Source organism: Capsicum annuum, chromosome 5, assembly GCF_002878395.1.
Source record: "Capsicum annuum cultivar UCD-10X-F1 chromosome 5, UCD10Xv1.1, whole genome shotgun sequence".
In the NCBI taxonomy this organism is placed as follows: Eukaryota; Viridiplantae; Streptophyta; class Magnoliopsida; order Solanales; family Solanaceae; genus Capsicum; species Capsicum annuum.
Window position 1 is genome coordinate 24,431,201 of NC_061115.1, and position 72,089 is coordinate 24,503,289.

The 72,089-nt window shown below is 34.7% G+C and overlaps 1 long non-coding RNA gene across 4 annotated transcripts; it reads right to left on the reverse strand.

The window, feature by feature from the left end:
• Positions 1–19,413: 19,413 nt before the first annotated feature.
• LOC107870456 lies at positions 19,414–37,324 on the reverse strand. Of its 4 annotated transcripts, XR_007055469.1 has the most exons (3): positions 35,027–37,320; positions 20,691–20,774; positions 19,414–19,477 (listed from the first exon to the last, which is right to left on the reverse strand). It is a non-coding gene; the product is annotated as an uncharacterized LOC107870456 (long non-coding RNA). The 4 variants fall into 4 exon arrangements; XR_007055471.1 differs by lacking the exons at positions 19,414–19,477; positions 20,691–20,774 and adding an exon at positions 27,811–28,084 and having other exon boundaries at positions 35,027–37,324; XR_007055468.1 differs by lacking the exons at positions 19,414–19,477; positions 20,691–20,774 and adding an exon at positions 27,811–28,088 and having other exon boundaries at positions 35,027–37,324.
• Between the last annotated feature and the right edge of the window lie 34,765 nt (positions 37,325–72,089).

The following is a 72,089-nucleotide window of genomic DNA, read 5'->3' on the forward strand; positions in this document are numbered from 1 at the left end:
CAAGAGAATAAACATAAACACATTAATCATTTAGGCTTATTCGCCGTCACGACTGTGATAGCTTATCACAATTGTCATCAACCTTAGACAGAACCTTCAAAAATTTATCAACTTTTGACGACATTCCTGATAAGCCGTCATAATTATGATAGCCTATCACGAATATCGTCATCTCTAAATAGAATCCAATTCATTCTTAGCAGCCTTTGACGAAATTCCTGATAAGCCGTCACAATTGTGATAGCTTCTCATGAATGTCGCCAGCTTTTATCAGACCCTACTTTTGATTTTAACTCAATTTTTGGTCCCTATTATTTCTCAAAATTCACTTGAATTCCAATTTGTGAGCTGAATTTTAAACCTTGGGCCTGCACAGCAAACCCTAGGTGCGATTTTTAGCTCCTTTCCAAGTTGAACTTGGTTCAAGCCTCTTGGGGACTTGGGTTGACATCCTTCTATAACTTACCACAAGAATATAAAAGTTAAATTTAGAGCATACCTGATGGGAGCCCTCATCGAGATTACACGCACAAGAGGAAGTAGGAAGAAATTCTTGATTTTGAATTGTAAACCCACACACAAGGGAGCTTATTTTTCTTGACTAACTTAGGGAAATTATTTGGAATGAGTAAGTAAATAAACTAAGTAAAGAAAGAGATAAACTAAAGAAGGAAAGAAAACAACTTAGGCGGGAATATGAGAAGGTCGACTGTGGGCCGGGTCGAATCTCCTGAACTGGGCCCAAAATGGTTTAGCAATGCTTTCAAAGTCTTCTTGACGACATCTTATGACGGCTTATCACAAGTGTGATATCTTATCACTGATGTCATCAGCCTTAACAGAAACTGCCTCAAGTTTGGCCTATCTGACGACATTTTTGATAGATTATCACAGTTGTAATGGCTTATCAGAGATGTCGGCGTTACCTTTTAGCAGACCTCCTCATTTTTTAACCTTCTCTATACTAAATCCTAATTATAAAAGTAAAAACACTTGGTTAAGCATAAAAAATTTTGGTTTGCCTCCCAATAGCGCCTGATTTACTATCGCGGCACGACTTGGTCATCTTGACTACTCAGACTTCGCCAAGACAACCTGTTGATACCCCTTTACCATCATCATAGAAGACGTCAACGATTGAGAAAACACTCATGTCTTTTTGCTGAATCATGGATGAGTGTATTTTGAAGCGTGCTTCTTTGTCATTCAATCTGAACTTTAACTCGTTCAACTCCATGTCTACTAGCACTCTCCTAATTGTAAGTAATGGTCTACCCAAGATGATGGGCACTTTAAAATCCACTTCGTAATCTAGGACCACAAAATCAGCAAGCAGAATGAAATCAGCTACCTTTACCAACACATCATGCAGTATGCCCACAGGCCGCTTCACAGATCTATCTGTCATTACCAACCGCATATTTGTTGGGGTAGGATCCCCAAACCTAATTTCTTGTACACAGCCAGTGGCATTAGATTTATACTGGCTCCCAGATCACATAGTGCTTTTGTGAACTTCAGGGAACCAATAGTACACGGGATGGTAAACGCTTCTGGATCTGCCTTTTTCTGCACTAAAGACGCTGTAGAGATAGCGCCACAATGGAGAAGATTATCCTCCTGCTCATGGATAACCTTTCATTTATTTTTTACAAGATCTTTCATGAACTTCGTGTATCCTGGCATTTGCTCAAGTGCCTCAACCAATGGCATATTGATTGTCAATTGCCAAGAATCTGTTGAATTTTGCATCATCAACCTTTTTCTTCAATCATTGAGGAAAGGGAGATGGTGTCCTTGGGATAGTTTTCAACACCACTTCCTCTACCTTCTCTTTTTCTTTCTTCGAAGCATCAACAGAACTATTCAGCTTCTCAGACTCCACTGGATTGTTTTCTTTGATTTATCAACAACTACCTCACCATCTACAAATTTTCCCACTGAAGGTCCAAGTAACATCTTACCACTCCTAGTGGTAATCGCCATACATGAGCCATCATTCCGCGGATTCTAAATTATATCACTAGGTAAAGTACCACTTTTTCTCTGGTTCAGGGTTGCGGAAAGTTGGCTCATCTGCTGCTCCAACTGCTTGATAAAAGTGGAGTGTGAACTAACCAACTGACTCAGGGTAGAGAATTCACTCTTTAAAGTGGTTACCCCTAAGTTGGTAGCCTCAACTCCCTTCAATAATTTTTCCATCATGTCCTCCATGGACATCTTGCCAGAGCTAGTTGGTGTAACATCCTAACTTCCAGGAGGAATATATAAACCACTCCTATCATTATTGCTTCTCTAGTGTCCTTGCTCTCTAGCTTTATAATCAGGCTTGTCATAAAAGTTCCGACCTTGATTCCCTTGGCTATTGCCTAGAAAACCCCCTGATTACTCACATAGTTTGCCTCCTCATCTGCATTAGTAGCAACAGTGCCCTGACATTCCATAGCCTTAAAATTTTTAGTCTTGCCTGACAGTAAATGCTTTGTCAGCAAGTCCATCTGTGTCTTTAAGTGGGCCATATCTTGGTCTCGCTCCTCATCTCTTCTGCGCTGCTCCACAGTGATACCAATAGAAATAGTCGGGCTAGCTACCACAGAATCCCTAGTATGCCAAGCCCAACTCTGTTTGGTCATCCTATTTTGCCTATCTAAAGCATCTTGAAAAGAAAGGTCAACGAACGAACCACCTGCAGCATTATCTACAATTGGCTTTGTCACAGAGTTAAAAGCTCTGTAAAAAGTCTCCATCAAGTGTAAGTCCATCATGTTATGGTTCGGACATTGTGCCACCTTCTTCTTAAATCTCTCCCAGGTTTCATGCAATGCTTCAGTCGGGAGCAGCCTGAAGTTATAGATTTCGTCCCTCAACTGTACCCTCCTGGAGGGTGGAAAGAACCATTCTAAGAATGCTTCTTTTAACTCCCTCCAGTGGGTGATGGAATCAGGCGTAAGCTCATTTAACCCCATTGTTACCTCCCCAGACAGAGGCAATGGAAATAATCTCAACCGGATCGCATTCTGGCTCACTCCTGGATTATCAAAGGATTTGCAAATGGTGATAAATTTCACCAAGTGCATGTTCGGATCATCACTAGGCAGGCCTCCAAACAACCCCTTCAGATTTAGAAGTTGAATCATGGTACTTGTTATACTGAATTTTGCACCATGTGCCAACGGTGGAGGAATGATAGCACTCGTTGCACCTTCTCCGTCCATTCCTTTATCATCGTCATCAACCTCGTATTGGACAGGCTGTTGACCATACCTTCCTCTAACTAGACGGTTTTTATTGAAATTTTGTTGCACTGGTGCAGCAAGTTGCTCAGCTAGCCTTGGGTTTTAAGGATTCAGCAATTCCTCATCACCCAATTCTTAACCAGGGTTCGAATGACGTACTTGTTGACCCTGGTTCTGTACGTTCACCTAAGCCCTGGCCAAGGCTTCTAGTCTATCAGCCTCTTATTGTTCTGCCATTCTCCCGATCATCTGCGGTTCTGGATTAATTGGTAATAACGGTTCTCCAGAACTTCTTGTTTTTGGCATAAACAACAAGGATCCTGCCATTAAAAAAACAACAAATAAACATAAATCTAGAAAACTTAACAAACAGTCAATTAGCACACACAAACTTTTAGTTTACAACCGTATTCCTTGGCAACGGAGCCATTTTTGATAACGCTCAAATTACACTCTTGAATGGGTGTAAGCGATCGTTGTCAATATAAAACCCAACTAGGTTTGGGTCGAAACCCATAGCGAATATGGTGTGAACTCAAGTCGTTTGCAATTTAATTCACTGATAATGTTTCCTGAAATGGGGTTTTAAGTTTCACAAATAATTGTTTGAAACTTTAATTTTGATGTTTGTAACCAAGAGTTTATGAAATAACCAGAATTATGTTCACTATGGCTTACAGTACATAATAGATGCTAAAGGTGACTCAAGATTCTCACGGTGGTTAGGATAAAAAGCTATCTTTATCGATGATATGCTCAAATGTCTCTCGACCTATTTAAGCGTCTAATTTCCTAATCCTCTCAGACTTAGGGAATTTCTGTTCACTGCCCAGATTTTACCTCAGGTTAACCAACCTTATTACAGAGCTGATTATTAAATGAAGTATTTTTTAGTCCCTGTTGATAACTCACTTCCTACTATATTTGATTTCTTTCTCAAGCAAATCAGAGCAGGTGTGTCTACTGTTTGCAACGAACTTACGTTAATTGAAACTTTAGAATTATCAAGAGATTCTAACACCTATTGAATCTTGAGTATTTAGCACCTCATCATGACTTAACCCTAGATCTCATAATTCAGGTTAATGGAGTTTAACCACTCATGATGTAATGAACGAAACACATAGTTGATTTCATAATTGAGAATATTAACTTATAGAGATGAATAATAATCAGTGAATCGTAGATTAGATCACAAAGAAAAATCCCCAAAATAGTTGTGTTGTTCTAGTCCAAAACGATAGAGAGAAAAATATCAAAAATAATTCTCCAAAACTCAAAGTATCGAACTCTTTTCAGAATGATGATCATAATAGAAACCCTAAAACAAAGCTTTAAATAGTTTACCCTAAATAAGAAAACAAAATAAAAGTTGTAGCCTTTTCTCGGAATAGACGACGACATCCGTGATAGCTTATCAGGAGTCTGATGACTTATCATGGATGTCGTCATCTCCTCTGCACTTTTGGCTTCTGCTGTCTAAGGCTGACGATGACGATAACGCCTTATTACCATCCTGATGGCTTATCACAAAATATCCTTACAAAAATGTCTTCAACTCCCATTCTCTGGTTAAGGCTGACGATGGCCTTGATAGCTTATCACCAGGCTGATGACTTAAAATCAATGTCGTCAACCACAGTTGTCCTTTATTTTGCTTCACATTTAAGCCTTTTTGCTTCCATTCTTTTTTGGTTCTCCTACATCTCAAAATTTACTGCAAAAATCAAAGTAAACTAATCAAAAACTACTAAATTTGCTCAAGACCTTGCAATTATTTAGAGTTAAAAGTCTCAAATGTGTTAGCATAGGCTCATACATCAAACAACTCGACCCAACTCGGCGAAACCCGAGTTTAAGTTTTCCTCTTTCCGTGTCAATCCCAATTTTTATCCTTTGTTTATATTTGTTGAGCTTTCTGAGTTCTGGAAGAATCCGAAATTGATGACGTGTCTATAAAAATGGTTATATTCATCTTAAAATTTCAATTTTGCACCATGCAGGTACATATGTGGATATTTTTTATTGGATTAAGGAGAAGTTTGAATTTTTGGGATCTTGATATTAATTCAAAATTCAAAATCTCCATCGAAGATTCCCAAATTGCTCCCGATTTCTCTTTTTCCCACATTGATTGAGCTAAAAAATTCATCCCCATTTTGTTTTCCTAAAAATAGCTCATTTTAGGAGCAAAAATGGGAGTCTGGAGGTTGACAAATTATCAAGCAAAAAGTATCATTTTCTAGTTATTGTGTGTGCATTGATAACTTCGAGTGATGATTTTTGGACTTGAGCATAGGAATCATAACTGATTGTTTTTTTAAAATTTGGTTTTAGAGGGAGTTTGCTCTATTGATTGATAGAATTAGCTACTTGTGCTATTTATTTTACTTATGTTCGAAAACTGAAGAGTGGCTAGTTCAATTAGTTTGTGGCAACTAGATTTGCAGGGTATTGAATTTATTAGAAAATGTATTTAGGTTATGTGATAAGTTATACTGCTGGAAGTTGTTATTGCATGTTTGTTAGTTTGTTTGATATTGTCTTCATCAAGCATCTTTGGTTTGTGAATAGAAACGTATCTGAGACTAATATCTTCACTACAACGCCATCAATGTAGTTTAAGCATTAATAACAGGACATCAGGCAACGGTATTAAACGATTACCTGTAGTCTATGATTTACCTTTCATTTGGCCTTATCGCGTTAAATTCATTTACCTTGTCAAAGTGTAGCTTGAATTCCTACTTTTATGGGCAGATATCAGGGTTGTACATAAACATTCTGTTTCATTTGAATTGATCTCATTTTTTAGGTTTGGACAATTTTTACCAGTAGATGTAAGAGATTTATTTTCTACCCCAATTTTTTGCGCTCAATGTCAATAATGTTTGTTTGTTTGGCTGAATTCAAATTTTGCAACTTTTCGTCTAAGTTGCCCACATAATTCAAGTTGTCGCATTTCGTTAACCAGAACATAAGATTTTGTCTAAAATTTATACTTTTCTGCCTTTCAACATTCTTGTTATATTCTTGGATGTGAGTCTCAATTATGGTGCCCCTTGTTACTGTAATGAGTTCTTTTTTAAAAAAGCATGCATTAACTTCCTTTATTTCTTCTTTCGCTTGTGAATCTGTTTTGGGATCCGAACAGACTCCTTCCCTCCTTGCATTTCATAGTGTGCCAATGATGGCCCATCTGGTCTAGCCGATCATTCTTGGATAAAAAGGTTGTTACTGTGATAGATGAAGAAGAACGGGTTAAAATCCGAGGATGAAGATGTTAAGAGACTCAACAAGTCTCTATTCATATTTATGTATTTTTATATGTTTATTTATTCGTTTATTTATTTATTTGGGGGCCTCAAAGCCAAAGTTGTAAATTAATACAGGTGAAGTCGTCTATGGGCCAAAAGGTCTGAAAGAATAGTGTAGGCCAGGTTGTGGGCCAAAAGCTTGACATTTAGATTAGGACAGGTGCAGGTAGGCCAAAATCTCAATTAGATTAGGACAGAGATAATAGATTTGGGCTTACAAGCCTAAGTCTTCTATTTTTCCCTTTCCCTTTTTACGTGCTTATTTGCTATCTTATTTGCTTAGACTTAGCTAAAATCCCTACTAAGTCATCAAAATTTATATAAGTTTTTTCTAAAACCACTTTTTTTGTTTTAAAACCAATCTTCTTTTTTCAAAGATAGTTTTCAAATAGTCCGGAGAACCGTAAATTAGCGGATATTTTAGGTGCCTTGAAAACCTTTCTAAAATGTTAATAAGAACCGCTTACCTAGAATTTCTAAATTAAATAATTTTTCTGTTTGAATCATTTAAAGGTTTTCTTAATTTTTTCAAATAAATTAAGTGGCAACTCTAAAAGTCAAAAATTTCGCAAAACAATTTCTATGCTTTAAATCAAATCTCTAATCGGAACAATAATCAAAATCTAGTATGAAACACTAACCGGAAAAAAGACAACCCTATATTTTAGCACAAAGAAAACAAACAAAAAACACATTTTCTTTAGATAATAACTTATATGATCGAAGAAAATTCAATCCAAAATTAAATATTCACTCAAAGCTTCAAATTTTCTCTAATTTGGAGCAGAGAATAACTCAAAAATTCCACCCTTCTTCATCACTAAACGCTTACGCAAAAGCTTTTAGGGGTGAAACTGAGTGATTTTTGATATAGGATAAATACAAATGAGGATCAGATATTATTAATCCATGTGGACATACACATGGGCCATTATTCCACTGTGTACGCGCGTGTTTTACACGATTGTGGTCTTTGAACCACTAGGGGGTACTCAATGTATTGAAATAACATGTTCCGAGAGGGGGGAGTTAAGATAACCAATAGTTTAGGTGTTCACTAAATAAACCCTTACAAGTTCAGGGGGATTTTTAAAACTTCTCTCTATTTTTTATTGGATTAATTGATCTGTTTGTCTTGTCTTTATTGTTTATCATGCCTCGACTATATTCACTTGATTTTTAGAGATTGTAAATTTGTACAAAGATGGCGCAGAAGCAAAGGATTCTCGTTTTGACCTAAAGTAGTGCAATAACAATAGTTTAAATCATATTTTTAGAATTGATTTATGTATGGTCGTAAATATTTTACAAAAGAAAAACATGACCCATGATTCATTCAAGACAAAAGGATACATTGGAGTTGATTGATGGAAAAAACTATATGGATTAAAATAGTTATAGAATCGAATCAAGTGGCAGATGCATTAGCTAAATAGACCATATTGTAATATTATATAGAATCATCTCTTCTCCAAACAATTTACCTAATAATGCTATATATCTTATACTCTAGGTTTATAAAAATGGTTGTTTTTCAACACCTTATTCATAGGAAAGATATGAATTTTCCTTGTAAAAAATCTCTCTTTCTTTTCATTTCCCAAAGGGAGATCCCACCGAAAAACCTAGCCAGCCATCAATACATTCTTAACTTTAACCCTACCAAAAATGGCAAGTATGATGTCACGACCTGAACTAGGACCTGGCCGTGATGGAAACCCAAATCTACCAAGACATGAGATGACCCCTTAGTCTTACATCATAAGCATAGTAATATAAAGAAGTTGCGGAAGTCAACCCATAAAAATGAAAGAGTTTGATAAATAATTAATTGAAGTTTGAAAACCAAATCCAAATCCAGAAAACAATAACCCAAATAAAGTAGTGTCCTTGTCTTTAAAACAAAATTCAAAACAACAACTCATACCGTCTACGAAGCCTCTATCTTTAAGAATAGATCTTAAGTGAGGACATGACTTTGACTATATCATAAAACCAAGAAATACTATATAGAAACATATGTGAAAAGTATGAATGGAGGGCTCACCACTTCAACCGTTGTCCAATAGGAATACCGAACTAACTAACATTGCATAGGATCACAAGAAAAGTCCTCGAAACCTACATCATGAAATGATGCAGCATCCGAGAACAGTCAGTACAGTGAGTATTGGCATGCAACCCAAGAAAAGGAATAAAATATATACATTTACCAAAAAAACAGTCATAAATCACATGCACAACAAATATGATGTAATAGGATGTCGAGATAGGGAAAGGTATATGAAACAAGATTGTTCGAAAACTTAATCCTGAAATGTGTAGCTCGTATCGGAATAAAGGCAACCACGGGATATATGGGTTCGGCTACCCCTTTTGGAAATTCTTTTTTATGACTTCCACTTATTGATCCCGACCCAGAAAAGTGACCGACCAGGGCAGGGCACTATTGATAAGGGCCCCAATCCATGTTAGCCCATGAACCGTGGAAATTGACTAAAGACACTAAGGCGATAGCCTACCAAAATATACTATGTAAAACAAAAACAGTAGTCATAGACCCCCAACATCGGCAAATGTGGTTTACTGTGTTGGTCCCCCCTCCCCCCTCCCCGGACTACACCTTCTCGACGAGCTACACAATTTTCTTTAAGCCCAATTAAAATATTTCCCACATACAATTGACCATGGAGTCCATTATTAGGGATTACTAACTTGGTATTGTCAAAGCAATAGACTTGCAAACCATTCCAATTATGCTAAACCATATCCATTTAACCAATTAACTCCAATCTCCTTTTAAAATCTAAATCCATAGTCCCTAAGGGTGTTCCAAAAACATCTTTACATTTTACCATTTAATACAATGCAATATTTCAAAATATAAAGTAAAATTATATAGAATCCTTGTTAAAAGCCAAAATTACAATGTGGGTTGATGTTCATGTCATTGTCATGCCTAAATCCATAAATGCTACAAAAACCATATTGCCAAATTCCACCATCGCTATTGGACACAAATTCAGATTGCAATTCCCCATCCAAACCATGAATAAATCATTTAAAACAAGGAAAAAACAATACAAGTGTTTAACAACCAAAAACCCTCCACCCTAAGTTTAATAAAACATTCATGAACACTTAAATATCAAGTAAACTGATGCAAGAATAGAATAATTAAAACAGAGATTGTCCAACATGCCTTTTTAATGGAAGAAATTTGAGAAGAACTTGAATTTGAAGCCTTGGAAGCTTGAATTTTGGGAAAGAATTCTTATTTGATGTTCTTGAAAGTTTGGGAGAAAAAAGTGTATTTGGGTTATGGGATAGGGGAAAACACATTAGTATTAGTTATAGAATGATTTAAGACGTAAATGACTAGTTTGACCTTGAAAAACTGAAGAGAAACATGAGATTTAGAGTCTCTGGGAACATGGGAGTGACACGCCCTTAACTCGGAGCATACAAGTCATGTCACTCTCTTATTAAGGAGCACACAAGGCATGTCACGCCCTTATCGTGGACCTTCACTGGTTCACTCGCGAAAATGCTCATAATTTTTTCCTCGGGTATCGGATTAAGGCTAAATTAGATGCATTCGAAAGAGGAATCAATTATATTTCATTTGGAGAGTCTTGAGCTCCAAAATTCCATATATTTCAAAAGTTACACACTTTCAAAGTTGACTCTTGTAGGATCGAATACCAAAATTCAGTCGATAATAAAAGTTCTCAACTTTGTTCTAAGTGTTTCCTATAAACATAATTCACCTCTAAAGCACTTTACACACTAGTTAAATGATAATGACGCTTATATTTTCATAGAAACCATTGAGTTCGAATTTATACACATAGGAATGATGATTTGAATTTTAGCTCAAAAATATGGGGTGTTACATTATCTCTCCCTTGGAATAATTCATCCTCGAATGATAGGTAAAAACTTATTAAGCTTTAGAAGTATGGAATAAAGGATGTAACTTCACATTAGGAATTCTACCTCAACAAAACATACATAGGAATCAAAAGAAAAGAGCTTCATGGCATCACCAAGTAAATCGTGTAAGCACGAATCACGAGATAATGAGAGTCGATATAGAATGATCTTGGGCATGAGTTCTATGAAAGATGATCATAAGAATGTAAGGCATGAATTTTTTCACAAATCCTTGGCCTGATTAAGATTGATACAAGACATGAAATAAGAGTTTCCCAGGACAGGAGAATAGAAGCGCTCTCTACTTTAAATGATACGTCTAATAGCCCCTTAAATTTAGCGACACTTCTCAACCATGTTTACAGCTACTAATTCCACACTTCACCATTTCAATCTTATAATTCCCATGCGAAACACATAACTACAAGAGCTTGAGTCTAACTGCATACTTATTCCATGTTAAATCCTAATCTGGAGTGAAAAGATGCTAGCTTAAATTATGGACCCTATACTCTACACCCCTCCAGGAACAATACTCAATCTTAGCACTATAATCAAACAACATCATGTCTTATTCAAGGAGTACTAGCCATAAAACACAATGGTTTGTGTATCTATCAATCACAACATTCAGGACAATCTTTACTACACCCACTTTATGGATTTCCTCATCAAAAACCAACTACATTATCACTTTTACAAAGATTTTCACCACTTATCCCCTTCTTAACTATTTCACATAATAAAAGTTCATCCAACTCCTCGTTCTTTATTTATAACCTTAGATCAAGTTGTCACACCATAACTTTCACAATAAAAAACATCTCTCTTATCTAAAACACTGCTATGGTTCCAGAACCACAACCATCCTAACATAAGGAGGGTAATTGAGGGACTAGAGTACAAGCATCATGAATGGAAGTGACACTATTCAATTATAACTTATATTGGTCACACAACTCAAAGTGGAGCCTAAGATGTAAGATACGACCCAACATACACAAAGGGCGTCGTATGACAAACACCGAGATCAAAAATAGATAGACAAAGCATGGACCTAGGTGGCACAGAAAAGTCAGACCATAGGCATAAGCACAAGTTGAATACATGAGATATTGATAGAAGGTCCCCCTTAGCTCAAAGGTCACTGTCCTAAAATTGTGGACATATCCTCACATTAAATCTATAAGCACAAATCTCTGCACAATGGAGGTATCACTATGAAGATGAACGCAAAACTCTCCCCGGACAACTTTAACATAAAAACACAATTCTTTCTAAGACATCCCCTTTAGGGATATTAATCTTAACTTTTGCTAGCTTCTATAGCCATCAACCTATAATTTAAACTCTTATGGGCACACACAACTACATTCTGTAACACCTAACCATCTATTCTCCACTCATTAGTTTACTAACATTAAACCTCACATTGCATAACCTCACAATTTAATGAAATCTTTAAAACTATACCAAAGGCTCACATCATCTATCTATATTTCCCTTAATTTATCTCTAAAGAACACCATATAACAACTCTCTAGGCTTCTCCATACTAAGAAATTCAAGAAAATGAACTAGATACACATGAAACTTACAACTCAAGACCGAGTACACCTTATTCTTATAACTTAAGGCTCTTATCCATCTAATGATTTACCCATAATTTTCTACTTCTACACAAGACCTCATGCATATATCAAAATTTCCCACTGTAATATTTTATAGGTTATCAACTGTAATGACCCGAGACTACCCCTAGTCGTTATACGGTGCTTACGGTCCCAAGGGACGGACTACAAGCTAACCCAATAGCTGATACTTGTTGTGAGCACTAAATAATATAATCATGAATGCAAAAGAATAACTTAAATGCCATGAGGTTTTAATAATGAAATGACTACTAAATTATGAATCTGGCATAATACTAAATCTGAATAATCTGAATAGCTAACAGTAGTGTCTAAAAAGCCTGTAAACTGAATACTGTGAGTTGATGGGACAGGCCCCAACTAACTCTACTAACTACTGAGATAAAGACATGAAGTAATATAATCTGTCCTCGAATAATGAGGACTCACCACTGCTACTGTACTGCTGACAATCTGAGGGACTAAGTGTGATTTGGGAACTGAGCGCCAGCACCTATGATATGATACATCATAGCGCAGAAGAAAGGTATACGATCAGTACTTTGAATGTACTGGTATGCTAAATGAGGTATACTGGTATGCATGGTTTCATGAACAGAACTAATAATCAACTAAATATGCATGTAAAGCATGGAGTCTGTAGATACTAAAAATGAATGAAAATCTGTAAATACTGAGGATGCATGACCAAGCATGTAACATGAACTGAGTAAAATCTATAAACTGAAATACTGAACTAACTGAAATCAATATGCTTTGGTCAAACAACACTAAGACTGTATAACTGAACTGAGATTGTAACTGAGACTATATCTGAGACTGTGGGAGGTATCTCTAACCGATATTCTCCAATTTGAGCTAATTGGGGTCCAACCTATAACCCCAGTTCGAAGGGTCTTAATACCATGCCACGAGTACTAACAATGGATGTGTGGATCCACTAAACTAATATAATGTCCAAAGGACTAAGGGTGTCAAGCCTGAACTAACGAGTGACCCCTGCGAGATAGTCAAGCCTAATCTGATGGGTGACTACTCATATCCTACGTCGGCTACGTAGTTCTAGAGCATAGAGACTTCTACTAACGACTCTGCCTATCTGACAGGAAGTTGTCATCCCTACACTCGTTCGGTGCTAAATCCTACTCACAACTGAAAGACACTGAGATACTAAATTATTCTGAGTTTAATGACTGATATCTGACTATTCTGATAATGCTCATAATATAATCTGAAGACTATTCTGTAATATACTAACACTAAAATAAATAAACAGCTATGATTTTCAGGTATTCAATACCCCCAGGACTCAAAACAACAATACTGAAAAGACACTAAAGCTTGAAGACCAAAAAATGAAGGCTCTTATTAAATAAATCACTCTTGTAGGCATTTTATCAAACACTTGTAGTTCATGGTTTTAAACAATCACAGGAATGTCATGAAATTTGTAGGAATAGCATGTATTCCTCATAATAGCATTAAATCATGGTTTAATTCAATAAATAATAATATTAAAACATGGAAGATTGAATAATAACAATAATTTCATGGTAACATGGTATAAAATCAATAGTGCATGGAGATTCATGGATGAAATCATAATTTAAAACATACTAACTTTAAAAAAATAATGGTTTTGTAATTAAAACGGATACTTAGACTCCATGGATTAAAGAAATTCATGGATGAACATTTAACATACTTGGGATGATGAATTTGGAAGGATTGATGGAGAGTTCTTGAGGTTTGACTTTGATTCTTGAAGATTAAGGTTTTGCTGCTTGAGAGAATGTTCTTGATTTTGGGGAAAAATTGATTAGAATAATGCCTAATAGGGACTTAATTTCGTGTTTGTAGCTGACTGGAAAAAGGGAAAAGTACTTAAAAGCCCTTGGAATTAAAACTCGGAACTGACTAAAAATTCTAATTTTTTGGGGTGTCGCGTCGTCACTGGAATCGGACAACTGTGGCGCGACGTGAGGAAATCGCGATCCTTCAATAATTGGGACCTAGAAGTTCACCACGACGTGGTGGTATCTTGCTTCGATACTGGAAATGGACAAATGTCAAGTTGACCTATAGCGCAACGCACTAGGATCGCGGACCCTCACTGGAATTTGCCAAATGGGAGATTGGCCCGCTCCGCGACGCGCTAAAGGTTAAAATGACGGTGTTTAACGACTGAAACTTAAAATTGTCATTTCTTACCCGATTGTCGAATTTGAACAAATGAGACATGGAACACTGGGTGTACCGAGGCTAAATCTGAAGGTAACTCAAGCTCGTAAGCTACCTTTTCGAAATGACTAAGAATTCTGAAGGAACCGACATATCGGGGACTGAGTTTCCCTTTCTTGCTGAATCTCCTCACTCTCTTCATAGGAGAGATTTTCAAGTACACCAAATCACCGACCTCAAACTCGAGATTCTTTCTGTCGGCTCTAGACATCCCTAAGCCTTTCTCTGATCAACTGAACCTTCTCTACGGCATTAAACACCAAGTCAGGCCCAACTACTGCAGCCTCACCTACTTCAAACCAACCAATTGGAAATCTACATCTCCTACCATAGAGCCTCAAATGGAGCCATACGGATACTGGAATGATAGTTGTTATTGTATGCGAATTAAATCAAAGGCAAGTGGTCATCCCAACTACCTTTAAAATCAATTGTGCATGCTCTCAACACATCTTCTAGAGTCTGAATGGTCTTTTCTGTTTGACCGTTTATCTGAGGGTGGAAGGTTGTACTGAGGAGGACTTGGGTACCAAGACCCTTTTGGAATGCTTTCCAGAAATGAGAGGTAAACTGGGTACCTCTATTTGAGATGATAGATAAGGGAACACCTTGAAACCTAACCAACTCTCTGAGATAGAGTTTGGCATAGCCCTCCGCTAAATAAGAGGTATAGACTGGCAAGAAATGAGCTGATTTGGTCATCCTGTCTACGATAACCCAAATACAGTCATACTGACGATGGGTACGAGGCAAACCTGTCACAAAATTCATCTTCACTTCCTCCCATTTCCACATGGTAATGTTGAACTCCTGGACCCACTAGGCTTCTGATGCTCAACCTTAACTTGCTGACATGTAGAGCACTTAGCAACAAACTCTGCAATATATCTCTTCATCTCACTCCACCAATAGCTCTCCCGTAAATCGCGATATATCTTAGTGGCCCCTGGATGAATAAAGTAACGTGCACCATACACTTCTGCAAGAATTCATTTCCTTAAATCATCTACACCAAGCACACACAATCTACCCTGACAGTGCAACACACGTCTCCCCTTCGGAGAAGACCTCCACTTTCTAATCTCTGACTGATTCTTTCAACTTAACTAGACTGGGATCCCTATCGAATCCCTATCCTACTTTTCCTTCACCTCGAAAACTAGAGATGACTCTGAGCTACTCTGCACCCATACACTACCTTCTGCTGAATCAACTAAGCAGACACCTAGTTGGGCAAGTTGATGAATTTACTGGGATCCCTATCGAATCCCTATCCTACTTTTCCTTCACCTCGAAAACTAGAGATGACTCTGAGCTACTCTGCACCCATACACTACCTTCTGCTGAATCAACTAAGCAGACACCTAGTTGGGCAAGCTGATGAATTTCTTGAGCTAACTTCTTCTTACCATCCTCAACATGAGCTACACTACCCATAGACATTCTACTAAGAGCATCAGCTACTACATTGACCTTGCCCAGATGATACAAAACACTCATGTCATAATCCTTCAATAACTCTAACCACCTGCTTTTGTGATCTGTGAACACATCTACATGAACCCCATACAAGTAATGCCTCCAAATCTTTAAGGCGAATACTACCACTGTTAGCTCAAGATCATGCGTCGGATAATTCTTCTCATGAGGCAAGCTGTCTAGAGGCGTAGGCTATGACCTTACCTCTCTGCATAAGGACACAACACAAACCTACCCTAGACACATCACAGTACACAACAAACCTATCTAAACCATCTGGCAAAGTCAAGACTGGGGATGAGGTGAGTCGAGTCTTCAACTCCTAAAAACTCTTCTTGCATAAATCTGACCACTGAAACTTAACTTTCTTTTGAGTTAATCTGGACATAGGGGATGCAAGAGATGAAAACTCTTCAACAAACTTACTATAATATCCAGCTAAACCCAAAAAACTCCTGATATTTGATGAAGAGATGGGTCTAGGACAGTTTCTCACTGCCTCGATCTTTTGAAGATCAACTCTAATGCCATCACCGAAAATGATATGGCAAAGGAAAGCTATTGATCTTAGCCAGAATTCACACTTACTGAATTTAGCGAACAACTGGTGAGCTCTAAGATTCAGAAGCACTATGCTGAGATGGTCTGCATGATCGCTTTCGCTACGATAATAGACAAAAATGTCATCAATGAAGACTATGATGAACATGTCCAAGTATTGCTTGAACACTCGATTCATCAAGCCCATGAAGGCTACTGGGGTATTAGTGAGACCAAAGGACATGACTAGAAATTTGAAGTGACCATACCGAGTTCGAAAAGCTATTTTTAGAATATCACATTCTCTGACCTAAGTTAATGATAGCCTGATCTGAGGCCTATCTTGGAAAATTAGCTAGCACCCTAAAGTTGGTCAAACAAGTCATCGATTCTAGGAAGTAGGTATTTATTCTTGATTGTGACCTTGTTCAACTGACGGTAGTCAATACACATTCTGAGAGAACCGTCTTTCTTATGAACGAATAGAATAGGTGCGCCCCACGGAGAGATGTTGGATCTGATGAATCCCTTATCTAAGACATCCTTTAACTTTTCTTTCAACTCTTTAAGTTCAGCTGGAGTCATTCTGTATGGCAGAATAGCTATAGGCTGAGTATCTGGGAGAAAATCTATTCCAAAGTCGATTTTCCTTTCGGGAGGAACTCTGGGGAGATTTTCAAGAAATACATCTGAGACTTCATTTACTATTGGGACTGACTCAAGAGTAGGAGTTTCTGAGCTATAGTCTTTGACTCGCACAAGATGGTAGACACACCCCTTAGATGTCATTTTTCTTGCTCTAAGGTACGAAATCAACTGACCCCTAAGAGCTGTAGTACTACCCCTTCATTCAAGAACTGGTTCATTTGGGAACTAAAAATGAACTATTTGTTTCTACAATCAACTGAGGCATAGCATGAGTGGAGCCAATACATGCCGAGAATGACGTCAAAATTTGGCATCTCTAACTCCATGAGATCAACTGAGGTAAATTTTTGAGATATTATGACCGAACAGTTCCTGTATACCGGTCTGGCTATAATGGAAACACCTACTGGGTAGACACTGAAAAGGGCTCTGTAAAAGTTTCGGGACTGACTCGAAAATTGACAGTTATATATGGAATTACAAAAGAAAGAGAAGCTCCAGGGTCTATTAAAGCATAAACATGTAAGTGAAATACCTACAACATACCAGTAACTACGTCAGGAGAATTTTCCTAATCTTGACGAGACTGAAAATCATATAATCTATTCGAATACTGACCACTGGTAGCACTGGATGCGGCACCCTGCTAAGTTGGGCGACCGGATGGAACTGACGACTAATAGGACTGGCCCTATTGGCGTGCATCCCTATCTTTCTAAGCAACTACCCGACACTCTCGAATTTGATGGCTTGGCTTGCCACACTCGAAGCACATATCACTACCCACTCTATACTCACCCTCACCCTGATGATGTTTGCCATATTTCCGACATAGAGGATTTGAAAGAGCACTGCCAACATGACCTGGGACTTAGAGCCTCGTGCCCTATCCCTATTGTCGTTTCTGAATTTGGGTACTGGAGCACTGTCTGAAGAGGGTACTAGGGTTGTAGACCTCTGATGAAACTGAGAACGATTACCACCTTCTAACTTTGGTTGATTGAAATTAAAACTACCCGTCCTAACTCTCTTGTTTTCTATGTACCTCTCCTTATTCTTCTGCTCCTCTATCTGTTGATCATGGACCATCAGCCTAAACAAGTCCATCTCACTAATCAGCATTGCGGTCCTACACTCCTTGATCACACTATCAGACACGCCAGACACAAACTTACTCATCTTGGACCTACTGTCAGCTACCACATAAGGAGCATATTTAGCTAACTGAGTAAACTTGAGGGAATACACTCTCACGCTCATGCTGCCCTGCCTCAAGTTAATAAACTCTTAACACCTTGGCCTCCCTCAACACTAATGGAAAGAATCTGTCCAAGAAAGTTGAAACAAACTCTTCCCATTCTGTAGGCCCTGCATCAACACCTCTATCAACCTTCCATTACTTAAACTAAGTATGGGTTACAGCCTGCAACTAGTATGCAGCCAACTCGACACTCTGACTAGATGTCACCCCCATAGCATCCGTGACCTTATGAACCATATCTAAGAATTCCTGTGGATCCTCTTCAGACTTAGACCTCGTGAAAGAAGAAGGATTCATCCGGGTGAAATCCTGAATTCTGGTTGCAGCAGTATTAGCCTCTTCTGGTTGCAGCAGTATTAGCCCCTGGGTTAGCTGGAACAGCAGCTGACAGTTCATTCTATACCGCTACGGAGTTCGCTAGAGTAGTGAACGTAGCTCTGAATTCTGCGTGATAGACATGCTCGTCCAAAGGATCTGCCTGGATGGGCTGAGGGGCTGGCTGAGTTCCAATTCTTTTTTCATTCTTCTTGGGAGGCATGTTCTGTAAACAGAAGGAAGAAGTGGATTAAACAGGGAGTTTAACTTGAGTTCATGCTCACTCGCACGACATGAATACTGAAAGAAAGGAAACTTTTTCCTGAACACCTTGTAGCCTCTCGTCCATAAGTGTGGCGCGCTACACACCAATGCATAAGACTCTACTTGACGCGGCTTTCAGACTTTATAGGACACTTTAAAACTTTAGGCTCTGATACCAAGTTTATAACGATCCGAGACTACCCCCTAGTCATTACACGGTGCTTACAATCCCGAGGGACCACAATCTAACCCATGAGCTGATACCTGTTGTAAGCACTGAATAATATAATCATGAATGTGGAAGACTAACTGAAATGCCATATGATGTTAACAATGAAACGACTACTGAATAATGAATTTGTCATAATACAAAAATCTGAATAATCTGAATAGCTAACTGTAGTGTTTGAAAAGCCTCTAAACTGAATATTGTGAGTTGATGGGATAGGCCAGAACTAACTCTACTAGCTACTGAGATAAAGACATGAAGTAATATAATCTGTCCTCGGATGATGAGGACTTACCACTGCTACTGTACTGCTGATGATCTGAGGGACTAAGTTCGATCAGGGAACTGAGCGTCAGCACCTATGATATGATACATCATAACGCAAAAAAAAAGTATGTGATCAGTACTTTAAATGTACTGGTATGCTAAATGAGGTAGGTTGGTATACATGATTTCATAAATAGAACTAATAATTAACTAGATATGCATGTAAAGCATGGAGTTTGTAGATACTAAAAATGCATGAAAATCTGTAAATATTGAGGATGCATGACCAAGCATGTATTATGAACTGAGTGAAATCTGTAAATTGAAATACTGAACTAACTAAAATCTGTATGCATAGGTCAAACAACACTAAGATTGTATAACTGAACTAAGACTGTAACTGAGACTACATGTGAGACTGTGGGAGGTATCATCTAACCGACATTCTTCAATTTGAGCTAATCGGGGTCCAACCTGTAACCCTAGTAGGAAGGGTGTTAATACCATACCACGGGTACTAACAATGATTGTGTGGATCCACTAAACTGATATAATGTCCAAAGGACTAAGGGTGTCAAGCCTGAACTGACGGGCGACCCCTGTGAGATAGTCAAGCCTAATCTGACGGGTGACTACTCATATCCTACGCAGGCTACGTAGTTCTAAAGTATAGGAACTGCTACTAACGACTCTGTCTATCTAACGGGGAAGCCGTCATCCCTGGACTCGCTTAGTGCTAAATCCTACTCCCAACTGAAAGACACTGAGATACTAGACTGTTCTGAGTTTAATGATTGATATCTGACTATTCTGATAATGCTCATAATATAATATGAAGACTATTTTGTAATGTACTAACACTAGACTAAATAAACAGCTATGGTTTTCAGGTATTCAATAACCTCAGGACTCAAAACAACAATACTGAAAAGACACTAAAGCTTGAAGACCAAAACATAAAGGCTCTTATTAAGTAAATCACTCTTGTAGGCATTTTATCAAACACTTATAGTTCATGGTTTAAAACAATCATAGGATTGTCATGAAATTTGTAGGAATAGCATGAATACATCATAATAGCATTAAATCATGGTTTAATTCTATAAATAATAATATTAAAACATGGAACATTGAATAATAACAATAATTTCATGGTAACATGGTATAAAATCAATAGTACATGGAGATTCATGGATGAAATCATAATCTAAAACATTATAACTTGAAAAGATGATGGTTTTGTAATTAAAACGGATACTTAGACTCCATGGATGAAAGGAATCCATGGATGAACATTTAACATACTGTCACGACCCGAACTACGGCCTGGCCATGACGGACATCCCGAACTCTACTGATTAGCCGAACCCCTAGACTGAGCCTCCGAACCTGGGAAGTAGGAGGTCAATACAAATGTACTAGCACGCAGAGCAAATCCAAAATAATCAACTATATTCAACATATATGAGAGCAATTTAAAGCAGTTCATAAACAAATCATATAGTAAGAAATCACATGGGCATTTATGAAAGACTGAAAAATCATTTGAACTCTGTGACACTCTTTCTTTTACTTCTGCGCTAGGTTGTATACCCTACAATTCTGAAATTTCATGGGATATATGGAATCCACCATTGACTCAGCGGGGAAGCCCCCAACCCAAGTGTGCCGCAAGGGATGGAGTCTCTGACTCTGCTACGCCACACGGTTGTCGCCAGCGTAAAAATAATATACCCGAATTGGCAAATTACGATTTTAGGCTAAGAGTTACTTGAACTCAAGCGTTATTCGGGTAACCACCTAACCCTCTTTAAGACCATTTATAAATCTTTAAAACATGCATTCTCTAAAAACATATTCTAAAAACATACTCTGTTATGGCATACATACTTATGGTATCGTCATACCATTGACTTGCAAGTCACATCTCTGGGGCCATTATTAGCATAATACAATCTCTGTTTTCAAATCATGAGATTCAAGACCACCATATCAACAATTCTTTTAAGAAACTCATTCCTAAAAATTCATGTAAAACCATACAAGCAATTCTCTTTATCAACAATTCAACAAACAATGGTGGTCATGTCAAAAGTCTCTATCATGCAATTCTTCCATTTAACACAAAACATAGTTATATCAAGAAACACCCTCTCAACAATTCTACATCAATGTTCAAATACTATGACATTGAGGAAACATCTTTCAATTCACAAAACATGCATTTCAACTCTTTTCCAACAAAAACCAAAATCTTTAATTTGTCACAAGAGAGGGAGTCCATAATTTATGCTCTCAAACAATCTTCAATCTCAATTCCATACATATACGTATACATGTAAATCAATTTAGGGGGGAAATTCCACAAGGCCAAAGCAATAACAACATTGAAACATTCGAAATACATAATCAAAACTATAGTTTTCAAAACCCCTTTAAAATACATGCATCAAAACCTTTAAATCATGCGTTAATATTTTCAAGTCCATGTAGTTTTTAGGATAAACCCCACGTACCTCAAAATAGAAAATTAGATGGATGATTCTTGAAGCCTACGATTTGGGGATTCCAAATCTTCAATCAATCTTGAAAACCCACGATTGAATCTTGAGTTATTTGGATTTTTAGTTTGAAACCCTAAAAAGTGTTCGAGTAATTTGGATGATTCTGAATGTATTTTGGTGCCTTTGAGATTAAATCTCGTGTTTAAGCTGATAAGGAGGTAAAAAATACCCAATATACCCTTATGAGACAGAATAAAAATATAACTGGGATCCCAATTTTATGGGCCACCGCATTGGAAATTGACGAATGAAATTTTTAAGGTCACCGTGATGCGGAGCCATCGCGTTGTCCCACTGGTTGGGACCTGAAACTAAAGCGCGACGCGCCACAATCGCGCTAGGCTACTGAAATTTGACAATTGCTAAATAGACCCACTCCGCGATGCTTCAAGCACCAAAATAACGGTGTTTTACGATTAGAACTTAAATTAGCCATAACTTCTTACCCAGGTATCGGATTTGGGCAAATCTTATATCGACGGAAAGCTCATTCAATTTTTCACATGATAAAAAGTCAAAATTAGAAAAATTATACATGGTTTAACCTTTTACTCATTTGCAAAGCCAAAAATGAGACTAAGTCTCTTTGACACTATTCTAGTAATTTAACTCTAAGAGCATATTACCACGAGCTAATGCATGGACGATTTTGCGGGGTGTTACACATACCTGGGATGATGAATTTAGAAGGATTGATGGAAAGTTCTTGAGATTTGGCCTTAATTCTTAAAGATTAGGGTTTTGCTACTCGAGAGAATGCTCTTGATTTTGGGGGGAAATTGATTAGAATAATGCCCAATTAGGTTATTATGGACTTAATTTCATGTTTGGGCTGACTGGGACAAGGGAAAAGTACTTAAAAGCCCTTGAAATTAAAACTCGAAACTGACTAAAACTCCTAATTTTTTGGGTTGGCGCGATGCGACGTTGTTGCGTCGTGTCAATGGAATCAGACAACTGGGAAACTAGTCTGTAGTGCGACACGGGGAAATTGCGGTCCTTCACTGAGAGGGACATGGAAGTTCACCGCGATGCGGTGGTATCGCGCTTCGACACTGGAAATGGACAAATGTCAAGTTGACCTATGGCGCGACGCGCCAGGATCACGGACCCTCACTGGAATTTGCCAAATGGGAGATTGGCCTGCTACGCAACGCGCTAAAGGTTAAAATGACTGTGTTTAATGACTAAAACTTAAAATTGTCATAACTTCTTACCCGGTTATCGGATTTGGGCGAATTTTATATCTTGGAAAGCTAATTGAATTTCCTACGCAATGGTAGGCTCTGAAAAATAAGGAGTGTTTCAAAAATTTATATACGAATACTCATGTATTGTGACTTAGATTATGCTAGAAAAATACGGAGCGATACATCAACCTAAGCTCTTTCACAGATCAAATCAAGCCTACTAATTTACTCCTACAAATCTCGCATCACTATCCTCGAGCTAACATTCTTATCACCATAATTAACATCTAAAGCTTAAACTTAGTGTCTAGCATCAATCATGTACCACTGATGAAATATCCGACATATATACTAGTCCATCAAATATAGAAATCAACCTAAATTCCTTATTTCACTTAACTACGGACTACAAGCACATCTTCTCCATAACATTACTACTACACTTTAAAATTTACCACATATCTTCTCACCTACTAAACTAACTTACAACTACTAGATAAAAAAATTAAGGGACCCTCAATGTAGTAAAATAATATAGTAAGGATAGTCGATCTTAATCTTATAACATAACCCATTATGGACAATAGAATATTCACCTTCCTCACATCACATCCACTTACTCATGCATACATCCCCACTATCTTCAAAATTCTATAAACGCCATGGGGTCTCCTTTTCTAAGATCTCCCCAGATGAACGCTAAATTTATAAATGATTAGACAATTTACCCTTCCATTTACAATTTATGATTAATTTTACTACTACAATAACTATCCATCATGAGATCCTTTCCTATTTCAAATAAATTCTAAATCATAATAACTAATCACTTCTTATACTAACTATCATAATATCTACAAATCTTTCTACAACCATAGCCAATCATCATAAGAGCATACCACGCCCTTCACTCACTCAAGGTTACACAAATACAACTAAACCCGTTTTCATTGAAGAGCTAACGTTACTTTAACTTCTAAACTTAGGACTTCCCTGGGATCACTTACTATTCATAGCTAACAAAATCCTATTTATACTACCTGTCGGGTGGAAGTACTATCCTAATATTCAAATTCATATCTTTTTCCTTAAGCAAGATGTCTGCAATAAATTTTTAAATTGGAGCTGAGTGCACATCTTACCTCGGGCTGAAAAGCACAATTCATGAAGATAAAGATATACACTTGAATCAATACATTTTGGTGTACTAATGAACTCCTTTCATGTCCTTATGTCATTTCATAATCTTTGATGACTCACTCGAAAAGGACCACATCACTAGGAATCTAAGCTTCTGCAGTTGTATCGCCTCAACAATGGGACATATCAAACAAAATTAGAGCAATGAAGAAATTTGGATAACTTTCATATGGACAATACTATTGCACGATCTAGAGTATGAAATAATGAGAAATATTTCCTAAATATCCGATAGCTTCCTGATTATAAGTGTGGTGCACAACACACTCATAAGCAAGACTCTACTAGACATGGCTTCATAGGCCCCATGGAACCCTGAACCATTCTCTAATATCAAGCTTGTCACGGCCCTAATCGACGCCTGGACGTGAACCCCAAGCCTACCAAGGCATAAGATGACCCATTATACTTACATCATAAGCATAGTAATATAAAGAAGTTGTGTATAACCCATAAAAATGAAAGAGTTTGATAAATAAAGAATTAAAGTTTGAAAACTAAATCCAAATCCAGAAAACAATACCCAAATAAAGTAATGTCTATGTCTTAAGAACAAAATTCAAAATAATAACCTACGTCGTCTACGAAGCCTTTACCTTTAGAATAACTCCTAAGTTGGGATATGACTCCGACTATCATTATAAAAACATAAGTGAAAAGTACAAATGCCTTCTAGATGATGAAGGGCTCACCACTTCAACTACTGTCCAATAGTAATACCAAACCACCTAACACTTCACAGGGTCACAAGAAAATCCCTCGAAATCTACATCATGAAATGATGTAGTGTAATGGTCAGCACGGCGAGTACTGGCATGCAACCCAAAAAAATGGATAAAATATATACATTTACCAAATACACAACACATATAGATGTAATAGGATGCCGAGATAGGGGCAAGGAACATGAAACATGATCGTTTGAAAACTTAATCCTGAACTATGTAGCTCACACCGACCTGAATGCATCCACGTGCTATATGGGTCTGGCTCCCTCTACCGGAAGGGCGCCGATAGATGTTAGCCTCATGTACCGAGGAAATTGGATAAAGTCACCAAGACGATATCCTACTAACATATACGATGTAAAATAAACACGCTGGTCATAAACCCCCAACATCGACAAACGTGATTTCCAGTGCTGGTCCCCCCAGGACTACACCTTCTCGGTGAGTTACACAGTTCCTTTTAAGCCTAATTAAAATATTCCTCACATATAATTAACCATGGAGTCCATTATTAAGGCATTCCCAACTTGGTATCGTCATACCAATAAATTTGCAACTCATTCTAATTATGCCAAATCATATCCATTTAACCAATTGTCTCTAATTTTAGTTTATAATCCAAAATCATAGCCCCCAAGGGAGTTCTAAAAACATCTTTACATTTTACCATGTAATGCAATGCAATATTTCAAAACATAAGTTAAATTATGTATAATCCTTGTTCAAATCCAAAATTAAAATGTGGGTTGAGGTTCATGTTATTATCATGCGAAAAATCATAAATGTTACAAAAACCATATTGCCAAATTCCACGATCACCATGGCACACAAATTCAGGTTGCAATTAACCGTCCAAACCACGAATAAATCATTTAAAACAAGGGGAAAACAATACAAGTGTTTAACAACCAAAAACTCTCAACCCAAAGTTTAATCAAACATTCAAGAACACTTAAATATCAATTAAATTGATGCAAGAATACAATAATTAAAATAGGGAGTATTCAACATGCCTTTTTGACGAAAGAAATTTGATAAGAACTTGAATTTGAAGCCTTGGAAGCTTGAATTTTGGGAAAGAATCCTTATTTGATGTTCTTGTGGGTTTGGGAGAAGAGAAATTGTGTATTTGTTAGTATTAGTTATAGGATGATTTAGGACGTAAATGACTACTTTTTCCTCGAAAAACTTAAGAGAAACGTGAGTTTTAGCGTCTCTGGGAACATGAGCGTGCCACGCCCTGAACGCGGAGCACACAGGGCATGCCACGCCCTTATCACAGATCATCACTGGTTTACTTGCGAAAATACTCTTAATTTTTTGCTCGGATATCGGATTAAGGCGAAATCAGATACGTTGGAAAAAGGACTCGATTATATTTCATTTGGTTGGTATTGAGCTCCAAAATTCAATATATTTCAAAAGTTATACAAGTTCAAAGTTGACCTTTTTTGGATCGAATACCAAAATTTAGTCGATAACAAAAGTTCTTAACTCAACTTTACTCTAAGTGTTTCCTATGAGCATTCTTCACCTCGCAAGAATATTACACTAGGTAAATGGTCATTACACTTATATTTACCTAAAAATCATTGGGTTTGGATTTCTACACGTAGGAATGACGGTTCGAATGCTAGACCAAAAATGTGGGGTGTTACATATGGCTATTGGTCAGTCATCTCTTGCTAATACCATGGACAATTTCCTGTCATTTCCTCTCAAACCCCTACACAGCCTACATTAACTGGTGGTTCGAGACCTTCATCACCACTAATGAAATATGTGAATCTTTTGAAGCCTAGTGGTGGAGCCAATTAATATGAGAAAACTAAACTACATTAACAAAGTTCCTTGTTTCAGGTAGACAGAGGAGGAAATTGACAGAATGAATGTGATTGAAGGACTGCAATACGCAGTCATTGAAAAGTTCTCTTATGGATGGCCGAATTTGGATGATCATAGACTGCAACTTCCCAAGCAGCTCAATATGAAAGGTGGATAACACTATCCTACTGAGGAATCATCACATACTCATGAGATTTGATAGAGTTGACGATTTTGTCAATGTAATGTCAAAAAATGTCTACTACATTAATGTTAAGGATGGTTAATCATATCAGATGCGGCCTTAATTTATGATGCTAAGTTTAATAGTATGGAGAAAACAACACGGGAAATGACCTAGATTTCTTTCCCGGATCTTAAGCCAACAAATTTTTGTGAAAGAATCATTGTTCTTATTAGCATCTGCGGTTGGAAAATCGATTCACTTGGCTATGGCTACTGTGAACAAGACAAGACGTAGTTGTGCTAGAGTTAAGGTGCATGTGGACATAATGGCTGACCCTCCTAAATATGTTGAGATAGAAATTATCAACTCAACCACGAAAGAATCAAGAGTTGAAAAGGTGAAGAGTCAATATGACTTCCTACCCAAATACTGTAAAAAGTGTATGTTGTAAGGGCATAATGAGCAAGAGTGTAGGATTCTTCATCCTGAGTTAAAGCAATAAATGAAGAGGATGACAATCAAGGCAACAACTCTCATATTAATGATCAGTACAAAGAAGAGGAGACTGACACGTCTATGGTACAAGGAAGAAGAAATTATGATTATGAACAGAGATAAAACCCTACTAGAAGAAGATTTTCTAATAAAGGATACAAAGATGAGAAGGTTGCTGAGAAGATATACAATGCAAATTAGTTTCAAGCTCTAACATAAAAGGAAGAGAAGAACATATATGAACATAATAATATTATTACAACTAATAATTCTCATCTTGTTAATGAACAGGGAAAGAGGGATAGGGAGACATCCACTAAGGACTGGGTTACCAGTTCATTACTAGGGGGAAGAGAGCATTGTGATAGTAAATAGCTAGAATGAATCTACACAACAAAAGAAAAAGAAATTAATACATGATCAGAGGGATAAGGTAGAAATAAGGCATAATATATCTAATAACAGTCTAGCAGCAGTGAGGGATCCTTTGATCCACGATATGCAGCAACATCTAACTGACGCGAAGAAAACAATCATCAGCTCACCTATTAAAACTAGTACTACTCAAAGTATGAAGACAGCAAAAAGAGAAGAAGTTTTCAATCAAGAGCGGGTGAATAAAAACCTAGCTATTATTGATATTCCAGTAGGAGTTGAAGAACAAGTATGGTGTGGCAACTCAGTATCTCCCAATACCGTGTTGCATATATCTTACTTATAAAATTGATAGTGTGGAGGATATTGGTGGATATTAAAGAGGGGAGAGGATATGATCACCAAAGGAAATCAAGAAGAACAAGTTCTTAGAGAAGCAGATATATCACCTAGAGCCATTAAATCCATCAAGATAGAAAACAAAGGGAAAATAATGGGGAGAAGACACGGCCTTGCAGATCTCAACCTAAAAGGAGGGGTGGTACTCATTCCACCAAGTAATGATAAAATTTTTGATTTGGAATATCAGGTCGGTTAATTCACAAAAGGCTTTTTAGAAAGTTCAGATGCTGAATAGGTTACACAAATTTGCTTTTATAGCACTATTGGAACCATTTCAGCATGTCAGATACATAAATAAATATAGAGGTAGACTGCAGATATTATTCATGTATCATAATTACAATGGAAATAATTAGTGCTTTGTGAATCAAGGTTTTAGTGTTACAATAGAGAGAGACAGAGAACAACTACTTTTTTTACTACTGGAAAACAGTCCTTGGGTCTACCTTTCTTGGTGACATTAATCTATGCTAAATGTGATAGAAATCAAAGGTTAGACTTATGGGACATCATCTTCTCTATATACAATGGAAGCTCATGCCCTTGGCTTATAGGAGGGGTTTCAACACAATCTTAAATGCCTCAGATAAGATTTAAGGCTTGCCTGTAACTACTGCAGAAATAGAATACTTCAAAAATTGTGTTGAGTAATGTGATCTTACATAGATACATCATAGGGGTAGGCCATTTACTTGGTAAAATGGGAGAGCAAGGGATAACTGTATTTTTGAGAAGTTGGTTAGGTTGTTTTCTAATGCTGAATTTCAAAATATGTTTATTTTATTGGATGTGGAACATTTAGTTAGAGATGGTTCTGATCATGCCCCATTGCTATTAAGTTGTGAAAGCCCTAAAGTTAGGTTCCAAAAACCTTTCAAATTCCTAAACTTCTAGACTAAGCATGTAGAATTTAAGAAGTTAGTCAGAAGAAATTGGGATGCGGAGTCACTGTTAATCTTTTTCATAATTTCAAAAGGAAAATTAAAAAGGTAAAAAGAGCCCTTACTATATAGAGCAGGCAGACCTTTGGGGACATCTTTCAGTAGTTAATCATCATGTAGAAAATTATTAAGATGAAGGAGAAACTATTTGAAGGATTTCTTTCACAAGAGAACAGAGTTTCTATGTAAAAAGAAAGAGCTAAATATATCAAGTATCTTCATTTGGAGGAAATTTTCTGGCAACAAAAGGTTGGATATGGCTAGTTTTACAGTGGGGATAAAAACACTAAGTTCTTTCATAGTATTGTAAAATGAAGAAGGAACAGACTTAAGGTTTCCAGAATACTTAGTGATTTTGGATACTGGTTAGAATATGTTTTCTAGAATCCTTAGTGATTTTGGATGTTGGTTAGAAGATAGTTTCCAAAATCCTTACTGATTCTGGCTGTTGGTTAGAAAATGAAGCTCAGATTGCTAATGAGGCTATAAACTTTTATCAAAAGTAATTCACCCAAGAGAGTGCTATAGAGTTTTCTTTACTTGATCATATTCCTGAACTAATCTCTGAGGATGATAATATAGTGCTAGAGGCCATTCCTAATGATGAGGAAATCAAACAGGTTATGTTTAAATAAGGACAGTGTTAGTACACCTGATGGTTTATCTGGCAGGTTCTTTCAGGTTTGTTGAGATATTATTGGTGGAGATGTTATTAGACTGGCATTGAGCTTCTTTGCAAGTAATACTCTCCCTAAATCCACTACACATAATAATTTGGTTCTCATACCTAAAAAGGACAATGTGCAATCCTTTGAGACCAATTAGTCTTGGTACTTTTGAGAATAAAATCCTTTTCTAGGATTATGCCTGATAGATTGGAAAGTATTTTACCTAGATCTATTTTCCCTAATCAATCAAGTTTTGTTAAGGGTATGAGTATTATGGAAAATCTTCTTATTACCCAAGAATTGATCATAGATATATGGAAAGAAGAAAATTTCTAATGTGGTTTTAAAATTGGACATGGCTAAAGCTTATGATAGGGTATCTTGGTTTTTCTAGATAAAGGTGTTGGGGAAAATAGGCTTCTCTAATAGAGTGGTAGATGTGATTTGGAGGTTTATTTCAAATAATTACTACTTAATTTATTAAATGGGAAATCAATTGACTTTTTTCACTCTACTAGAAGAGTTAAAAAGGACACCAACTGTCTCCTGCACTCTTTATTTTGTCTGTTAAGGTGATGACAAGGGCTCTTAACTAGTTATTTCATGATACTTTTTTGTGGGGTATGGTATGCCTAAGTGTAATACCCCTTAAGATTCTAAGCTCGGTTCAGTTGTAGTTGCATGCTTTTAAGGGGTCCAAGGCTTGAAATTTTCACTAAGTGTTAAGGACTTAGTCATTTTCAAGACCCCTAAACTTCACAGATTTTTATTTTGGCCTTTCCGGTTCCGGCCTTTCCGGTTCCGAGACGTTGGTTTTTGAGTTGATTCATGATTAGGGAGGTTAATAGCATGTCTCGGGAGAGTTTTGGGATTTTCAAACAAGGTTCGGGACTTGCTTGGATGGCTGAAATAGTGAGCCAATGCGATAAGCGCGCTGATCGCTGCTTTCTCCCCTGGAGTAAGTGACGTGGTGCGTTGCTTCCTCCTCGGGGAGAGAGACACGACGCGTTGGTCATTCTCACACAGCTTCATGATTTAAGAGCCCAAGGGGCATTTGAGTCATTTTCCCTTAACCCAATTCGTCCTTAACACGATTGGGGACCTCCATAGGGGCATTATTTGCCCATTTCTCTCAAAATCTCTCTCAAGAAATCCTCCTCCTTTCCTAAGAATAAAATCCAAGCTCCTTCTCAAGAAATCAAGAGTTCAAACTTTCAAGTTCAAGAAACCCTCAAGAAATCTTCAAGAAACTATCTATTGAGGTATATGGGTATTCATCAATCGGTCCCTTTCACCCATTGAGCCTAAGAACCTTATTTTTAAATTGAGAGTTTTAATGTTATTCTACTTCATGAAATTAATCCATGAATCCCTTGCCAAATCAATTAAAAGTCATATTTACAAGTGTTTACAAGTGAATTAAGCTATTTCATGTTTTGAGTTGCAAGATTTCATGCCATGTTCCATTGTTTCATGTTGAATCCCCAAGTTATGAATTTAGCCATGTAAGCATGTTGTTTTCTCATGCCTAACCCATTTCCATGTTCAAATTCATGCATCTCACTTATTGGGTGAAATGTTTATGTCTTGAGTCTTTGAACCATGATTGCATACTACAGTTTTAAGCTTGATATTGTATTTTATGATCATTCAGTGCTGGCGGGTTATGAACACCCGATACCTATGTGTTTTAAATGATGTCAGATTTTCAAGTAACAAGTCAGTTAAGCCATGAACCTTATTATTATACTCAAATAATTATAATAATGATGAGCACTATTAGAATAGCATTCAGTTGAATTTAGTTCAGTTTAGTACCAGTGTAAGATTTAGCACTGAGCGAAAGCAGGGATGGCGGCTTCCCCGTCAGTTTAGGCAGAGTCGCTAGTAGCAGTCCCTGAATTCCAGAACTACGTAGCCAGTGTAGGATATGAGGGGTCACCCGTTAGTTTAGTCTTGTATTTCTCTCAGAGGTCACCCATCAGTTTAGGCTTGACGCCCTGGTCCTTTGAGACAACAGATTAGTAGATCCACACAGCTAGTATTAATACCCGTGGCACGATACTGACACCCTTCCAACTGGGGTTACAGGTTGGATCCCGATTAGCTCAGATTGGGGCATGTCGGTTACATGATACCTACCATAATTTTAGTCAGTATTTCAATGACCAAGTGTACAGATTGTCAATTATTCAGTTATACAAATTTCAGTCTTTTAGATTTCAGAGTATCTCACTAACATGTTTATGCTTGGTCTTACATTCTCAGATATCATATGTTCATACATTCATGCTTAATTATCTCATGCATTTCAATCAGTCCTTATCTCACATACCAATAGCACTGACCGCATACTTTTTCTTTACGCTATGTTGTCTTATATCATAGGTTTAGACGCTCAGTTTCCTGACCGCTCTTAGACAGTTCAGCGTTATCCAAAAGCAGTAGTGGTGAGTCCTCATCCATCGATGATACTTTTATAGTTATTTCAGTATTTCCTTGTGTTCAGTCAGTCGGAGTTAGTTGGGAGTTTGTCCCATAAACTCCTCATGATGTTTAGAGGTTTTCATACAATCAGTTAGACAGTCAGTCAGTTCTTTCAGTTTTATTAGTTGTTTCAGACATGGCAGTATTACGTATTTCAGTATTTCCAATTTACAGTATCTTATAAGATTATCTTCAACACATGTTATTTAATTACTCTTTTATTCAGGGCTCATAGCAGGTACCAGCTCATGGGTTAGCTTGTGGTCACTTGTGACAGTAAGCACCATTGTCACGACTAGGGAGTAGCCTCGGGTCGTGACACTAAGTGGAGTTCTAATTTAAACCATCTAGCTTATGTAGATGATACTACCATTTTCTCATCTTCTAATGATTATTCAATTAAGAAAATAAGAAAGATTTTGCAAGAATATGAGCTTGAATCTGGCCAAAAGGTGAATAGGGACAGGAGTTTTTTCTATATGCATCAGAACGCTTCTACTGGTGTAGTGCAATGGGCTGAACAAGCTATAAGAATGAACAGAGGCTCCTTTCTACAAAAATATCTTAGTTGTCCTTTAACACACTCTAAGAATAAGAAAGAGCATTATGTTGAATTGATGGGTAAAGTTAGAAGAAGACTTCAAGCTTAGAAGGGCAGGTTGTTATCATATGGAGGTAAGGAAATTCTTATAAAATGTGTGCTACAGAGTATTCCATTATACGTTCTATCAACAATTGTTCCACCCAAAAGTGTTCTAAAAGAACTGTAGAGGATCTTTGTTAAATTCTTTTGCCAAAATAAAAAATAGGAAGAAGCAAGCATTGAGCTACTTGGAATAAGCTTTTTCTACCTAAACAGGGAGGGGGTTGGGATTTAGATCCCTGTCAAATGTGTCTCAATCTATGCATGCTAAGTAGTGGTGGAGGTTTAGGACTCAAAATAGCTTATGGAAAAAAATTTTGTGGAACAAATACTGCAAGAAACATATGCCTACACTAGTGCAATGGAGAGAAGGATCCCAAGTATGGAAGGCTATGCTGACTAACAGGGACAAAATAGAACAGTGTTTATGGTGGGAGCCTAGAGATGGAATATCTACAACTTGGTTTGATAGTTGGACCAACACTGGTCCATTATTTATGCAACAATCTGAGGTCCAAAAATGCCATCCATTGACTGATATTGGACATTTCCTTGATGCAGATGGTTAGAATTATGAAGTTATGCAGGATGAAGTGACAAGCCAAGTATTATGTTATGTTAGAGACAATATGAGTTTTATACGCTATGAAGATACAATGGATAAACCCTGGTGGATCATGAATAGTACATATAAGTTCACTACTCAAAGTGCTTGGGAATTACTAAGGCAAAGAGCTGATGAGAATGAAGATTTAAAGGGAATTTGGAGTAAAGGTTTGCCATTTTAAATTGTCTTTCATAACCTGGAGGATATGGCTAGAGATGATTCCAAGTGTTGCCTCGATGCAAAATTGAAACACTAATATCATTGAGAATTGTGTTTGTTGTAACAACCCTGAAAGAGAAATAATCAGTCATCTCTTTCTTAAAGGTGAGGCTGCTGAAAAGGGTGTGGAATCATTACTGTGGAGCAACTGGTATAGTGGAGCAGAGATTAAATCTGAAACAGAGTGTAAAGATGTGGAGAAATCAAGGTGGAAATCGTAGAATGAAGACTGTGTTTACTATTGTGCCTATTATTATCCTCTGGTTCTTATGGAATAAAAAGAAACACATTGCTACACAGAGGTGCCTATCATGAAAGTAAGATTATCTGGGGAGTCAATGATACTATTTTCACATTCATAAAAACTCAAATCCAGAATAGAGATAGCAGGAAGAAAATGGGTTAATATAGTTGATGACCTGCAGAATTACAGAGTATCTTCTTCTTTTAAAATGGTTAAATGGATACCTCCTGAAACTGATTGGCTAAAGGGAGACACTGATGGTGCATTTAAAGGTAATCTTGGTCTTAGCTCGATTGCTTTCTACATAAGAGATCAAAATAGTGACCTAGTGGTACAAGGCTCCAGAATTTAGGATACCACTAGTTTGGTGGCAGAAGCTATAGGTATCAGGGAATGTCTACAGTACTGCAGAATTAATTCTATCAGGCAAATAATTTTGAAAAGTGATTCATGGACCATGGTGCAGATTATTAATTAGAAATGCGAAGTCCCATGGAGTGTGGCAATGGTGGTCAATTCCATTAGATCACTGGTGGAAAATATATCAGTTACAATAGTGCTTTCCCTCTGAGAAGGTAATACTCTAGCCAATTTTTTTACTAACCTAGTTCTTGATTTTGCAGGTGATTTTGAATGCAACAGCTTAGATCAAGTACCAGAGGCAGGAAGAGATATCATTAAACTAGACGAGATTAAGACTCTAAATATTAGACGAACCACTCAAGAGACATGAAGACAACAACAACAACCGCAGCAAATACAATATGTATACACCATTCAATAACAGAGGTAGAAACAAAAGAAAGCTGATTAGATGAACACTTTAATTCTCACATACACAGACATGGAGTAGGAGTAAACTAATACCTAGAGCATCCAGCTAATCCCAACTTGAATTTACTCCATCTTGAAGTAATGTGAAATTCAGGTGTCGGTTAGCCTCAGATTCAAAATATAAAGAAGTGTAAGTAGGTTATACATTAAATATATCAGGGATTTATATGGAAATGCTGGTACCTGTTGTTGGAAATGATTTCCCTTGAATACAAAACTTGTATCCAGTGAGATTTTGGGATGTCGATGGTTTGAGTATTCAAACAACAGGTATGTTAGATCTAAATAGGAATCTCTAGATATGATTAGGAATAAGCTAGAGCACTGGCAAAGTCTCCGGAACTTAGCTTACTCGAGCCTACTTTCTAACTTAGGTGATGGTATTAGCTTCCATGGAAGTTCTACCCACCGAGCTAGGGCTGGGACGAAAGTAACACAAAGGTTAGACACTTAACTAAGGAACGACGAAGATAAACTGAGAGCCATTTGCGGCAGACATGGAGCAGTCGGAACCTTCCAGGCAGTCGAGAAGACGAGGAGACAACAAAGAGAGAAAAATGAGCCACAAGGCTTCCAAGTTTCCAATTGAAAAAACGAGAAGTGGGTCACACAAACTTATAGCTTTTGAAAAACTAACTCTCTTAACCAATTGGCATAACAATTCTGCGCAGTTATTTTAATAATTTTGATAGTTATTGAATAACTCTATAAAATGATTGAATAACTACATTTAATTATTTAACAACTAAGACAAGTTGTTCAAACAAAAGAAAAAATTTAAGAAAACTCAAAAAGAAAATTAGTCCTTCTATTTAATTTAAAAAATTTGAAGGACTTTCACTGGACAATTTATTTGTTTTTTTTTAATTCAAAGTCCCAACAAAGAGGTAGCTGCGGAGATATTTAATTTAATAATTTGACCCAATGACTTTTGTTGTCCCTTATTATTGTTTTTGGATTTGGGTCAGGCCACTTTTGGGCCTTGCTTGTTGGATGTAAAATTGATCTTTTTATTTTATCAAATGGATTTTATCTCGGTTTAATTTTAAAAAAAAAAAAAGTCCTTGAACAAGAAACTTTTGCCGACGCATGGTCTTTGTAGCCTACTTCATTGTTTAATTTATTTGTTTTCCTTTTCTGATATAAAGGGAGACTCCATCACACAACGTAATTGTATTTGAAAAAAAAAAAAGAGATCGACGAAAAAGAATCTTGAATAATTAATTAACCACAAACCCATATATGATTGGAACTACGTGGAGTTCAAACTACAACAAATTAATGTCAATAGACTTTAACTTTTGGTGGTGGCTGTTGTTGGGAAGGGATGCTAACGATTGAGAGATAGATGAGTTAAGACAAGCTAAGATAGACTATATATGATAACATCAAAGACTAATCAAATTCACTAGAAAAAAAAAAACTAATCAAATTGTCCTTTCTCGAAACTATTGCAGCGAGGAATGGATGTAGAGTATTAGTTATAAATCTACCTGAATCAAATAGCTTGACTTAAACATTTTATACGTTAAAAAGTTTCTTTAGGTATAAATAATTATTGAGGACTCGATAAACTAAATAAGTTAAGATAGATTCATGAAGTCAAAGTTTATAATAATAATTATTTTGTTTTGTTTTGTTTTATTTAGAAATAAATGTATAAATAAGTAAATAACTAGCTTGTAGTCAAAATAAATAATCCAAATGTGTATAAAATTATTGAAGTCCTTGACCAATTTTGTTTTATATATCTTGTGTCGTTACCTTTATTAGGTAGTTTTCAGATTTTTTTGTGAATTTTGTATTAGCCTATTCCAGGTCCAAAATCAATTTCATTTGGGGTATAGGTCTCCCATAAGAATATTTTTTTTGTAGGATTAATTGAGCCGTTGGAATTACTATCTACTTTATGATATTAAAGTTTGTCTTGCATTTATTATGTTCTTCGTGTTTTGATTATATTCACTTGCTTTTCTTAGAGATCGTAAATTTGAATAAAGATGCGACAGAAGCAAAAGTTGCTCATTTCGACCTAAAGTGATGCAATAACAAGGTTTGAATCATATTTTTCTAAAATGTGATTTATCTATGGTCGTGAATTCATGCAAAACACGATAAAGGATACATTGGAGTTGATTTGATCGAAAAATTGTACTTTTCAAAATTGTTATAGAGAATTGAATCAACCGGCGGATGCATTAGCTAAATGAAGCATTGTAAGAATTTAATTTAACTTATTATTTTTCTTCTCTGATATAAAGGGAGACGCCACTATACAATGTAATTGCATTTGAAAAAAAAAGAGTCGATGAAAAAAAACTTGAATAATTAACTAACCATGAACTCATATATGGTTGGAACTATTTGGACTTCAAAACTGCAACAAATTAATGTTAACAGACTTCAATTTTTGGTTGGAATTATTTGGACTTCAAAACTACTACAAATTAATGTTAACAGACTTTAATTTTTGGAGATGGCTGTTGTTGGGAAGGGATGATGACGAATGCAGGAGAGATGAGTTAAGACAAGCAAAGGGAGACTTACATGACAACACCAAAAACTAATCAAATTGTCCTTTCTCAAAACTTTTGCGATGAGGGACGGATGTAGAGTATTAGTTATAAATTTATTTGAATTGAATAATTTAGCTTAAACTATTTATACCTGTTAAAAGAATAAGAATAAATAATTGATTTAGTTAGGAGTTAGGGAGTTAGCAGAGTTAGGAGTTAGGGAGTTAGCAGTTAGGAGCTAGGAGTTGGGACTTAATAAATTAAATAAACTGTGATAAAAATTCACAAGTGCAAAATATAAATTTTGATGACGCATTTATCCAAGCAAAGACGAGCGTAGAATGTTAGCTCAACAAATTCGTTTGAATTTGTATATAAAGTAGATAATTTTAAGGCCTGTAAATGGGCCCATGTAACTTATTATAAATTTTAGATTTATTTTGTATATACCAAAAAAAATTAATACAAAAATATGATATTGCATTGTGATCAGTATTCTATTAGTACCAACTAAAATTTTAGCATAAATAAAATATTGTACGTAAAGTTTTCTAACTCACTTATTTTTTTAAATATTATTGGTATCTATTATGAAAACATTAATTTCTTACTGTTCTAAAGCACTAAGAATTTAAAATTTAATTTTTTTTTAATATCGCATAATGACATAAATTTATTGCGATTTAAAATATAATTTTATTTGTTAGATTGAATTGAATTATACATAAAATATACTTAATTCAACGAAGTCAAAAATCACATCATATATTTAATGAATTTTCTACAGTGTTCCTAACTCCTTTATTTTCTATGGAAGATCTATTAAGAACATGGTTCTTGTACTTTTTTCTTTATTATTCCTTGTACATAAATTATTACTTTTACAAAATAATTTTGAGAATGGTAGAATGTACATAAATATTACCTCCACTCTCAGAGATATAAAGATTATTTCTGACAAAATATTAAGTATTAATTGTTATCTTAAAATGAGAAAACAAAGAAAATAAGAAAAATAATTTACTAGTTATATGTTGATTTAATCCATTTAAAAATATAAAGATATCGTTTTCTTAGTTTTACGCTCAGTGTCTGATACTCGCATTAAAATTCCGACTTATTCGGATTGCGCACTACAGGGGGTGGCGCTCCCAACACAATTTTTTTTATTCTCAAGACTCAAATCTGAGACCTCTAATTGAGGGTGGAGCAATCCCAACACTTCGTCACTATCCATGTTGACAATCTAAAGATATTATATTATCAATATGCATTAATTGGACTCAAGTATACTTTATTCTTTTTATCAAATTTGATTCGGCAACTCAAAATTAAATCAAACTTGCATTAATTCAACTATTTAAATTATTTTCTACTATTTAAATAAAATAAAATGAAATGCAAATTTGATTCTCTATTTAGATGAAGATTTACGATTTTTAAATTTAGGAAATACACTTAAGATCCGTTTGATCATAGTATTTTGGAATGAGTATTTTTAAAGTTAAAGAATATAAAAACTGAAAATAAATTTATTTTTCTTAGAGTTTTATGAAAATTGATTTATTTTATGAAAATAAGTTTTTTGAAAAAAAATAATAAATCAAAAAGTACAATAAGTGAATTCTAAAATAGTGGAACATCTTGAGGTATTTTACAAACAATCCAAAAATGATGAAAAGTGTTTTAAAATATTTATGACCCAAAAAATATTTCAAAATAAAGTGAAAATATATTTTAAAATATCGTGAATAATATTTATGGTGAAACGCCTACTTAGTTTACTTTAAATTTCAAGCATTCCATCTGATTCATGTATTTGTGTTGATATTTTATGCTCTATTACATGTTAAAAAGAATAATTCAATAAATCATTTTTATTTATTATTTTTATTTCAATTTAACATATACTACTTATTTTATCACACTAATTTCATTCAATTTTATTATAGTAAAGGAAAAATAAAATTTAAAAATAATTAATTTATTGAATTTCTAAAATAATAAATAGTTTACACTCACATTAGTTATGTTATGAATTAAAGTGAAGCAACTGCAAAAAGTAGTTAGATTAAATCTCAGATTAATTTAAAAGAAGAAAAAAAGTGTGTGGTATTGAATATTACCTTTTGAAAAAAAATTCTGATAAGGGTGATAATTAAAGACCATTTGAAGATAAAAATTTAGTGCATATTTTTACACATACACGAGATATTTTTGTTGTTTCAATGTGTTGTTTTCGCGTGTCCATTAGAATTTAGTACAACTTGAATGACTTTTTTGAAATTTAATATAATTTGTATTTCTTGTACAACTGCTTGAAGTTGAATTATGTTATTAAATTACGAAATTACTGAAATGACATTTTTACCTTTGATCGACGATCAACTCATCTTTCTATATAATTATATAAAATATAATAAAAATAGGTTAGTATGTGTTCACAATACGTATGAATGTATTTGTGTCCATCCACTTTAAGGTCCATCACCTTTTTATGTATCTAAGAGGTTAGAACGTGTTCAGGATAAATGCAAATGTATATATGCATAGTTGTATACACATGTATCTAAGTGTTTACTTTGTTTGATACATCAAATTGATAATAGATACATCAAATTAATGAATTTGATATTTAAATAATAATAATAATAAAATTAAATTAATCAAATTACATAACCAAGATATATATGTTTCTATCTTATATTAATGAAATTAATGAATTTATTATTCAAAAGATTAATAAAATGAAATTAATCAAACACGAACACATCGCTTGATTTTTGCCTTATATTAAAGAATTTGATTAATTTAGATTTTCAAAATTAGCGGGTAATGGATCAGAAATCACAATATATCCGACTCTCTATAATGTATCCACGTATCTTTTTATGAAATTTTATGTAATATTATTAAGTTGTGAGATAGAAAGCAATTAGCTTCTCAGTTATGAAATTTGTGCAAGTTGCTCAAAAATTATTTACATCCTCAAATTTACTTTAAAAATTAAGATTTTCTCAATTTGAACAGTAGACACTTTCTCTCTTTTTATCCTAACTTTTAAAATGTCTATTTACCCTTACATTGCCAATTTTTTTCTTTTTTACTTCTTCAAATCATAATTTTTTTAAAACATTTAGATAACAAATCTCTGTAGAAAAAAAAAACACTAATGGTTAGATAAAAAAGAAAAGTGACAAATAGTAACTTAAGTGCATACAATATTGACGTTTAATAATGAAATGAATGAACATTTAAAAAAAAAAGATTTTATTATTAATAATAAAACTTTAATATCTATTATAAAAGTAAAAATCATATAGAGTGATAGTTTTACAGATATATTTTAATATAAGCAAAAATAGAGGTATATTTTATAATAAATTCCTAAAAGATCATCCATCTATATTGTAATTAAATTATAATTTAAAAATAATAATTAATGAGAAAATTCATTTATCTATACAGACAATTAAGAATTAGAGATAAGTAAAAACTTAAATAAACATATATACTTAATGCATGTAATATTTAAATAATGTCATAAAATATAACATTAGATTTTGTAATAAGTTCATAAAAATTATTCTACTTGTAATGTTAATAAACTTAATAAAAATCTATAAATACCTAGAAATGGTGAAAGAGAGCAAAGAGATGATGCTTCTAGAATTGTGTTGAGTATTAGTGTGAAATGACTATATTGCCTTTGGTCGTCCTCAAACTCAAGTAGTGTGTTAAAGAGGAGGGTTTTTTCATATACAATTTAAGAGTATTTCAATATTTTATTACCAAAAAAAATTTGGAACAAAATTCTATAATCTTTTTGACTGAATAATTGTCAAGTAAATACAAAAATTAAAATTTAAATTTGTTAAAATCATATTAATTTGAAATAGTATAACAAATATTAAATTGTAGATTATTTTGATAATTTTCTTTTGGGTTATATAGCTAAGGTGAAAAGTGAGAAGTAGTACATTTTAAAGAATAGCGAAAAGATTGAAAAATGGAGCACACAAAAAAAGATGAATTTTGAACGATGAGCTTTTATTGTGAAATGACTATAATGCCCTTGGTTGTCCCCCTACTCATCTTTCTATATAAACTAGATGCCGAAGGCCCGTGCTTGTATGTTGTCTTTTTGTCCTAATATGTGTGACATAAATAGAATTTAGATAATCAATCTTATTTATAATATGTTCTAGATATTTTAAGTTGTTATTATAATTCTTTTTATGTGATTTTTCAAATAATACATGTTACTCTCTATGTTCAAACTTTTGTGGCATTGATAATCAATTATATTTTAAAAAATAATTTAAGTTTTTAATTATTGAGATTTATAATACATTTTTTCTATTCTAATTTAAGTGGCACTGACATAATTTAAGAGTCAATCATATATTTTATATCTTTAAAATCTTTAAGTTGTTAATTATAGTGATTTATAATTTTTTTTAAAATATAGAACAAATTAATTTTCTTTTTAGATATTTTAAACTGTTAACTATTGTAATTTATAATTTTTTTTTTATTTTCAAATACTACATGTTACTCTTTCCAAACTTTTGTGGTATTGATAGTCAATTATATTTTTAACTATTTCAATTTAAGTGGCAATGATATAATTTTGAGGGTCAACCAAATATTTTAGATCTTTTAAATATTTTAAGTTGTTAATTATTGTAATTTATAGTATTTTTTGGCATATATAACAAATTAATTTTTTTAAGATATTTTAAACTTTTAAATATTGTAATTTATAATTCTTTTTATGTACTTTTCGAATAATATATGTTACTCTTCTTGTTCAAACTTTTGTGGCATTCATAGTCAATTATATTTTTAAAATAATTTAAATTTTTAATTAATGTGATTTATAATACTCTTCCTTCTATTTCAATTTAAATGGCACAGTGCTGAGATTGCCACAATATTTAATTAGGGGTGATAGAGTAAAATTACGATTGAAGCAGCGAAGCAGATATGTCTTAATGACTTATAGTAACTAATTAGAAGTGATATCGCAAAATTACTATAAAAAAATACTTGTGAATTTTTTTTTTTTAAGTGAGTCTCACATAAGATGTCAAGTTAATTTAGAACACCAAGAGTTCATTTATCATTTTATGTCTATTTTATCCCTTTTCTATGAAATATTATTAATTTTTTAGTACCTATAGCAATTAATTAGAGTGATATAGTAAAATTACGGTTGAAGCAGCTGAAGGAGACATATCATAAATGTCTATTTTACTTCTTTTATTAAGTATTATTAATTTTCTAATACGTAAATTAGTTATAATAATTAATTAGGGATGATATAGTAAAATCGCAATCGAAGTAGTTGAAGCAGGCAACACAAACATACATGTCGACCCTAAAATCTTCTTTATTCACTCTTCTATTATAGAGTAAATATAAAATTTGTAGCACTTTTTATATCACTTTCAAATAAAAATTGTCCTAATTTATGCGACACTGACTAAAATTCGAGAATTAGTCGATATTTTTAATTATGTTTTGTAAATAACTTAGAACTGATTATTGTGATTTATAATATTTTTTTTACATAAATCTCAAATAAACATAAGTAATTTTGGAGAAGTAAAAGAGAGAAATAGTCATTTCGCAAACTGGCCTAAGCTTCCCAAATAGAAATGAGTGGGACTTCAAGGAGCTTAGTTATAATTTTTAAAATTTGAGCCTAAGTTCCTCTCATTCTCATTCTTTATATATCTTTAAAATATTTTAAGTTGTTAAGTATTATTATTTATAGTACTTTTTATATTATTTTCAAATAATTATCTCAATTTATGCAACACCGCAAGAATTTTGAGAAGCAGTCGATTTTTTTAATCATTTCTTTTAAATATTTTTAAATTGATTATTGTAAAGTAAATTTTTTTACTTAAATTTTTAATAGATATAAGTAATTCTAGAAAAGTCCTCAAATAACTATAAGTAGGATTTTGAGAAGCTTTGTTGGTACTTTTTAAATTTCTTAATAATAATATTTGAAATTTTGAGGAGCTTAATTATCATTTTAAAAACTCCTTAAGTAATAATAAATGAAACTTTAAGGAACTTAGTTGTCATTTTTGAAAAACGACCCTAAGATCCTCTATTCGCTCTTATTATATAGAGTAAAATTTTGGGTTGTTAGAAAAAATAACAAAATAAAAATAATTATGCGTGCATATTTAAACTCTTGCTTGACTAAATTTAAAAGCAATATCAACCACCAAATTTAAAATAAAAAATTACACATCAACACTGTATTATACACAGGTATAGAGTTCCAATTCAACTAAGAAAATCAATATCTCCGACTCACGCATACCCCTTGAATGACGATGAGCACGGCGGCTTGTTTCCACAACTAGATGGCGGTGGCCCATGCTAACACGGGCCCAACATTGAAACATTTTTGTCAGCTAAACGACAGATCATTTACACAGATATTATATTATAGATAAGTGATATTGTTTACATCTAGGGCTGTATTATTTACATCACATATCTACAAGCTATACTATTTAAATGTTCAAAATGTTGGTAGGAATTTTGTTTCGCGCTATTCTCTCTTTTGAAGTTTTGTTTTGCAGGATTGGACAAAAAAGTACATGCACAATTGCAAGTATCAATTGTTAGTGGTCGTGTGTCAAGGAAGAAAAAAAGAGTAAGAGGTTACATATGATGAGATTCCTGACAAAATGGAATCAACAATCAAAATAATTGATGAACTTCATGCAATGCTATAAAAACTTAGATGTAGAGATGGCAACAACTGCAATTTTTATTCCTCAAAAACCAAACTTAATAGCTATCGTACAAGCATTAGTAGTTGCACAATTTGATGATCGAAACAAAGAAAATTTAATTGTAAACTGACCAACTTGTTTAGATAACCAGATTGATTGACCAGTAGTATCAAGTGAAATATATTAATCTCTTGGACTAAATGAAATTAATTGAGAAGGGAGAATAACTTGAAGTTTCTCAAATTCCACAAGTTGTTACATGATAAACTCCGTCACTTTAGTATTTCACCACTGCAATTCCATCCCATAATGGGAAAAAAGCAAACAAAACAAAAAGAGGTGTATCCCTCTCATTCTAAAAGTGAAAAGAAGAAAATATATGTTTTCTCTAGACCATACATGGATCTTGCATTTATAACTCTGTAATAACATTATAATTCAAAAAAACAAGATTAGTATATAATTGTAGTTGTTCAGAAATTAGGAGATAACAACTTGTAGTCACCACAAAAGATGTATCTTAATAAACAGGATCATGTTGTCTATATATCTTATTGAACAGGATCATGTTGTCTTTCTATCTTTTTTGAAGAGCTTTTCTGAAAACATACTAGCTAGAACCAAAAGTGAATCATAAAAGTAAGTACACAACTTCCTCAATACAAGAAGCAAATTTTTTTTCTACGCGTACTAAAACATATATTATTCACATGAACTTGATGAAGAACACAATGGTAAAAACTCTAATGCCACTGTACCATGTTTTTCAAACATAAAATGATACATAAAACAATGCTCTCAATGATATTTGTAATCACAGTGTCAAAATCAAAGGCTTAGATTAATCTAATTATCATACCAAGCGAACTGGATAACTAGAACTCGCAAGAGCAATCACGAAAGTAAACTGACAAAGCGAAGTCACAACCTTTAATTTGATCTGAGCAAATGACAAAATAATATAAATTGAATGAACTTAAGTGGGCAATAATTGGGGGTACATTAACAGATTGTCTAGCTTTTCACTTTAAAAAAAATTTGATCTGACAATAAGTAAATCACAAAAATTCACAATAGTCACTGAATAAAATGAGACTACGGAAAAGCACATAAACTGCGACTATTATTAAATTTCAAACATTCATCAAAATATGAACTATCAAGGTACCGTGACTACTTATTAGAGTAGGTAAGTTGGCCAATAGAAGCTACAGAACAAATTGAGAAGGTTGCCTTTGATGGATAGTTTAAAAAATAAGTAGATATGTGATACTTCTATGTGATTTCTTTCAATTAAATTGTTATTGCATCAAATAGTGGTGTGACCATTTTCAACAAGCAACCAACAACATATTCAAGAGTTTATATGTCAAAACAATTAGGGGTGTGCATCAGTCGGTTCGGTTCGATTTTATGTATTATTGGCTCGATTTATCGGTTTTCAATTTTTAAATATGTAAAACCAATAATCAATCAATAAGATATTTTCTTATTGATTTTCGGTTTATCGGTTTTGGTCCTTAACAGTTCGGTTTTTGGTTTAATCAATAAGAAAATACTTATAAAATAGAAATAGTAACAACTAACATAAAAAAATAAAATCTTGGTTACCGTGAAAATCCTACGCAATGCATTTTAGTTTACAAGAATCTTCAAAATTGAACTGAATGTTAGTTTGAAAAAAAAACTAAATCCTTATTGTTGGAAGCTACTAAATGCTTCAAGTTGTTGGGTTCGAAATCGAGAGGGAGTCATGCGGAAGCTATTAGTTGTAAACTATGAGATGATAAATCAGACGACAAAGAAAATAATACTAAAAGATATAAAATTATTATATATTTTGGCCAATCAGCCTACATATTATAAAACCTAATATTTAAAAAAACTAATGAAAGCGAAAATCTCTCCCTAACCAAAACTCTTAAATGACTATAATGTGGATACTATTATGTTATTGGTATGAGAAGAGGGGTCTTCTATTTATAGAGGTCCAAAACCTTTTCTCTAAGAAAGAGGTTAGCCAAATATGGAAAAGTTTTATATTTTCATTTAATAAAAAGTAAAAATAATTATGGTAACTTTTATTTTCCTTTCAAGAAAAACATAACTTAATTTTGGTAAGAAAATCAGGGCAAAAACCCTAACAAATCTCCCCTTTTGGCTTGATTTTCTGCAAAATATTCTTGATCCTCCCTCTTTTTGTGCATAATCTCCATTCTTCACATATTTTTCATATATCACTGCTGTTTGGCATACTTTAAAAATTGAGCCTCTTTGGGTTAAAATTTATCAGCCCTTTTCGGGTTAAAAATATTGGAGCCCTTTTCTAGAGTTAAAAGTGAGTTTTATTTTTAAATATGTGATAACAAGATTATTGAAATATGGTTGACAATCGTCTCCACATATAGCTTTTGGACATATATCTTCATTATCATCAAATTGGTTGCAACTTTGATCTCAACATGTCCTTAATCAGAAACATAGAATCTTTGAACCATAGGCTCTGATACCACTTGTTGGGTTCAAAATCGAGAGAGCGTCATGCGAAAGCTATTAGTTGCAAACTATGAGACGATAAATCAGACGACAAAGAAAACAATACTAAAAGATAAAAAAATATTATATGTTTTGGCCAATTGGCCTACATATTATAAAACCTAATATTTAAAAAAACTAATGAGAGCAAAAATCTTTTCCTAACCAAAACTCTTAAATGACTACATTGTGGATGCTATTGTATTATTGGTATGAGAAGAGAAGTCTTCTATTTATAGAGGTCCAAAACCTTTCCTCTAAAAAAGTGGTTAGCCAAATATGAAAAAGTTTTATATTTTCCTTTAAGGAAAAGTAAAAATAATTATGATAACTTTTATTTTCCTTTCAAGAAAAGTATAACTTAATTTTGGTATGAAAATCAGGGCAAAAACCCTAAAACAAGCTTTCCAATACGATAATACCCGTGCTTTATATTGTTCTTTTGTTTTCCTGAATAAGTTAATACTTTGTGAATCACCAAATTATGAATAAGTAGTGTATATATATATATCCTAATTCTTTGTCCTACGTCTTTGTCAAAAGCGTTTACTTTTTCAATAAGAGTATTTATTCTTATTGGCGAATTATCTTTAAGGATTTTGATTTCCTTTTATATGTATACACACACACACAAAAAAAAAAAAAACATAAATAGGGGTAAAAAAATGACTTAGTGTATCCTTATTGGGTTATCGGTTTAACCGATAATCTAATAAGCTAAAACCGAAACCAAACCGTTTACCCAATAAAATTTTTTAGAAAACCAATAAAATATCATTAACCCAATAACCTAATACCAATAATCTAATAGCATTTTATCTATTCGGTTTATCGGTCGGTTCGATTTTTGCACACCCCTAAAAATAATAGCCACATGAAACTCTAAATTATGTTTTATATATCCTGCAACCGATTCTCTCTGAATCTAGATGATATCTGGTGATACAGAGAAGTAATTGTTTGAGCAAAAAAATAGAAAAGAAAAAAAGTGAAAGGTAGAGAGACCGATTGAACATAGAGGTCTAGATCGGTGATGAAGAGGATAGATGAGAGGGATAAACGTGGCAAACTTCATCGCAAATTGAATGACACGTAAGAAAAGAGACGTGAAAGGTCAAAACTATCCCTCGCTTTGATTTTATTGTCATGAAGCACACATGTTGAAAGAAAACTCTTTCTAATATAGTAGAAAAGCTGAAAACAATTTATTTTTTTTTAAAAAATCATATTGGGTATGAAAAGAATTGAAATAGAAAGATATATTTTGAAATTTAAAAGAATCCTAAAGGAAATATATTATAATCATAATCTGATTTAACTAAAAGTTAGAATATAAATGAATAAACGGATGGAATTGAAAAATAAATTAAATAATCTGAATATAACTCTGATATCTATATATTAATACACGAAGCAAAAGATAGAGATACACAAGATACCCAAGGTCTTAATTCATCAGCAAGTTCTCACTGTCAATTTCATCAGGAGGTTCTTCCTTAGTTCTTAAATATTTCACATGTGTCATTGCTCTAAAAAGACATCATTGGAATACCTATTATATTCACCGATTTGAATTTTTTTTTAATACAAATTAGATTCTCAATTCAAATCGAACAATGCACTCCTCTAATTGGTACTCATCCTCAAAACAGATGCACACTTATACATTAATATCCATGGAATGGATGACTACTTTTGTTAAAGTTTAAATTTTGTTATACTAATGTTTAATTTGTTTTCAAAACAAACAGGCAAATTCACTATAAGATGGAATGGGAAGCACAATCTTTGAATGTTATAACTAAATATATGTAGAATAGGAAAGTCTGGGACTTACCTCTATTAGAAAGAATATATATTCATGCTTTCTTCACTTGAGTAAATGTGAATTTCAAAAGCCTACAAAATTCAAAGTGTCACACCATTATGTTTCACCCAAATAAGTTATACAACTACAAATGAAGTAAATCCAAACTAAACAAAAAAAAATAATTATACTTCTAGCATATGTATCACCTAGCTAACACAATCAGCTCGAAGAATAAGATGATGAAAATTAAATCCTTATTTTTCAATCAGCTAAGGAGCACAATAATTCAAAAATATTTTAATAAAAAAATAAAAATTTTGCTCACTAATCAATGAGGAACTATTAAAATTTATTCGAACATGTGTTTGGATCTTGCTTGGGTATAAATTTCTCCAATATTAGGAAAAACACCTATAAAATTTCTTGTGTTTCATTTGATTTTTTTAATCAAGCATGCTATTGAAACTTACATCAATGTAACATTTTTGGGTATAATCTTATCCATTAATCGGATGAATACTAGTAAGTCTTTGTTGAAGCAAGTAGGGAGAGTGGACGCTTCAAGTATTATGATTGTCTGTAGTGCGATAAAGTCTCTTGAAGTGGATAAGTGATTGTAACGCCCCGATTTGCTGAACTGAAAAGCTACACGGTGCTCATGACCTGGAAGGACCACAAGCTAACCCATGACTAATATCTGTACCCTGCATAAGATAACATAATAATGCAAAAACACACACTGAAAGGCCATAAGGTTCAATCATGAACATAACTGAATAACGTAACATCTGAGTGGGGTAATATAATACCCAAAACAAAATTGGAAATACTGAACTCTGGGCATGATAAATCGTATCTAGTATGTATCTAGTCTGAAAGCCTCTACTGTCTGATTAATCTGAATAAGGAGTTAATGGGACATGCCCCCAACTAACTCCAACTAATAAGCTAATCAATGAGATAAAAGAAAATCATCATGTCCTCGAAGGATGAGGACTCACTTTTACTCTGACTGGTGAAACGGAAATCTAATGCTGATCTGGAGCTCGTATCTCTGAACCTATGGTGTAACATAAAAAAAGAAAGAACCATAATGCGAATACGTCAGTACGATAGAATGTACTGAGTATGCATGTAAGGCAGGCTATATGCAGAGGTTCACATGCATGATTTATACTAACTAACTTTCTAACATGAATGTGAGAATACATATATGAATACGTAACTGTAACTAACAACCTGATAACATGATACTGATACTGTGATAGCATGACTACTGAGTTTGGATATTGATAACATGACATAACTGATAACTGATAACATGAAAGACTGTATCTGAATAATACTGATAACATGGGTGACTGTACTTGACAGTCCTAAATCTATGGAACTATTTGAGTTCTGTACTGTATCTAAGTTGACTATGCCTGACAGTCCTGATTCTGTAACATGAAATTGTGGGAAGTAATATCTAACCGACATACCCCAAAAGTGCTATAATAGCTAAACTGGGGTCTAATCTATGTCCTGATTAAAAGGTTGTCAATACCACACCACTGGTAAGGACAACATATGAATAACCCTCATATAATAGGTAGCTCTAGCGAGAATGGTGGAAACCCTCATATAACAGGATAAGGCACCTCATCTACCCTCATATAGCAGGCTACGATATCTCAACCTATACTGACTACATAGTTCTGGAATGCAACGATTGCTTTTAAGAATCACACACTCATATAATAGGTGAGTTCCCATCCTTGGGCTCACTCGGTGTTAATTCCTACTCCCATCTGAATAGACACTAAACATGATTTACTGAACTGATCATGAGCTAAGTTACTAAGCTCCATTGACTGACTGAATACTACTGATATCTGACAACTAACTGAGTCATGAGATCATGGACATTTTTCCTGAGTCATAAGACTATCTGAAGTCTAAGAGTTCATAGCTTGACTGAGAGTATCGTGAAAACATGATATGGCTCTAGGCATAGAGCTAATATTTTGGGTACAAGTACCCCTAGGACTCGATGGAAGGAAACTACATAGCATGATTTATTTGAAGACTTGACTATCATCATAATACATACTACATTCATATGAGCATTTCATCAAATATGTAATAGACATGAACTTGTACATACATGGGGATTTCATTTTATCATGCTAGTTAGGCAATTTTCCTTCATCTAGGCATTTAATCAAACATATTATACGCATAGTACATGTAAACATCATGGTATAGCAATTAAACATCATGGTTCAATTCCAATTTTATCATACAAGGTTTTAGTCATGAGATTTCGTGAATCTTTATCTATACTAATCAACCCACATGGAATTTATCATCAAATCATGGAATAGAAATCAATTCCTCATTTATCAACATGAAAGAGAACATACAAAGCATGAAAACATGAAGAAAATCTATAACTTATAGTTAAAAAAGGGATTCTTGGACTTCATGGACGAAAGGAGTCCATGAATGAATACTATTCATACCTTAGATCATGATTTTGTGAAGATTGATGGTGAAACCTTCTTGAATTTGAATCCCCAATCGAAACCCTTGCTTGTTCTTGAGATAAACTTAAGAGAAACTAATATATTTTGGGTGAAAAGTGGTTAAATCACGTGTTAAAGGGATTATATAGGGGTAGAAAGTTGACCCTTTTAACCCTGAACTTGTCATTAAATTTCCAGTCAAATTTTCCAAATTGGACCTTGGCACGACGCGCCACTATCGCGCCAAGCCACTGAAAATTGACAATTGGGACGTGGGACCTTGGTGCGATGCGGAGTCAATCGCGGTGCCCTTTTGATTCTGGTTTTCACCCTTGGCGCGATGCGCTGGGTTTACGGAGCAATACTAGAAATTTCCAAATGCCATTTACTCTTGTGGAGTGGCGCGCCACTAACTAATATGACACTATTTTACGTCGTGAACTTGAAATAGTCGTAACTTCTGACTCGGTTATCAGATTTAAGCAAATCATATATCGATGAAAGCTTATTCAATTTTCCCCATGATAAAAAGTGAAAATCTTGAAAATTACTCGTGGAATAATCATTATTCACTTTAAACACTAATACTAGGCATTGTTGGGATGAAATTAGCTAGGAAAAATTTTGGGGTATTACAATATTTCTCCCGTGGAAATATTCATCCTCGAATGAGACTGAGAAAGAGGAAGTACATAGACTGACATGCACTCTGAACATGAATAACTGGAATATGATCTTATGACTGACATGACTGATAACTGAACATAACATACTGAACATGCATATCCGATGCATGCGTAACTGATTTATGAAGGCATAATTGAACGTTTTGAGGAACTAAGTTTCTCACCATGAGAATGCATATCAGATACATGATTTCATAACTAAGCTAGTACCTGAATGCATGACTGAATATGCAATGGTGTTTGACATCAAGTTTATCATGGGAACATGATCATGAAACTGGGTACCATGTTTGTGATGGTAATTTGAACAAGGAACTGAGTAAGTTCAAGAAAAATAGTTACGTAAGCTAAAAAGTACTGATGACCCCATATTATGCTAGAAGTATGCATGAATGGGAGCCTGATAACCTGACTGAGGATAAAACATGATACATAAACTGAAGTTTGTGAACTGATCTGAGCTTTTGAATACATGGCTCACGACTGAGATTTGGACTTGAGGGTCAACTTATGAGTATACCCGCTTCAAAATGGATTCATTATATGGGAGGAGAATGGGATGCTTATGTTATAAAGGTTCGGGGGATCATAGCATATCTCTCCCTTGGGATACTAGGCCCCTCTAGGAATATTATTTTGGCTGAGCTACCGAGGGAGACTGAGGCGATGCTCAAGGCACCTAGGAACTAAATCATGACTGATTACCTGAGATCTAAAACTTGAGGCCTGATACATGAACTGAGCCAAAATTGCACCTATATGATTGGTTTATCTTAGAATGGTTACATTTTTTCATGAGATTTCAGCTAGGGCGTAAAGCTGGGGACATGGAAACCAACTGTACAAATTTTGTCCGTATAAGATAATCTAGTAAGAAAATCATAACCTGATTGACATTTGGTAACATGGGTAGAGGCCTATGAACATCATCTAAGATGAGCTAACCAAGCTCTATGCACTGCAATTGAGACTACTGAAAGATTTATGAGGTGTTGAGCACGAATGCATAAATATACGAATTTATCTGATTAACTGAATAATTGATAGCTGAATATTGGGCATATGAAACTGGTCTGTAATTAGTTCAAATAACTGGACTAAGGATGTAGAATATTATGCATAGGAGGTAATGATTACCTGGATAACATGAGGTAACTGAGCATATATAAGCAAAACTGTATCTCCTTAAGAATGTAAGGCTAGGTGGTATAACATAATTTGGAAATATTCTGAGGTACTAAAATACTGCTGACTGAGTGACTAATAGCTGTAGCATGGGTCGAGCAAGTCTGGAACTGAACTGAGTTCTTGATCTGATTACTAACTGAAGTTGGCACTATAATTAAAACTGTAACTGAGATTGTTACTGGAACTTAATGCTGATAACGGAGGTTCAGACTGATGCTGAAATACTGAATTTTAGGAATGAATACTGATTACTGGGTACTGAATTACTGAAATTGTACTTGAGATGCTAACTTAGTTTTGATGGGTACGAGATGGGGATAACATAGGTCAAGGATCTGAATGAACATTCACACCCTGTACTTCCCCAGCTTCTGAATACAACCTCTTGATAACCACTTACTTGCATACTAACAAGACATTCAAGCCTATCCTCATAACTACACCCTCATGTAAAATAAGCATGCCACAATCTTCTCTTAACATGAACACTTTTTATCTCCTACCTAAGTAACTGTTCACCACTACACTATTTCATAACGAGAGCTTACTAAAGGATTACATTAGGAGAACCTAAAACAAGAATGGGCACTGACCGAACTTGACATATGACTGAAACATGAGGAATATGATGTCAACATCATGGATTTACCAAAAAGGTCTGAACTGAGGATATACATGACATAGTCTAAATTTATTTGATCAGTAGGGGCGTAGCATGAGTCATAGAAGCTGAATATACTTGTAAAGCATGATATATGTACATGAATCATGAACTGCATGACCTGAGATTGGAGTTTTTGTGTTCATAAGACATAATTCATAATACTGAGTGGCTGGAACTCTTTATGGAAGAACTAGGAGCGTACAAGAGTCCCTGAGAAACTTGTGAATATAAGTTGTGTTCATGGAACTGAGTTATGAAACATGTGTAGGCATCATGCTAACTGCAGTACAAAACTTGCACGAAGATAAGGATGGATCGAGAATCGTTTTCCCCTACTGCTCTTTCTATACTTACTAGCACTACTACTGGAATTCTGAGAGCCTGACTTGGTTACTTGATCTATCATCTCCCCCCTCTTTTGGTGATTTTCTACACATACTGGAACTATAGCTTGGATCCAAAGGCCTGACTTTCCGAACTTAAAGTTTAACTGCTATGCACGGCTACAACATAAAAGAAACTCATGAATTTGATGAGACAAGGAAAAATAACATGCAAATAGAAGGTCTGAAATATACCAGTGGCTGTGTCAGGAGGAATTTCCTGATCTTGTTAGGACTGAAGGGCATGGAGCCTGTTTGGGCATTGCCCACTAGTAGTGCTGGAATTGGCACCCTGCTGATTTGGACGACCAGATTGAGCTGAGGAGCGGAGATAACTCTGATAACCCAACTAAGGGCAATATCAGACTTGGTTACCTAACTCACCACATCCAAAACAACCATTACTGTCGGTTCTACACACATCCTTATGATGCTTACCATACTCTGTGCAAAACGGATGAGTAAGAATCCTGTTCTCACTACTCTGGGCCTTAGAGCCTGATGCCCCATTCCTACGATCATTTCTGAACTTTGGTACTAAGGCCCTAGCCGAAGAGTGAATTGGGGCTGAACATTTCTGAGATAATCAAGGATGGTTACCACCCCATGGCCTATACTGTGCAAAAACATAGCTACCTGTTCTAACTCTCTTATTTTCTCTCTCCTTCTTCTTAAGCTTCTGCTCTTCGATCTACTGGGCATAGACTATAAGCCTAGATATGTCCATGTCACCAATCAATATCACAGTCCAGCACTCCTTGACCACTCTACTTGATACCCCTGACACAAACTTACTCATTCTAGATCTACTGTCTGCTACTACTTGGGGGAGCGTACCTGGCTAACTGAATGAACTTAAGGGAGTATTCTTTTACGCTCATTTTACCTTGTCTGAGATTGATGAATTCCAACACCTTAGCCCTCTTATGCTCTATGGGAATGAACCTATTTAGGAAAGTTGTAGCGAACTCTTCCCACTTTATGGGCTCTGTATTTGTACCCCTGTCTACCTTCCACTGTGTACACCACATATGGGCTACATCTTATAAATGATATGTGGCTAACTCTACGCTCTTAGTGGAAGTCACATCCATGATATCTGTGACTTTTTAAACCTGATCGAGGAACTTCTGTGGATTCTCTCCTGACTTAGACCCAAAGAATAAGGAAGGATTCATTCGGGTGAAATCCTGAATCCTGGTTACAGCAAAATTTGCCACGGGGTTTGCTAGAATAGCAGTTGGCCATTCGTGCTGGGCTGCACTGAACTGGATAGAGTAGTAGATACAGTCCTGAATTCTGCATGAGGGACATTATTATCAAGAGGATCTGGCTGGACAGGCTGAGGCGCTGATTGATTTTCGGTTTCCCTTTCGTTAGTCCTTTTGAGAGGCATGATCTGTAAACGAAGGGAAAGAGCGAATTAAACTAAGAAATTGACTTGTGATTATGCTCACAGGCACAATATGAATACTGAAAGAGGGAAAACTGTTCTTGAAACATCTTATAGCCTCATGCACATAAATATGGCATGCAATACACCCATGTACAAGACTCTACTAGATGCGACTTTCAGACTTCCTAGGACTCTATTAAACCTGGCTCTAATACCAAGTTTGTAATGCCTCGATTTGCTAAATTGGAATGCTACATGGTGCTCATGACCCCGACGGACCACAAGCTAACCCATGACTGATATATATACCTGTATACTGCATAAGGTAACATAATAATGTAGAAACATGCACTGAAAGGCTATAAGGTTCAATCATAAACATAAATGAATAACATAACATCTGAGTGGGGTAATATAATACCCAAAACAAAACTAGAAATACTGAAGTCTGGGCATAAACTAGTCTGTATCTAGTCTAAAAGCCTCTACTGTCTGAATAATCTGAATAAGGAGTTGATGGGGCATGCCCCCAACTAACTCAAACTAATAAGCTAATCAATGAGATAAAAGAAAATCATCATGTCCTCGAAGGATGAGAACTCACTTCTACTCTGACTGGTGAAATGGGAATCTACTGCTAATCTGGAGCTCGTGTCTCTGAACCTATGGTGTAACATAAAAAAAGAAAGCACCATAGCATAAAGGCATCAGTACGATGGAATGTACTGAGTATGCATGTGAGGTAGGCTATATGCAAGGGTTCATATACATGATTAATACTAACTGACTGTCTAACATAAACTTAAAAATGCATACATGACTACATAACTATAACTGACAACGTGATAACAAGATACTGATACTGTGATAGCATGACTACTGAGTCTGGATACTGATAACATAACATAACATAACTGATAACATGAAATACTATATCTGAATAATACTGATAACATGGTTGACTGTACTTAACAGTCCTGAATCTGATGAAACTATTTGAGTTTCGTACTATATCTGAGTTGACTGCGCCTGACAGTCCTGATTCTGTAACATAAAACTATGGAAAGTGGTATCTAACCGACATGCCCCAAAAGTTCTATAATAGGTAAACTGGGGTCCAATCTATGCCCTGATTGGAAGGGTGTCAATACCGCACCACTGGTAAGGACAACATGTGAATAACCCTCATATAATAAGAAATTCTAGCAAGAACGGTGGGAACCCTCATATAACAGGTTAAGCCACCTCATCTACCCTCATATAGTAGGCTAAGATGTCTCAGCTTATGCTGGCTACATAGTTCTGGAACTCAAGGATTGGTTCTAAGAATCACACCCTCATATAACAGGTGAGTTCCCATCCTTGGGTTCACTCGGTGTTAATTCCTACTCCTATCTGAATAGATACTAACATGATTTACTGAACTGATCATGAGGTAAGTTACTAAGTTCCGTTGACTGACAGAATACTACTGATATCTGACATAACTGAGTCATGAGATCATGGAGATTTTTCCTGAAACATAAGACTATCTGAAGTCTAAAAGTTCATAGCTTGACTGAGAGTATCATGAAAATATGACATGGATCTAGGCACACAACTAATATTTTAGGTACAAGTACCCCCAGGACTCGATGGAAGGAAACTGACATAGCATGATTTATTTGAAGACTTGACTATCATCATAATACATACTACATTCATATGAGAATTTCATCAAACATGTAATAGGCATGAACTTGTACATACATGGGGATTTCATGTTATCATGCTAGTTAGGCAATTTTCCTTCATCTAGGCATTTAATCAAGCATATTGTAGGCATAGTACATGTAAACATCATGGTATAGCAATTAAACATCATGGTTCAATTTCAATTTCATCATAAAAGATTTTAGTCATGAGATTTTGTGAATCTTTATCTATACTAATCAACCCACATGGAATTTATCATCAAATCATGGAATAGAAATCAATTCCTTATTTATCAACATGAAAGAGAACATACAAAGTATGAAAACATGAAGAAAATCCATAACTTGTAGTTAAAAAGGGATTCTTGGACTTCATGGACTAAAGGAGTCCATGAATGAACACTATGCATACCTTAGATCGTGATTTCGTGAAGATTGATGGTGAAACCTTCTTGAATTTGAATCCCCAATAGAAATCCTAGCTTGTTCTTGAGATAAACTAATATATTTTGGGTAAAAAGTGGCTGAATCACGTGTTAAAGGGATTATATAGGGGTAGAAAGTTGACCCTTTTAACCCTGGACACGTCATTAAATTTCTAGTCAAATTTTCTGAATTGGGCCCTTGACGCGACGCGCCACTATCGCGCTAGGCCACTGGAAATTGACAACTGGGACATGGGACCTTGGCGCGACGTGGAGTCAATCGCGGTGCCCTTTTGATTCTGGTTTTCACCCTTGGCGCGGTGCATTAGGATCGCGGAGCAACAATGGAAATTGTCAAATATCATTTCCTCTTGTGGCGCGGTGCACCACTGACTAATATGGCACTATTTTACGTCAAAAACTTGAAATAGTCATCACTTCTGATCTGGTTATCAGATTTAAGTGAATCATATATCGATGGAAAACTTATTCAATTTTTCATATGATAAAAAGTGAAAATCTTGAAAATTCCTTGTGGAATAATCATTATTCACTTTAGAAGCTAATACTATGCATTCTTGGGATGAAATTAGCTAGCAAAAAATTTTGAGGTATTACAGTGATGGAGTACAATTGATCACCAACCATAAAATTGAAGAAAAATTTAGACACTACAATAAAATTATCAGCAAGTTTAATAACCGATGTTAAATTGATATCTGCATCAAGTTGTCTAAATGTAGTTGCAGCACAATCATATGTCCTGAAAATAAGATGAAAATTTAACAGAGAGTGTATTTTTATAGAACAAATATAATTTCTTACCTAAGTAAACTTGTTTCCGAAAATCTCTACATAATATAAATCACAGAGTACAGTTAGTTTCTTGCTATAATTTCGTATTTTTGTCTGATTTCATGACCATCTCTCCTATAACATGATTATGATGCTAAAATCGAGTGAATAAAGAGTGGTATAGAACAATGATGAGTTTTTTTTGAAAGAAAAAATATAGGCAGTTCAGTAACGTTTGTTTGTGGAAATAACAGAGAGTATTTTTATAGAACAAACACAATTGCTTATTTTTATAGAACAAACACAATTGCTTACCCAAGTAAACTTGTTTTTGACAATCTCTACATAATATAAATCAGAGAGTACAGTTAGTTTCTTTCTATAACTTCATATCTTTGTTTTCATTCATGACCATCTCTCCTACAACATGATTATGATGCTAAAATTGAGTGAATAAAGAGTGTCATAGAACAATGATGAGTTTCTTTTCAAAGAAAAAATATAGGCAGTTCAGTAATGTTTGTTTGTGGAAATAGAGTATTAATCCTCTTTATAAAAACGTAAAAGTTCAATAAAAAAAATAAGAAGAAGCACTGACCATATAGAATGTGACACCACTCAGGGGCGAAGCTAGCCTTCTGTTTAGGGGTTCGGCCGAACCCCCTTCGACGAAAAAATACACTATTTATACATGATTAAAATTATTTTTTATGTGGTTATAGTTGGTGTTGAACTCCCTTAGACTAAGTTTTCTTTGAATATGGAACCCCCTCAGTTGAAATCCTAAGTTTTCTTTGAATATGAAACCCTCTTCATTGAAATTTTGGTTTCACTCCTGACACCGCTGTATTGAGAACTTCGAAACCTGGACCCTCACTCTTCTTCACCTGCTGTTTTTTTTGTGATATGGTAATTACATACAAATTGTGAAACTGAATTTTCAATTTCATCAAGAGAGAATCAAGAGTGGGCATATCATCAGATACGTTGGATGCATATATCACTTCAATGATTGATAGTTATTATCATATTAATTAACTGATTAAGAAAACGAAAGGATCGAACTGGATAAAAAATATATAGGTGTACTATCGTCTTCTATAATTTCATTCAGAGCATAGGAGATAAAAGCATAATTTGATGAACCAAGCACAAAGGCATAGGTGGATTGGAGGAAAAATAAATTACCAGAATTTGTTCCTATCTGCACCAAATACCATTGATATGTACATGGAGGTTCTAATTAATTCCACAAAGATGCATAAGAAATATAATTAAAAGCTTCATTAACTAAAGATTTTATTATGTAACTTAAAGACCTAAGAGAAGCAATAAATTCACCAAAAAATAATGTAATAAAAATCTAATGAAAATCCTGATTGAGGAATTTTCTGAATCACTTAAAGAACAAAAGCATAAATTAAACCTTTGGAGCAATAACAAAACTGCTCTCAAGAGGAAAAAAACCCTACAATGATATCAAATGTGAAACAGAGAAACATATACATCAATAATCTCTTTGTTCAATCTTATCAATAATCAACCACAATATCACAAAATAAATTCACACATAAAAAACTTTTCAAAACTCTACCCTTTTATATATGTTGAGAAATTTGAAAGGAACTTGGAGAAAATTATTAAAAAATTTTTTTTATTGAAAGCTTGCCTGCAATTGGAAAGGACTGTAATGAAAAGTGGAAGAGAATAAGTCGGTATGTATAAGAGAAGACGAAGAGAATTAAAGGATTGTACTGGAAAGGAGAGTGGCAGGAAATTAGTGCTTCTAGAATTATGTTAGTGTGAAAGGATTGTTATGCCCTTGGTCGTCCTTCTGCTGATCTTTCTATATAGTATAAAAGTTGAAATAATAAATAAATACGTTAAAAACGTAAAAATAATTAATTTTAAATTTAGTGAATTGCTACAATACATTTAGTCTAAACTTGTCTTAAAAATAAATTATTAGTCTTGCAATGAGATAGTAAGTACAGAATAGCGTCTATTGATTGATTTAAAATTTTAACACCATCACATTATTTGAAAGCACCTTAGATTTAGTGAAGTAGTCAAAATTTTCATTAAGGAAGTTCAAAATATAAAGAAGTAAAAACGAATTAGCCAAAGGAGCTTGACGTCTAATATATATATCTATATATATATATATATAAATAGTATAATTTTCTGTCAAGGGGGTTTGGATAAACCCGTGGCCCCAACTAGGTCCACCCAAGCTGCATGCCTAGGTTGGTATCCTTAAGAAAAAAGAGATAAGATAACCCAATTTATAATTTTTATTTGACTATTAAGGAATATATTTCAATTCCTTATAAAGCTTTGGATAACTAAAATAAAAAAACTCCTATGATTTGGACAAAATGCATTTTTACCGTTGCTAATTGAATTCAAAAAGTTGAGTTCTCTCCGGTCTTTTACTAACTAGTAACTGGGTTTTCTACTCTCAGTCAAGTTCATGGAATTTCTCATCAAAAAAATATAGTAAGCCTTTTGGGGGTAGGAATCGACATTTTGAAGTGGCTTCATCTATATATTTAACACATGCATGTACTACTCATTGTGTAATGAATTTTTTCTCTTTTCCTTCAATAAAGGACATAATTTTAGAGTGGGATTCATAGTGGCCAGGCGGACCATCTAAAGATGGAGGTCCCTCATACAAGGCAGAGTCCAATTTCCTAGCAGAAAAAAGTCATTTATGTTATCGGCAGGTATTACACATTATAGCTACTAAGAGATTTTGGAATAAGGATATGCAAATAAACACCTTTTTGATGTTTGCACGAGGAACTGTGTTAATGTTTTGGACCACAGAGTATATCTTTTCACGGATCGAAGGAAAAAAGATAGTTCGATCGAGGCCCATGGGTTGTGAACTTTTTTTTATGGAAAAAAACAATGACAATATCTGTGGAATAAGTCGTAACGAAAGGACGAATCTATTAATTGGAAAGAAGATTTGCTTTCCTAAGATACCTCGATCCCCAATTTCCCACATACTATTGAAACCAACAAGAAAAAAGACTTACAAAGGTTGTTTGTCTCGGTGAAAACAATGTTCTCCTTTTAATCGCTCTAGCATGAAAGGTTGGTTTATTAAGTAAGATAAAACAAGAAGCATTGAAAATAAGGCATACAGGCTCTTGAGTTGAGCTCCTTTCGCTTCCCAACGATTACATCCACCCTCTCACGATACTTGGGGAGATTTGATGATTCTGAATTCTATAATTCAGAATAAAAGGGCTCACTCAAAGCTCATATTGAAGCTTGTCAATCAAAAAGTTGCATGATCAATGGGATCAGTCAGTTAAAGAGAAAAACTTTCAAGATTATTTATGCATTTTGGATATGAAGTCTCCTTCAAAGCTTCAGACAAAGAATATTTCTTCTTATTTACAGTAGTAGAGTCGAGTCGACTTCAATCAGTTCACTTACTTTTCATCTGGTCCAAAGAATAGAATCTCTTGCACCGTTTTACAACATATTTCAATGTATGAAAAAGTAACCAGTCACACTAACTTCATAAAAATAAGCAAATCAAAGAAAAAACCATCAAAATAGCCTGTTGATTATTGGAACACCATGAGCCAAAATTTTCCCTTCTCCTAAGCTAAGTAAGGAGAAAATAAAACTCTTTGAAGCACGTTAGTTGAAGCACATAAATGAGAATCTTATGTCTTATGGGTCGGTAATGAAAGCAATTCAAAGTTACAAGGTCATTTTGCTGAGTTCCTTGAATATCTTTGCCCCTTATCTCCAAGCTACCGTACCTTATCTTTTTTTCTATGCTTTTATCCTGCTGATCTCTGATGACGATATTGTCACCAAGGATAACATAAATAGTCCATGGAACAATCATCGATCGAGGGTCAGGCTAGCAAAAAAGAATGTAAACAGATCATATTGAGAGAAGTCAGGATTACAATGGGGAATGAATCAAAGATGACTTTTCTTATGAGGTCGTTGCTCTGCTACATTTGGCACAACCTCTAGGAACCTTTGGAAGGAAGAGAGTTGTTCATCCATCTTCATTCCAAACAAAGGCCAAAAAGGCATGATTAATTCTATAAATTTCACTGTATTAACAATAGAGAAAGTAAAATCATTTTTTTATTTACTATATATGCAAAAGAAATAATTAGAATTCAAAAATAATCAGCAGTATAGCTAAGCTCTTCTGCTTTTGCATTTTATTATGTACTTGATCTTCTTTTTGTTCTTTCTATTCTAGGCAACTTACGCACATTGTATGACTAATGATTACATGTTTTTCTATCATCTTTCATCATGTAAAATTTGAAACTTTTTTTAAGTAAAGATTACATCTAATAATTATTCATAGATATATAATTGAATGAAAATAAGATGAAAATGGAAAACAAAAAAAGTTTACACCATGGATTTAAGCATTAAGATACAAAAGTAAGATTCTTCTAGAAAATAGATTTTTATTCAAAGAATGCATATCCGCATCACTTTAAAGACATAATGTAACTTTCAAGATGGAGTTTATCCTATAGATTTGACATGTGGTATTCATGCATGTTCGAACACGAATCAGAGCATTCATTCTTATGAAATTGATATTTTCATGTTAAGTAAAATCTGTAATTTACGACAAGAACTTCAAACACATGTTAAAACTAAAGTATGAACAGTCAAATAAACTTGTAACTTTGTGTTCACAACTTTAAACTTTTAACAATAAGTTCAACCCAACTTATGAACAATCAAAAATGAAGTTCAGTCTATTTTATGGAAAATAGCAAAACCAAAACATTTAGAAATAGATAAAAATCGGAAGATTCAAGCCCCACCAAATTTATGGTCTGTCCTTAAGAAAATTATTTCACTCAAGTATCCAAGATTATGAAATATATTCTTAGGATAAAATGAATCATTTCGACACAATAACGGTACCTCAAACTTTATCAAACTACGAATGACACTCTACAACAGCAAATCACATTAGAGTTTTTCAAGAAAGAGGAGTGTTTTTACTTCAAAATTTTATTCATGTACCTAAGGAAAAATAAAGTGTTTATAGAGATCAATGTGTTGCTTCATGAAGAGAAGCAATGGTTCAGAAAGGTGCACCTCTTGATAAAGGAGCAACTCTTTGAAAAGGTCACAAACCATTGAAAATGTCATAACCATTCAAACTAAAAGGTGTCTATTTAAATTGAATCCTTTCTCTTGGTGTCTTTTCGTAAAAAAATACCTATTTATTTTTTATTCATACCTCTTGAACCTAACAGAAATCCAGAATAAAAATAAGAAATACTTTTTGTCAATATGAAAGTTTAACTCCAATAATATCGAGAAGTAAAAAGATTAATATAAAATTCCTACAATGACAATATGTTTGCTTGTAGCACTTCGAACTCTTGAGTTTCACTTGCATAGTTTCAAATTTAAGATGACCACAACAACACTAGCATATCTAAAATTCGATTAAGACAAGGTTTTTTTAATTTCACTTGCAATAATTTGATTTGTTGAAATTTCAATCACCAACATACGGTCCAAGAATTCATGGGCTATTGTTCAACTAATTTATCATATTTTTAAGCTACAACTATTTTTGACTATTTTTCAAATATCAATTACATTACAATTAGCCATCTTACAAATGGTTATCTGATTAATTTTGAAAAAATAGGCAATACAACAAATTAAGTTCCTATATTTATTTAAAATAGTGTTAGTTTTAAAATATTACATGATATAGCAATAGTTTGGAGTTATATAGCAGATACATGATGAAATGTAGGAGTCCATCAAGCACAAGGGGATTAGGTCCCTTAACCAAAAAATACAGTAAAGTGGATATAAAAGAAAAGACAATGCAGGGAAGTAAAGTACGCACAATATTTACTTGGAAACCACCTTGCTCAATGGAGAAAAAACCAAGACCTGTCCCATAGAAATTTCTAACGCTCTACTAATCTTCAAGCAATAAAATGATTACAGACTCAAATAATCACAAGAATTAAAACTCTTAATCCTAACCTCTTGTAATAACTTTACTATAAGATGAATGTAGTAATTCTACTATACCTCAGTTGACTAACTCTAGTCACCAGTCCTAAGCAACTCTACCCAGGACAAACACCACCTAAAGTGGAAACAAAAACTTGACCAAATATAAAGTGACTCAATCAATTAACTCTAACTGAAATGACTTAAACTAATACTTAGACAAGCTACAAATCTACTATCCTTTATAGTTTAAGAGTAGATTTGCAATATGAGAGCAAAACATAAAAGATTCAAGAGACAACAAGACTAAGTGAGCACTTGATCAGGTCCCTTGTTGTGGCATGAATAGTGTTCATGTGAGACGGATTTTGCTTTTTGAAAGAGATCGTAATTTGTAAAAATTAGGTTTTGTTGTGTGTGTATAGTCCTTTATAAGAAACAACAAAACCTAGAACTTCTTCCATTAGTAGTGGTTGGTTGCCTCTATGTAGTACCACCAACTTCCAGCAAAAGTACAACATCCAACTTTACTTAGTTGTCATCATCTGATATGGACTTCATATGGGACCAGGTCCCATAAATGCTATCTTTTAGTCGTCGATTTGATCCTTTGTGGAATAATTTATAGATCATCAAAACTCAGGAATATTTTTTCCTTTTTGATAATGACAAACTATTCCGCCTATCACCAAGATCAGATTTTTATAATTATTCAAGAATCCCCCTGCAACCATTATACACTGAACTTGGTCCTTACTCAATAATTGCCCCAGTCACAAGACCTGATCCTTGTGAATCTTGACTAAATATTTTGCACAACAAGAAACATCTTCTCCTTTTTTGCATTATCAAAAAGAAAAACTAGTAAATCTAGTTAAGTAAGAAGCAAAACAAGTTAATTCATGGCCATTGAGGCTACATTGACATGAATGAACAAGTCAATAGAAGAAAATGGACAGTAGATAAAAAGTTCACTTCATTAAAATAGGAAGGCAATACCATACACATTACATAAAATAAAAAATACTTAAGTAACCATCATGTGCCATAGAAAGACAAAAAAAAAGGATGAAATAGTAAACGAGGCTTAGGTGGATGGAGGTTTGGGGAAAGTGACTGCACTTTTAGCAACATGGCCATTTAATATATGCTTTATGAGGTCCTTAACTTCATCAGAGTAACCTTCAACTTTAGCAGTGAGTGCAACAATATGGGCCTTTAGCTTTTTATTTTCAGCCTTCAAATCATCTGAGGTACCAGGTCCCTTAATAGATAGTTGTTGCATCCTTGCTTTGAGCTGTGTGATCTTAGCATCTCTAGTAGCCACAACTACCTGTATTTTGTTCAACTCTCAAGTCAAATACTCCTGAACCTCTATTAACTCAAAAACTTGGGACCGCTTCCCACTTTACATTCGATGTATTCATTTTTAATCGAGGTATTCATGATAAACATCTATTTTACTATACCAGCATCCTTCTCACACTCTATCATGATGTGCTTGAACATCTTGTTGAATTAGTATACATAAGGGACCCCATATTTCCCAACTTTGATATGCATGACCTTATGGGCATACTCAATCATTAGTGCGGGGAGATTAATCAACTTAAATTTACTGTGGGCTTTCATGATAAATAGGTCCACTACTGAAGCAACTGTGCATTTCTCCGAACGTGGCAGTAGGACCTTATTTATAAATTCAAAGAGCAACTGGAATTCTCCCTTTAAGAATTTCTTTCTTACTCTATATTTGGAGTTTATACCAATTTTTTATATTATTTGAATGAACTCAAGTGAGGGTTATTGATTCCTCGCAGACCTGATCTCATCAATAGAGATGTTAGAATTTTCTCAAGAGATACCTTATCTAAAAAGATCTCCACTCCATGCACCATCGCAGTTAAACTCAAATTATTCTCAACAAATTTGATTGTAAAGAAAAAATCCTTCACTTCTACTTCATGAACGGTGGGGACTGGAGTTTTAAATAAATAAATCCAATATTGATACTGAACAAACTTGACCAACTCACAAATCCCAAGTTGCTCAAAGATTTTTGGATCAAATCCCTCCCAGTCAATATTTTTTGGGACTTAAGTATTTGACTCCTCTCCTTCCTAGTAAGACTCTTATCAGGTTTCTGCACTTCCCTTCATTTGTATGAGGTACTTGGTCCCTTAATTGACTAACCAACTCCCTCAGATAAATGTGGGTTAGCTTTGGAACTAGGTCCCTTAGCCATCTTTTTTTTCTCTTGGTTGAAATATGTTTTCCCCTCCTACACCCTTTGATTTGGATGCCATGGATTCTGTGGGCTTCGAACTTTCAGCCTCCTTATATTTCTTACTTTTGGTAATAACAATAGCATTATCAATGTCCTTCTTATTTTCATCCTCCACCTCAACAACTTTTCCATAAGGAGAAACTATCGTTTATCCCTTAAACCTTTTCTTAGAATTCCTCTTTTGAGTGGTGGCCCTTTTACTGGCCTTTGAAGCATCGCTCATAAGCTTTTTCTTTTCCCCTCTAGTGCTATAAGACTTTAGTACTGACCTCTCAAAGACTTGGTCTTTTCTCTTATATCCCCTCTTTCTAACCCTATTCCAAGTGAGATTTACTAATTCATCTTTCTCATTGTCATCTTCTATGGGAGGATGAAGTATGTCCTTGGAAACACTAACAAAAATTGGGGTCCCATTATATATAGGTCTTGGAGATTTGGGATGATTTCAGTGGAAAGAGACGAAAATCCCCTTATGTTAGAGGCTAGTGTAGTAAGAGTTCATCTACTCAGTCATCCCCATCCTCCACAGTGCTAGAAGGATTCCCACGTTCCTCATAAAGGTCACTATTAAACAAGTGCTCCTCAACATAAAAAGGTTCTGGGATGAAGTAGGGACCTGGTCCCAAAGGGATCTCAAGTGGGGCTTTACACTTTAAAGGAAAAATAGATGATGAGGCCTTAGGTTTGGGAGATATAGATGGTGGAGAAAGTGAGTTGGTAGTTGGAGATAATATTTTGGTAATTTTTGGGTCAATTATTGATGGAGAGATAGGTGATAAAGGTATTTCCTTACTGATGGGAGATCCAAATTGGGCATCAATGTCTATCATGGGTGGAGAAGTTTTCTTAGGGAATAGATTTTTGATGTTTGGAGAGGAGTTTGCCGAAGGATACTCGATGGAAAGAGTATTTTCTTTTGAGGGTGCCTGAATTGGGGGGGGGGGGGGGGGAGAAAAGACATTTTATTTGCTCTTTTCTTTAACAAATTTGAGTGAGATACAGGAACTCTTAGAAAATAAACAGGAAAAAAAGGAGTTGAGAGAGAATAAGAGGGTTAAGAGATTATTGAAAATGACAATAATCATGAAAATATAGTTTGAGAATGCATTTAAGGTAAAAAGAAAAAGGGCTACGCTTGAGATTAAAGTGAAGTGTCGTGCCTGGTTCCTATATGGGCGCTTTGCTTTTTAGGGTGATGGGACAATGGCCTGAAAAGGCAGGATAATATATGTGGCACTTAATAGTCACTATTTAGCACTTTTTAAAACATGCAATATGTAGGATACTGACCTTGCATTAGGGACCCGATCCCTATAAATTATATGAAGTTTTTTTTCTAGATTGTCTCACTACTTCTTCATTCTAACAAATTTATAATATGTGTATACCAATAAAAGGTATGATACTAAATTAGACTTGATCATAACTCACAACCTGGATACTTACTCTCTAGTCATGGCTAATAAAGAGGAGATAAAATTAACTATACCAAACTCGGCTTATTTTGAATAAACCAAGTTTGAGTCTGTTCTTCTCAAACTGGTTAGTATGTAGAGTCTTTGTAAAGGTATCAATCACTTGAATCCTCAGTCTTGCAAACTTTATACAGATGGTCTTCTTTTCTATATTATCTTTGAAAAAGTGATGCCTCACATCAATGTGCTTGGTCCTCTTATGTTGCACTGGATTCGTGGCCATTCTAAGAACATTGGTATTTTTAAACAATAGAGGAATAGTGTCTGAGACTATTCCAAAGTCTTTAAGCCATTTCTTGATCCACAACAGTTGTGTACAGAAAGAGGGAACAACAACATTCTCAGCTTCAGCTCTAGAGATAGCCACTAAATTTTGCTTTTTGGTTCCCCATGAGATTTGGCAAGATCCCAAGAAGTGAGCCATTTCTAGATTGTTTTTCTATCAATCAATTGCCCTATATAATCTGCATTAGCAAAACCTATTAGATCAAAAGAGTCACCTGAAGGGTAGTACAAGACCAAGTCTCATGTACCCTTCAGGTACCTTAAATTTTTTTTAGTAGTTTTCAAATATGATTTCTTAGGGCAATCTTAAAAACTTGCACACATTCCAACACTGAACACAATACCAGTCCTGTTGGTTGTCAGATATAAAAGGACTCCAATGATTCCTCTGTATATTGTTTCATTTACCTTGGGACCTGGTTTATTAGTATCTAATTTACAACTGGTTCTAATAGGGGTATCGATTGGCTTGGCCTAACTCATGTGAAATCTGTTCAAGAGATCCTTGATATATTTTTCTTGACAAATCATGGTTCCAGTATGAGTCATCCTGATTTGAAGCCCCAAAAAGAAACTCGGCTTCCCCATCATGCCCATTTAAACTCACTTCCCATGAGTTTTGCAAAATCTTCACACAGAGTGTTTATGGTTGCTCCAAAAATAATATCATCAACATATACTTGGATAACAGGTAGATTTTTGGTCTTGATTTTAAAAAGAGAGTATTATCAATCTTCCTTCTTTTGAACCTATTTGTAAGAATAAATTTAGAAACCATTTCATACCATGACCTTAGAGCTTGCTTCAAACCATACAAGGCTTTATCTAACAACATGCAATGATTAGGTTGATCAATATCCTCAAAATCTAGGGGTTTCCTGACATACACTTCTTTCTTAAGATATCCATTCAAAAAGACACTCTTCACATCCATTTGAAATAATTTGAACTCTATATAAACAGAAAAGGCATTGAGGATTCTGATTGTTTCCACCCTTGCTACAGAGGCAAAGGTCTCATCATAATCAATTCCTTCCTCTTGGTTGTAACCATTCATGACTAACATGGCTTTATTTTTAATAATGGTTCTATGTTCATCCTTCTTATTTCTATAGACACATCTCATCCTTATGATAGTGCTGTTAGTAAGTTGAGGATTGGTGTCATACCTTACTTTTTTCAAATTGATTTAACTTTTTTGCATTGCATTAACCCAGTTAGTATCCTTTAGTGCCTCCTTAACATTCTTAGGTTCAATGAAAGATATAAAGGCTGAGAAGGAAACTTGATTTCTTACTTGGCTCTGGTTTGTATCACAAAGTCCAAAAGGGAGGTAAGATTCTTAAAAGAATGGGATGATTTGTTCTTCCAGTTAGATCCTTTGATGCTTAACACAGGTTGGCTGGGTCCAGGCTGCTTATTTAACTAACTATCTGACTCCTGGGACTGTGAGTCTGTGTTGTCATAATTAGTTGAGGACCTAGTCCCTCAGTAGTTTTGGTGTCACCGGTTGCAGCTTCTTCACTGTCCTGTCTCTCATCATATCCTACATTTCTTTAATCATTGCTCACTCCATCCTGTAATGAGTCTCTCTAAATTTAAAGAAGACCCTCCAGTTCTACATCATCCCTATCTCAAGTCCTCCATGCTTTCTAATTCATCAAAGATAACATGGATATTTTTTCTACAGAGAGAGTCCTTTTGTTGAATGCTCTATGAGCTTTTCTTGTTGATGAGTACCCAACAAACACTCCCTCGTCACTCTTGGGATCAAACTTTTCAAGAACGTCTTTGTCATTGTTTAGGATAAAGAATTTGCATCCAAAGACCCTTAGGTAGCCTAGTTTAGGTTTCTTATTTTTCAATAATTCATAAGGAGTTTTTCTTAGAATTGACCGGATCACGCATCTATTTGTTTCATGGAAGGCAAAGTTTACAGCCTCAGCCTAGAAGTTTTTTGGAAAAGTAGAATCTATCAATATTATTCTTGCAATATCTATTAGGGTTCTATCTTTTAATTCCACAATTCTATTTTGTTGAGGAATTCTAGGTGTTGAGAAGTTATATCTGATTCCATGATCTGCACAAAATTAGTCCATCTTGGTATTTTCAAACTCTATTCCATGATCTGACCTGAGCCTGGCAATCTTGACATTATACTTAACTTGTATTTTTTTTTTTGCAAAAATTATGAATGTTTCATAGGTTTCTTCCCTCAAGAACATGGTCCAGGTAAACCTTAGAAATTTTCCATAATAACTAGAATATATTTCTTTCCTTCTCTGCTTTGACCCTTGACGGTCCACAAAGATTCATGTGTTTTTTCTATTTGAATAAGGACCTGGTCTGCTTTCCTCTAGCACATGCATTACAAATCTTGTCTTCTACAAACTATATCTTGAAAATTTCATTAACTAGGTCCTTATAAACCAATTTTTTCAACAGTGATGAGGTCATATGTCTCAGTTTGCGATGCCACAACTCAGTGTTATCACTTTGAGCACCGAGACATGTCATTCATCACCAGAAACTAAGCTTAGGTCTGCTATATACATATTCTTGCATCTTCTTGCCTTCAGAGTCACTTCATCAGAAATGAGATTAGTCACAATGTGACCATCTGACAGAAATTTTACTTTATTCCCTTTATCACAGATCTGTGACACACTAAGAAGACTATATTTCAGCCCATTCATAAAATACACATTTTTAATGGCATGATTGGGTGACTTTCCAGTCTTGCCAACTCCTTCAATATTGCCCTTTTTCCTATTTCCAAAAGAGACACTTTCACCATGAAGTGTCTTCAGTGAGAGAAAGTCTTCAGTCCTTCCAGCCATTGCTTGGAGCATCCATTTCCCACAAACTAGCATTGTCTGCTTTCTTTTCCTCTCACCTGCATAAGAAATCATTTGTTAGACTTGGGAACCCATTTAAGTCTGATTTCTCAATAGGGTGACAATGGAGTGATTAGAGGTCTCTTGGTCCAGCTAGGCAGCTAGGAAAATCTAGTTTCAATATGAGGATCTGGTCCCCAGTAGTTTTGTAAGGGCTCCTAGTTGATGGTGTTTTTTTTATCATAATTTAAGAAGCTTTCCTCATCTTTTTTTTTTTGGATTCATAATTCTTCTTGATATGACCATTCCTATCATATTGGGGGCATAATAAATCGTTAGGCACAAAAACATACTTGTTATGGGGATTATAAGAGGGGCTGACATTTTTTTTCCTTTACCTTGTACATTATTTGAACTTTGATTAGTTAAAATACTCAGCATTTTAGAAGATATGGTCTATTCGATTGATTTTTAAAGCTCTTTTTTGACATAGAACAGATTCCTCTCTAGCTGGACATTTCTATCTAGAGAGGTTGCAAGAAATTTTTCAAAATCTTTTAACCTTTCTTAGAGTTCTAGTTGAAGATTGTTGGCTTCCCTTTTTCCTTTGGACTCACCTACAAAGGCTTCCAATAGCTTTTCTTTGAGACAACCATTTTTATTTGACATTAAACTCAGGTTTTCCCCTAACTCAGAAACTTTGACAACTTTTCATTCTCAAACATATCAAGAGTCTCATTCTAGAGATCATTTTCATTAGTAAGCTCAAACAAGGAATCTATCAAGACACTGGCTAGACTTTAAGTCTTTTTGAAGAGTAATTATAAGGACTTTACTTGATAT